General features: G+C 45.5%; 2 protein-coding genes and 1 pseudogene across 2 annotated transcripts; all 3 read left to right on the top strand.

Moving 5' to 3' along the window:
* Positions 1 to 21,916: 21,916 nt before the first annotated feature.
* On the top strand, positions 21,917 to 23,093 carry LOC130126832 (rho-related GTP-binding protein RhoU-like; annotated as a pseudogene).
* Positions 23,094 to 31,718: 8,625 nt separating this feature from the next.
* LOC130126475 (zinc finger FYVE domain-containing protein 1-like) lies at positions 31,719 to 39,672 on the top strand. Its single transcript, XM_056296014.1, has 11 exons — positions 31,719 to 32,237; positions 32,392 to 32,896; positions 33,838 to 34,052; positions 34,283 to 34,389; positions 35,667 to 35,775; positions 35,927 to 36,024; positions 36,261 to 36,378; positions 36,523 to 36,693; positions 36,935 to 37,115; positions 37,249 to 37,362; positions 39,379 to 39,672. The coding sequence occupies exons 1-11, from the start codon at positions 31,719 to 31,721 to the stop codon at positions 39,609 to 39,611; spliced, it is 2,370 nt and encodes a 789-aa protein (XP_056151989.1). The 3' UTR covers positions 39,612 to 39,672.
* A 2,600-nt stretch (positions 39,673 to 42,272) lies between these two features.
* LOC130126641 (zinc finger protein DPF3-like) lies at positions 42,273 to 71,889 on the top strand. Its single transcript, XM_056296246.1, has 10 exons — positions 42,273 to 42,304; positions 49,144 to 49,304; positions 50,099 to 50,206; positions 62,591 to 62,718; positions 64,804 to 64,899; positions 66,018 to 66,081; positions 69,009 to 69,050; positions 69,778 to 69,918; positions 71,510 to 71,620; positions 71,729 to 71,889. Exons 1-10 carry the CDS (start codon positions 42,273 to 42,275, stop codon positions 71,887 to 71,889), a joined length of 1,044 nt encoding a protein of 347 aa, XP_056152221.1.
* Positions 71,890 to 72,089: the final 200 nt, after the last annotated feature.

Here is a 72,089-nt window from a genome sequence, read left to right as displayed (position 1 = left end):
GCAGACTCACACCAGGCCCAGGCGAAGGATGAAAATTCATGTAAGTTAAAAGAATAGAATAAATAAATAAACGAAGTATCCTAAGATGCACTGCGCATTAGATTCCAATAAAACATTCAGTGAACATACAGCCATGTGAAAAACAGACAAGGTATAAACCGACTATTGTGGTTTAAAACAAAATAAAGCATTCATTCAAAATGACTACTCTCAGCATTTAACAGCCTGATAGCAGAAGAAATTAAGGACTTAAAATAGTGATTTGTTTTCCTAGGGCCCATTTTACAGCGCCAGCATGAGGGCATTACAATGAATTCACTGGACAGGACTGTAAGATTCGACTTAGAGACGAGAGAGACATTGGTTGTAAACGAACTCTTTACTTAGAACTTAGCAAAGTTAGGATACTCAGCCATCAGGCTACATCTGCGTTTCCTCCAGTTCGGCTCATACTTAACATTACTTCCTAGTCTCACCTCACGAGAGCCCCCCATCAAAGACTAACCAGAGAGCATGCGCATTAACATAAGTCCCAATACATTACACCCCTTTCCCCCAGTCAACAAAATCGGCCAAGTGGCATGGAGGGTGCCGGTCTCTTGCCGGACGCTGTAGAGGGGTAGTGGGCACAGGAATGGCCACAGGACCAGAGGGATCTTCAACAGACCTGCTGGTCTCTGGTCGTGGCGTTTCAGACAAGGTAGACTCAAGCGGCCCATCTTCAGGTGACTGCTCACCAGGAACAATGGATTCTCCAGCGACCACATCCGTGCGTGCAGTCGCTCTACCATGCAGCTGATCCACGTGGCGTCGATGCATTTGCCTATCAGGAGTCTGCACTCTATAAGAAACTGGGCCAGTAGGATCGGCTATCACGCCAGGGACCCATTTGTGTCCCCCAGTGTAGCTCCTCATGTACACAGTGTCCTGTGGCCTAAAACATCTGTTTGGGCCTTGCAGCTTTTCTGCACTCACCTCCTGCTTGAGGAGCATCTCATTTTCATAGTCAGGATGAAGGCGATCAAAGGCCGTGGTAAGACGCCGGTTCATGACAAGCTCGGCAGGACTCTTTCCTGTTGCTGAATTGGGAGTCACATGCTGTGACAGCAGAAATCTAGCCAGGCGTGTCTGCCAGTCACCGATAGTGATTCTAGACAGGGCCTCCTTGGTTGTCTGGACCATACGTTCTGCTTGGCCATTTGAACGAGGATGGTAAGGGGCCGTAGTCACTGCTCTGATGCAATTCCGTCTGGCAAACTCTTTGAATTCTTCCGATGTGAAGGCCGCACCGTTGTCAGAAACAATGACATCTGGCAACCCGTGAGTTGCAAAGAGGAGCCTCAGTGTGCTGATCACTGCAGAGGAGGACACTGAACTCACCATGGCAACCTCTAACCACTTAAGAGTGTGAGTCCACAATTATGAGAAATGTCTTCCCCAAAGTCAATCTGTAGCCGGGACCATTTCTTAGTTGTCCACTCCCAAGGGTGCAGCTGTGCTGTTGGTGGTGCATGACGAGTTCTCTGGCAGGTTTCACAGGATTTTACTGTCTGTTCTATTGCTAAATCCATACCTGGCCACCAGGCATAACTCCTCCCCAGGCCCTTCATATGCACAATGCCTGAGTGTGCATCATGCAGCATGGCTAGTACCTCCTCCCTCGCCAGGTTGGGAATAACTACACGACTCCCCCATAATAGACAGTCCTTGTGTGCAGACAGTTCATGGCGCCGGGTGAAAAATGGCTTGAAACGGCTGTCAGGTGTATCCACTGGCCAGCCATGCAGGACCCAGCGCAGCACCCGGGACAGAACTGGATCCTTCCGAGTAAGGGCGGCAATGTGTTTTGCATTCAGTGGGGCTCCAGGCGCCATTTCCAGTAAGAACACCTCCATGGGTGGAGGGGTCTCACGCATGCCAGCGGGCAGTGGTAAGCGACTGAGGGCATCAGCATTTTCTAGCTGTTTGCTAGGGTGGTAGCACAATTCGTAATCGTAGGCCCCAAGAAGAACACTCCAGCGTAGCATGCGTGGGGACAGGACAGGTGGCATGGGCTTAGAGTGGTGTAGCAGGCCCAAAAGAGGTTTGTGGTCAGTAAAAACCACAAAGTGGTGACCAGCAAGGTACTGGTGAATTTTTTTTACTGCAAAAATGACCGCCAAGGCCTCCTTATCTATTTGGGCATAATTTCTTTCAGTGGAGGATAGTGTCCTCGAGGCAAAGATGATAGGAGCCTCCCGGCCATTGGACTCCATATGGAAGAGCAGCGCCCCCAGGCCATAAGGCGAAGCGTCACAAAAAACGGCTAATGGCTTTGTTTCATCATAGTGCGTGAGCACGCCATCAGCCTGAAGCAGTTGTTTTGCAGCAGTGTTAGCTTTTTCATGTGCGTCAGTCCACTGCCAGGGTGCAGACTGATCCAGGAGGCGGTGCAGTGGTTCTAAGATGGTAGCCTTGTTTGGCAAAAAACAGCTGTAAAAATTGAGTAGGCCTAGGAATGACTGAAGCTCCGTTTTGTTCCGGGGTGAAGGCGCCTTCTGAATAGCCTCAACTTTCTCCATAGTCGGCCGCACACCATCCTTGTCCACACGAAAACCTAAAATTCAACTTGGTCAGCAGCAAATACACTCTTCTCCTTCTGTAGCTGCAATCCTGCTTCTGCGAATCGTTCCAGCACTGCACAAAGACGGTCATTGCGCTGGTCAACAGTCTTTCCTGCTATTAAGACATCATCCAGGTACGGTTGCACGCCTGGTATACCGGCGAGGAGTGTATCCATGAAACGCTGAAATATGGACACAGCTGCCGATACTCCAAACTGCAGGCGGCGGGCCCGAAACAACTCACGATGGGTGTTTATAGTGAGAAGCTCTGCAGCCTCGTCGTCCAGCATCAGCTGCTGGTAAGTTTATTTGAGGTCCAATTTACTGAAAAGCACCCCCCCTGCCAGTCTGGAAAACAGTTCAGCCACCATAGGAATGGGGTATACATCAGGTTTCACAACTGTATTCAAAGTGCAGCGATAGTCACCGCAAATTCTTAAGCTGCCATCCTTTTAACTACTGGTACGATGGGTGTGGCCCACCTTGAGTGTCTCACGGGTTCAAAAATACCCTGAGCTACTAGCTTGTCAAGCTCCTCATCTAGCTTTGGCCGAAGGGCAAAGGGCACCGAACGTGCTTTAAAAAACTTGGGTGATGATGTTGTATCAATATCAATAGCAATTGGAGGGGTTCGTGAAGCCCCGAGTTCCTGGAAGACTTCTGCATATTCCGTTAAGATGGACTCCACGGATTGTAAGCATACTTGGCGCACCCCCATTACAGAAATGCCCAGTGCCTCAAACCAGGCCCTGCCCAGTAGACTTGCCCCCTGACCTCGAACAATAATCAGTGGTCTTGTGATTCCCTTGATACTGCACATCCACAAAAATATTCCCAATAACTTGTAGTTCTGCTTGTGACCATTGTCTAAGTACACTACTGTCATTGTGCAGTAATGGCGGCTGGTCAGGCCACAAGGTGTTGTAACTGCCCTCACTGATCAAGGAGCATGCGGCTCCAGAGTCCACCTCCATTACATGTGTTTTGTTATTCAGGATCACAGTGGCTTGATATGGCTTTTTTACGTGAGCATACAGCTGCCTGCCCATGGTGTAAATGTCATATTCCTCTTCTTGTTGCTTAACAGTGTGTGTGTGTTGTTCGGATTGAGGAACTATGTCAGAAGAATCTGCTGATGTGACATCCCTGCTCTTTTTAAAACAAACACGAGAAAAGTGCCCCCTTTTTTCGCAATAGCAGCATACAGCAGAGGTAAATTTGCAACGTTGTTGGTTGTGTGTGCCTCCGCGACGAAAACATGGCTTTGCACCGCCTTCTGCTGCTGTTTGTTTCACTTTCAAAACGGTTTGACTTTGTGCAGTTTGACGAACTTCTGCTGGCTGTGGTGGTCCCAGCTGGTTTGGTTGTAGTATTCGCGCATTTAACGTGTCTGTTTCCGCTGCAAGGGCTTTCTCCTCCGCTGCTTTGAATGTGAGCTCCTTTTCAGCCAGCAGGCGGCGCTGCAGCGCTTCATCTAGCACCCCACAGACAATTCTGTCACGCAGCATGGCTTCCAGTTGGTCACCAAAAGCGCAATGCACTGAGAGTTTACGGAGTTCAGCAATGTAGCTGGAGATTCCTTGGCCTTGCTTTCGTTTGCAATCGTGAAACTGAAAACGCTGAACAATTTGTGATAGAGAAGGACTGTAGTGGCGCTTCAAGGCCGATACTAAGTTTTCATAGGTGACGGCTGGAGGAAGGACGGGAGCGACCACCGAACTACTACTACTTTCGGCTGCTCCCATTAGGGGTCACCACAGCGGATCATCCGTTTCCATTTCTTCCTGTCTTCTGCGTCTTCCTCTGTCACACCAGCCACCTGCATGTCTTCCCTCACCACATCCATAAACCTCCTCTTTGGCCTTCCTCTTCTCCTCTTCCCTGGCAGCTCCATATTCAGCATCCTTCTCCCAATATACCCAGCATCTCTCCTCCACACATGTCCAAGCCATCTCAATCTTGCCTCTCTTGCTTTGTCTCCAAACCGTCCAACCTGAGCGGTCCCTCTAATATAATCGTTCCTAACCCTGTCCTTCTTCGTTACTCCCAGTGAAAATCTTAGCATCTTCAACTCTGCCACCTCCAGCTCCGCCTCCTGTCTTTTCGTCAGTGCCACTGTCTCCAAACCACATAACATAGCTGGTCTCACAACCATCTTGTAAACTTTCCCTTTAACTCTTGCTGATACCCTTCTGTCGCAAATCACTCCTCACACACTTCTCCACCCACTCCAACCTGCCTGCACTCTCTTTTTCACCTCTCTACTGCACTCCCCGTTACTTTGGACAGTTGACCCCAAGTATTTAAACTCAAATGCCTTTGTCACCTCCACTCCTTGCATCCTCACCATTCCACTGTCCTCTCTCTCATTCACGCATAGGTATTCCGTCTTGCTCCTACTGACTTTCATTCCTCTTCTCTCCAGTGCATACCTCCATCTCTCCAGGCTCTCCTCAACCTGCACCCTACTCTCGCTACAGATCACAATGTCATCCGCGAACATCATCGTCCATGGAGACTCCTGCCTGATCTTGTCCGTCAACCCGTCCATCACCATTGCAAACAAGAAAGGGCTCAGAGCCGATCCTTGATGTAATCCCACCTCCACCTTGAACCCATCTTTCATTCCAACCGCACACCTCACCATTGTCACACTTCCCTCATACATATCCTGCACCACTCCTACATACTTCTCTGCAACTCCTGACTTCCTCATACAATACCACACCTCCTCTCTCGGCACTCTGTCATAAGCTTTCTCTAAATCTACAAAGACACAATGCAACTCTTTCTGGCCTTCTCTATACTTCTCAATCAACATTCTCAAAGCAAACATCGCATCTGTGGTGCTCTTTCGTGGCATGAAACCATACTGCTGCTCGCTGATCGTCACCTCTCATCTTAACCTAGCTTCTATTACTCTTTCCCAAATCTTCATGCTGTGGCTGGTCAACTTTATACCTCTGTAGTTGTTACAGTTCTGCACATCGCCCTTGTTCCTGAAAATCGGTACCAGCATGCTTCTTCTCCACTCCTCAGGCATCCTCTCACTTTCCAGGATTGTGTTAAACAATCTAGTTAAAAACTCCACACTACACGTAGTGTAGAATACGTTGCAGCCCCACAGACGCTAAGCAAAACAGCGCGTTTCTTCTCCTCCCCATCTACTCCATTTGCCAGGAAAAAACATTCCAGTCTCTCAACATACTCCTCAATGGCACTGCCGCCGGAGCCTTCATCAAACTCTCCTATGCGACCCAGCGTGGTCATGGTGATGTCGTTAGGCTACTCACAGATTCCTCAAAGCTGTAGTAGAATATCGGAGGTTGCTGATTTCCATCAATAAACTGTTCAGAACTGTTGGAGTTCGGATCCGCTTCGTCACCAGTGTAAGATTCGACTTAGAGACGAGAGAGACATTGGTTGTAAACGAACTCTTTAGCAAAGTTAGGATACTCAGCCATCAGGCTACATCTGCGTTTCCTCCAGTCCGGCTCATACTTAACATTACTTCCTAGTCTCGCCTCGCGAGAGACCCCATCAAAGACTAACCAGAGAGCATGCGCATTAACATAGTAAGTCCCAATACATTACAGGGACATGGTGAGATCGGCTGATAATTCCTTTTGCTTTCTGGGCGTTTCTCCCAGAGGGAGCACAAGTCTCTCTGCTGGACTCAAATGGACTGAAATGACAAGCATTTACAAACAAATGCACTGGTTAGAACACGCTCTTACCATTTACACCAACACTGAACCATCATAACAAGACCAGTTTGAGTTGAGTGTGTGCGTAAAGATTTCATGGATCTATAGTATGAAATCCACTACAAATACAGAGTCCAATGCCAACAGTGGTCAACGCAGCAGAGGATGTGGAGAGAATGCAAAATCTTAACTGATAAAAAATAGCATTAGTATAATAACATGTAAATATAGCAATATAATGTGTACAGCTACAATTAAATGTAATGCAATTATATATACACTACCGTTCAAAAGTTTGGGATCACCCAAACAATTTTGTGTTTTCCATGAAAAGTCACACTTATTCACCACCATATGTTGTGAAATGAATAGAAAATAGAGTCAAGACATTGACAAGGTTAGAAATAATGATTTGTATTTGAAATAAGATTTTTTTTACATCAAACTTTGCTTTCGTCAAAGAATCCTCCATTTGCAGCAATTACAGCATTGCAGACCTTTGGCATTCTAGCTGTTAATTTGTTGAGGTAATCTGGAGAAATTGCACCCCACGCTTCCAGAAGCAGCTCCCACAAGTTGGATTGGTTGGATGGGCACTTCTTGCGTACCATACGGTCAAGCTGCTCCCACAGCAGCTCAATGGGGTTCAGATCTGGTGACTGCGCTGGCCACTCCATTACCGATAGAATACCAGCTGCCTGCTTCTGCTCTAAATAGTTCTTGCACAATTTGGAGGTGTGTTTAGGGTCATTGTCCTGTTGTAGGATGAAATTGGCTCCAATCAAGCGCTGTCCACTGGGTATGGCATGGCGTTGCAAAATGGAGTGATAGCCTTCCTTATTCAGAATCCCTTTTACCCTGTACAAATCTCCCACCTTACCAGCACCAAAGCAACCCCAGACCATCACATTACCTCCACCATGCTTAACAGATGGCGTCAGGCATTCTTCCAGCATCTTTTCATTTGTTCTGCGTCTCACAAACGTTCTTCTTTGTGATCCAAACACCTCAAACTTGGATTCATCCGTCCACAACACTTTTTTCCAGTCTTCCTCTGTCCAATGTCTGTGTTCTTTTGCCCATCTTAATCTTTTTCTTTTATTGGTCAGTCTCAGATATGGCTTTTTCTTTGCCACTCTGCCCTGAAGCCCAGAATCCCGCAGCCGCCTCTTCACTGTAGATGTTGACACTGGTGTTTTGCGGGTACTATTTAATGAAGATGCCAGTTGGGGACCTGTGAGGCGTCTGTTTCTCAAACTAGAGACTCTAATGTACTTATCTTCTTGCTCAGTTGTGCAACGCGGCCTCCCACTTCTTTTTCTACTCTGGTTAGAGCCTGTTTGTGCTGTCCTCTGAAGGGAGTAGTACACACCGGTGTAGGAAATCTTCAATTTCTTAGCAATTTCTCGCATGGAATAGCCTTCATTTCTAAGAACAAGAATAGACTGTCGAGTTTCAGATGAAAGTTCTCTTTTTCTGGCCATTTTGAGCGTTTAATTGACCCCACAAATGTGATGCTCCAGAAACTCAATCTGCTCAAAGGAAGGTCAGTTTTGTAGCTTCTGTAACGAGCTAAACTGTTTTCAGATGTGTGAACATGATTGCACAAGGGTTTTCTAATCATCAATTAGCCTTCTGAGCCAATGAGCAAACACATTGTACCATTAGAACACTGGAGTGATAGTTGCTTGAAATGGGCCTCTATACACCTATGTAGATATTGCACCAAAAACCAGACATTTGCAGCTAGAATAGTCATTTACCACATTAGCAATGTATAGAGTGTATTTCTTTAAAGTTAAGACTAGTTTAAAGTTATCTTCATTGAAAAGTACAGTGCTTTTCCTTCAAAAATATGGACATTTCAATGTGATCCCAAACTTTTGAACGGTAGTGTATATATATATAATATTTAATATAGATTTATAATATATATATATATATTATACATCTATAGCTGTACTACACTACAGGTATACTATGCTGTACCATACACACACACACACACACATATATATATTTATACACACACACACACACACACACACACACACACACACACACATACGCACACACACACACACACACACACACACACACACACACACACACACACACACACACACACACACACACACATATATATACACATACATACAGTGCATCCGGAAAGTATTCACACCCCTTCACTTTCCCCACATTTTGTTATGTTACAGCCTTATTCCAAAATGGATTAAATTCCTTTTTTTCTCATCAATCTACATACAATACCCCATAATGGCAAAGGGAAAAAGGTTTTGTAGAAATTTTTGCAAATTCATTAAAAATAAAAAACTGAAATATTGCATGTACATAAGTATTCACACCCTTTACTCAGTACTTGGTTGAGGCACCCTTGGCAGCAATTCCAGCCTCAAGTCTTCTTGGGTATTAAGCTACAAGCTTGGCACACCTATATTTGGCGTATTTTTCCCATTCTTCTCTGCAGATCCTCTCGAGCTCTGTAAGGTTAGATGGGGAGCGTCGCTGCACAGCTATTTTCAGGTCTTTCCAGAGATGTTCAAGTCTGGGCTCTGGCTGGGCCACTCAAGGACATTCACAGACTTGTCCCGAAGCCACTCCTTTGTTGTCTTGGCTGTGTGCTTAGGGTCGTTGTCATGTTGAAAGGTAAACCTTCGCCCCAGTCTGAGGTCCTGAGCGCTCTGGAGCAGGTTTTCATCAAGGATCTCTCTGTACTTTGCTCCATTCATCTTTCCCTCGATCCTGACTAGTCTCCCAGTTCCTGCCGCTGAAAAACATCCCCACAGCATGATGCTGCCACCACCATGCTTCACTGTAGGGATGGTATTAGCAAGGTGATGAGAGGTGCCTGGTTTCCTCCAGACGTGACGTTTGGCATTCAGGCCAAAGAGTTCAATCTTGGTTTCATCAGACCAGAGAATCTTGTTTCTCATGGTCTGAGAGTCCTTTAGGTGCTTTCTGGCAAACTTCAAGCGGGCTGTCATGTGCCTTTTACTGAGCAGAGACTTCCGTCTGGCCACTCTACCATAAAGGCCTGATTGGTGGAGTGCTGCAGAGATGGTTGTCCTTCTGGAAGGTTCTCCCATCTCCACAGAGGAATGCTGGAGCTCTGTCAGAGTGACCATTGGGTTCTTGGTCACCTCCCTGACCAAGGCCCTTCTCCCCCGATTGCTCAGTTTGGCTGGGCGGCCAGCTCTAGGAAGAGTCCTGGTGGATCCAAACTTCTTCCATTTACAAATGATGGAGACCACTGTGCTCTTCGGGACCTTCAAAGCTATAGAAATTGTTTGTACCCTTCCCTAGATCTGTGCCTCGATACAATCCTGTCTCAGAGGTCCACAGACAATCCTTTGACTTCCTGCTCTGACATGCACTGTCAACAGTGGGACCTTATATAGACAGGTGTGTGCCTTTCCAACTCATGTCCAATTAATTGAATTTACTACGGGTGGACTCCAATCAAGATGTAGAAACATCTCAAGGATGATCAGTGGAAACAAGATGAAGCTGAGCTCAATTTTGAGTGTCATAGCAAAGGGTGTAAATACTTATGTACATGCAATATTTAAGTTTTTTATTTTCAATAAATTTGCAAACATTTCTACAAAACCTTTTTCACTTTGTCATTATGGGGTATTGTGTGTAGATTGATGAGAAAAAAAAGGAATTTAATCCATTTTGGAATAAGGCTGTAACATAACATGTGGGGAAAGTGAAGGGGTGTGAATACTTTCCGGGTGCACTGTACATACATACATACATACATACATACACACACACATATATACACACACACACACACACACACACACACACACACACACACACACACACACACACACACACACACACACACACACACACACACACACACACACACACACAGTGGATAATGCAGCAGAAAGATGTGGAGAGAATGCAAAACCTTAACTGATAAAAGATAGCATTAATATAACATGTAAATATAACAATATAATGTGTACAGCTACAATTAAAAATGTAATGCTGTATATATATATATATATGTGTGTGTGTGTGTGTGTTTGCTGTGAAATCATATATATATATATATATATATATATATATATATATGATTTCACAGCAAACATAATATAATATAAACTGACCATTGATAACAGACAACTCAGGAGATACTCATAACAACTAATAAGAACTATATATTAAATAACTGTAATCTAGTAATATGCCAATCTGGCGGCTCTTGTAAGAGCTGATAATGAGGGCTTGCCGATCAATAAAGGCCCCTCACTCTCTGTTAGAGCTCCTTGGAGAGGAGTAGAGTGACAATGTGACCCTTGGGGTCACCAAGTTGGAGCAGACCTGGTCCCTATATGCAAATATGAGCCGTGCCTATTCTTCGGACCTTTCCTAATACCAATGTGATTTTTTTGTGCAATTCCAAAAGGGCGTGAAATACAAAAGCTTATAAAACCAAATTAATTGATTCCATTAGTTTTGAAGATGAGCCCAGACAGGCACCCTTGCTTTACAATATGGCATCAGTAGGGCATGCTAACACACAGTTTCAATTTGACTCAGGCAAATCCAGTTACTGTAAATCCCTTGCAAGTGAAAATGAAATTGATATTCTAAATTTATCAACTGATAATGGAAGAAAACTGGTTTGATCAAATACCAGAACTATTACTAACAGGAATGAGCTACAGTACTTAACCAGCGGTGTACGTATTATATAACAAATCTATTAAAAGCTTTGGATTGTCCATGGGAGACTTCCTCATGTAGCTGAAACCGAATGTCGCAGGCTGCAGATCAGGTTGAATGGTTGTGATGAACCGAAACTGTGTTTTAATTTAATTTGCCCTACTGATGCCATTGTGAAGCACAGTTCCTGCCTGGGTTTGTCTCCAAAAAACCTCCACAATGAGGCCAGTGTATGTAAAACGCTAACAATCAATAGGAATGATGAGAAATACTGTGAATATATATTAAAAAAAACTACAATTTTCCCTTTTTAATGGATAACGGTGATTCTTATGCACCATTTCACATCATTCCTGGCTCGCTTGGTCTCATCAGTGTAGATTGAGGTCATGTCCTCAGGATATGTTTTTGGCCCACCACTAATCTGAACAACGGACACGCATTCCACAAACATTATTCCATCCCAGTCCTCCACCTGCATGCTAATGTGTACTCGGCCTGAACCCCGACCCTTGACCTTGGCTTGGTCAGTGCAGGGTTCAGTCACCCTAGAGGTGCGTTAAGGGGAAAGTGATTGGGCCTCTAATGGAGTCCAGTCACTTTAGAGCCTCCGCCGGCCCCTCTTGGACCGTACCCAAAGGTCAGGTCTGTCCGCTGAGGATTAGCTGACCTCGCTTGAAGCTCCTACCTCTGCACATGAGAGCCGTGCGATCATAAAGGCCGCCGCGCTACAGAGGGAGGATTGCACTCAGCGAGAACACAAACAATGGCTAATGATTTGGCAGTAAACCGCAAGCCATGCCGAAACCTTCTATCAATAAAACCAAAGTGAGAAACAGGAAAAGTCATTAGATATAGATTATGCTGTAATAATGAGAATGCAATGATTTGAATAACCGTTACCAGAACGCCCAATTTGTTTCAAGTCTTGGCTTGGAGCTGAATCTCAAACAGGACTGCGGCAAAATTGCTTTGAATTCACAGCAAGATGTGAATACCTGTTTGTGGAGTTTCGTGCAAGGTTAGAGATAAACACTCTGACTCATCCATCACTGCACGATGTCAGAACCCTCTCTTCAATCTGCCCATCTTTGTGTCTGGCTGATGTGAATCTTGGCTATCTTCATTCAGATTGAATATGACTCACAAAAAAAAAAAACACCAAAAAAAAAAACAAACCCGCTGGATCTTTTAAACCAATCTGTTCAGACCAGGAGTACTGAACCAGGCCTGACCCAAATTAGAGCCTCAGCCGGTATGAAACCCCCTGCTTCATTAGCCCACCCTGCCCCTGAAGAATAGTGCTTTCACTCCTCTCAATTTCATTTCCCTAATCTCATTTGCGCTCGGGCCTCCACAGCCGCCCAGGCCCGGCTGAGGGGTGCAGACCCAGGGATGAGATAGCTTGGTGAGATCCTCTCTGGGTTTAATATAAATGCCACTCTTGAGGGAAGTTGCTGTGGAAATCAAGCCAATGTGTAGGGGGAGAGAGAGAGAGAGAGAGAGAGAGAGAGAGAGAGAGAGAGAGAGAGAGAGAGAGAGAGAGAGAGAGAGAGAGAGAGAGAGAGAGAGAGAGAGAGAGAGAGAGAGAGAGAGAGAGAGAGAGAGAGAGAGAGAGAGAGAGAGAGAGAGAGAGAGAGATTTTTTAAAAAGTAACTTTTTAAAAAAAATACAATCATATTCAAAACACAAGCAAATAAATAGATATGTAAAAATAAATCACATCAATTCTCCAGAAAAAAACCAAGTTGGGTGTCTTTTACTGAGCACAACACATCCCCATGGGCCCAGATAACACCGAAATTGCTCGATATCTTTAATTTCTCTGCAGTAATTGAAATCGGTCATCATCCTGGCTTTTACCATTCTAGCAAACAGCAACTTTACATCAGTGTCTACTGAGTTGTCCATCTTCCTCTTTCTGCTTCCATAAATAGCCGTTTTTGTTTGTCCCAAGATACAGTTCATTAGCTGACATTTTTCCTTTTACAGTTTGTTTATATTTAAACCCCAGAATGAACATGTGCTTGGAGGGAGAGAGTGAGAGTGAGAGTGAGAGTGAGAGAGAGAGAGAGAGAGAGAGAGAGAGAGAGAGAGAGAGAGAGAGAGAGAGAGTGCGTGAGAGAGAGAGAGAGAGTTTGGATTTACAACAGCTCTTTATTTAACAAGGAAACAAACTTTAACAATGAATAATGACATCATCAGACATAGTCACTACTTTAAATTAACATGCACAAAAAGAGTTCGACTTCCATCATTGAACCACGATCGAGAGAGAGAGAGAGGAGAGAGGGGAGAGAGAGGAGAGAGAGAGCTCTGAGCATTGGTAGACACAACTTTGTGTGGTTGCGAAGCAGACGATGCTAGCAAGTCGTTCGGAATGTAAAAGCTGGGTGGTCCGTGTGGTCCGTGTGGCTCGTGTGGCTCGCTCAGGTGCTGTGTGACGTTATCTGACAGTGTTGTCAGTTTCTGGACAGCTGAGTTTCAACACAGGCATGAACAGGCAGATGACAGGACTTTCTCCCCCTCAGCACCAGGCCAGAGCTTGGCTTGAGAAGGAGTAAACACTCCAAGGGCGATGGCAACGACTGGGTAGCAGGACGAGGCTCCAGCGCCCCCTGATGGCAAGGAGTAGCTCTATGGGAGCGGCAGACACCAGGATGTTGGAAGTTTTGCTTTTGCTGTACGTGTCATACTAGAACAGCTATGTTAGGAAACAGTTGTAGTCTCTCACGAAGATCATGATAAGTGGCTTTGCAGGCATAGATGCTTATGTAGCATTATTCTTTCTATACAGCTTATCTCAGTAGCGTGACATATCTGACATATCATCCTGAAGTAATTAATTAGTTATGGCAAAAACATGACATTTTGAACCCTGGAAATAAATAGTGTAATTAATAACTAGGGATACATGTTTGACTATCCTAAGCTACTGTTAGCCATTCATGGAGGGGTTTTTTTTTCTGCCGTGGGTTAGAGATCATCAGCATGATAAAGATGGCCCTGGCATTACTTTGACGGCAAAGACTAACGCACTGCAATAACACTGACTCACTTTCTTAGGCTGTATCAAAAGGCCCTGGAGGTTTCCTGCTATTTTTCTCCAGAGCGTTTTCTCTCAAAGAACAGGAAAGGGAGCCGTGTTTCCCACAGACTCACAGAGGTTGGTTCTCAATGCCATTTCGGAGTATAAACCTTAAAGCACACAATAAAGACGATGCGGAGCCATTGTGAGAGAGCCTCTGTGCTGGGATGTGCAGCTGCTTTCTCATAGAAAGATAAAAATAAGAAAAATAAGGATAGGGAAATAAGGGTAAAGAACAAGGGCGCTGTTCTCTTCCATTCTCGCTGTTGTTTGAATCAAACAGTGTGATGCATGTTACCTACAGCCTCTTTCCGTCAAACAAAACCGCTCACGTCAGCAAAAAGGAAGGGTGGTAGATGTAAAAGGTAGGACCTTTGCGAGCAATGCCTTTTGATTTCACAGCAAACAGCAAAAAAAAGGCCTCTAATGTTACTGAAGGTGTGCCAGTTTGATTCACCACACCTGCCTGCAAAATGTGGTTGGCAAAAGTGGATGTGCAGCATTCTCTCCTCCCTCAGTAATGCTGCAGATGTTCACCTTTAGGCAGAATTTGAACCTCCATCTTCTATGGTAGAGATACGCTGGGTCTAAAAGTAGACAGGTGAGGCCGTACCGAGCTGTAGATTCACAGGTGTGATTGTGCGCACACAGTTGCAGACAATCACATCTGTGAAGGAATAAATCACTACAGTGAAAATTCTCAATAGTGCACACATTCCCATGTGGGACTGTGTGCACTGTAAGTGGTGTTTTACACATCCACACTTATTTGTGCAACTGTGTGAAAACACATTCGACTACTGAGAATTTTCATTGTAAGTGGTATTTACTCGCGAATATTAACATTTAGCCTCATACCTTGTGGTTATGTGGTTAGGGGACAAGGGCTTTAAATGTGAGTCGTTATGTATTAGTCCTATCTGGATCATGTAAAAACTGGCTTTGAGCTGTCATGGGCAGACATCTCATTCAGGAAATTTCACTTCTTTCTTCAGTCTTTGAAATAACCATATAATTTTCTGTAGAGGCAATTACTCAATAAAAAATTTGCCCGCTTGATGCATTTTACTAAACGGCAATTTATCAATAAATCCACAGTCTCATCAACAGGGCCTTGCTGACAACCTTCAAATCATAACAGCTTTCGAGTGCTGATAAAAAAACAAACAGGCAACTGAAACAAACAACCATTTGTTTGAGTTTCAATCATGTTTTTTTCTCCTGAATGTGTTATGGTAAGTAATGAAGCTGTGCACTTGTTTGGGAAGCACCATCGCTTTGAAAAGATTGTGTTTGTTAGTTATGGCAGCGATCAACCAATTGCAGCTGACCTTTCCTGTTTATATTGATTCTAATCATGCTTTGAAAGACCGCAAGCTGCTGTGTAGACTGATATGGAGCCAAAAGGAGAGAACACAGATGCTTCAAAACTTCAAGTGTGAGAGCCTTGTTGATGTTATCAGTTCCTGTTACGCATCAATTCTCTCAACAATCTAATGCCGAGGTATTAATGCCGTGGAAAAAAATTGTGGCCCCTTGTTGATTGGTCATCACATGAAACAGAATTTCCTTTTGATGACTTCTGAGTAAATGACCTGATATGACTTGTCATTGCAGGACATGCGCAGTGGTGTGGTGACATGAGTTCACAACAGTAAGGCGTCCCACACTCAAGCTAGCCAGCCACAGGTGATGGTGATGACACACACACAGGGACACTTCTGCAGCTGCCATTTATAATCTCATAGATATATATACACTTAGCACAAACAGTAAGGAAATTTGTGTTTGGTAAATTATTTCTCTGTTGTAACATTGCTTCTTGGCAATAAATCTTATACAGTTGGAAAGCCTGTTTATTTCTCTTTTAAATGGTGCCACATTTGTAAGGAACATGCATTTGTGGGATGAGCAGCAGAGCTGAGTATGTGGGTTGCGCCCATGAAAAATTTGCCAAATCTTCTCTGCCAATGCCAAATGGCTTATTTTGCTGTTGCTATTGGCTCTTGTTTTGAGCTTCTGGTACCCCAGGTGCTGACAATCAGGTGCCTGATATAAGATTTATTGCCAAGAAGCATTGTTACAACAAAGAAATAATCTACCAAACGCAAATTTCCTTACTTTTTGTGCTAAGTTTATATATGTATGTACGTATGTGTGTGTGTGTGTATGTGTGTGTGTGTGTGTGTGTGTGTGTGTGTGTGTGTGTGTATAAATTATATAGCTGCTCATTTATAAGGATACTAATAGCACAGTCTTATTACCACAAGGTCCGTCTCAAAGATTCTTAATTGACAAAGGAATTAAACAAGGTTGTCCCGTCTCTCCTCTGCTTTTTATTGCTGCAGCGGAAATGTTCTCCATTCTTGTTAAAAATTCAGATTTTGAAAAATTGACAGTGCTAAGTAAACAGCTGACGATCAGACAACTGGCGGATGATACAACCATATTCATGAAAAATGGTAATCAAACTCCAAAAATTCTCAATACAATCGAGTTATTCCTTCTGCGTATTTTCATAGGCAACTGTGTCATTATTTCTCATCACTGAGGTTAATGGAGAAGAATCTATAGAACTCTCTGACTTGATAGAACTTGAACTTGCAGAGAACCCCCCAGGATTTACCTCCCTTTCATTTTATTATTTAATTTTCATTATTCAATTTACTTCATTTTCTTTACTTTTATCCCCCTCCCTTGCTTTCATTGTATGTGTTTGCTGTAGAATTTAAACGTGTCAATTAAAAAAGAAAGAAAGAAAAAAACGTCTGCAGGTGTCATGGAGATGTCACATGACGGTGGGGACATGCTTATCTGGACCTTGATGTAACACCGATATGGGAGAAACATACTGCTATAAAGCTCACACTTACCGAACTTACAACGGAACGACACATTTTCTCTCGGCTGTTGTTGGCCATAGCCATGCAGTATAAATCACCATTGACTCAGCAATGCACTCATACAAAATAACGAAGAACAATAGTAACCAGTGATCCACCCCCCCCCCCTCTCAACCAACCACAGGCACGCACACTTACACTGACCAACATAACATGCTTTCCCATGATTGGCAGAGGCCGGGGGATGGCAGACTGGCTCCGCCAATCAGCACTCCCAACCGACTAGGTCGCTACAATACCTTTTTTCCCCCCGTTTTTCTCCCCAATTGTATCTGGCCAATTACCCCACTCTTTTTGGGCCATCCTGGTCGCTGCTCCACCCCCTCTCTGCCGATCCAGGGGGAGCCCCGACCGACCAGAGGAGGCGCTAGTGCAGCGACCAGGACAAATACCCACATCCGACTTCCCACCTGCAGACATTGCCAACTGTGTCTGTAGGGGCGCCCGACCAAGCCGGGGGTAACACGGGGATTTGACCCGGCGATCCCGTGTTGGTAGGCAACGGAATAGACTGCTACGCTACCGGGACGCCCGGTTGCTACAATACTACTTTCGCTACAATACTAACTTACTATAAGCTTGTTGAAACACGCATCATCTTTCACACTTCAATTCACGGATAAGTAGACACGTTAGCTCTTAGTTAACGAGTCGGGCCCTTTAGTTGACTGGTAAACGTTGTCGCCCGCGGTCCGGGAGACATGGGTTCGCGTCCCGGATGTGACGGTTCCCGGGTTGCCCCCCTGAATTCGCTGCAATATGATTGGTGTCTTAACAGCTGTTCTTTACAGATACCTTAACAAGAAGCATTCAAAGCTTTTGCACCGATTACAAATAAGAATAGTCCTGTTTAAGAAACGTGCACTTGGTTGATTGACTTTTCCATTTGTTAATTTACATATACTATCCCATGGTCATTCAACAGGCAGATCTACCAATGGAGAATACGCTGACAGTTTTGCAGCAGGGGTACATCCCATGAGGCATGGGGGACGGACCCCCTGTGATGCTTTCTGGAGGGTAAAGTGGGATTAGTCCCACTGGTCTTGGGCCTCTGCCAGGGTTTAATGGAGCAAGAGTAACTGAATTGATAGGGATGCTTGCTGGCTGGGGAGGGGGGTCAGGAAAAAAAGAAAAAAAACAACACTTGAGCGTAACTTAGAAACTGGGACAGGCCGATAAACATTTTGGAACATTCCAAAAGGATAAGCTGATACAAATAAAATGACATAATACTGGCCATAAAAACCAGTTCAGATAATGTGCGAGAAATTATTCAACAAGGCTTAGCTTTTGTAAGTGAGACAATGTACCCCCAATTCACATGACTGCATTGTATTTACGGATGTCGTTTATGCCCTTCTCCAGTAACTGGCGACAAGTCAAGAATGCGAGCAACACTGGGATGGGGTTGGGAATGGGAAGGGGTTGTCCACACAAACGTGAATTCCCATGAATCACTTAGTCCAGTAGCGGCAAGGTGGTAGAAAGAGAGGTGACTAAGGAGGGGGCTGTATCCTGTCTGGTGGGGTAGGTTACTTGACTTTGGCTCAGTTATCATTATCGCTGCCTGCAACTTGAACGGTGGGACCAAAACTACCAAATGCTCAACACCCGGTGACTAACATAACACTTTAAGATTATGTTTGGTGTCATTTAGAGTTAAAGCAGGTCAGCACCTCTGTTGTTTTGGGGATCAAACATTGTCATTGAGGTGTTCTTTAATATCTACAGACCATTACATTGTTCCCGCTCCACCCATAAGAAACACCAGAGTATAACCAGGATGATTCCCTGGAAAGGGTTTGGGGGGCTCCCGGGCCTTCCATAATGGGGGTCCCCCTGCATCGCATGTGATGGAAGCATCTATCCTCACCTAATCCTCACCACTTAAGAGCCTTGGCATGAGGGTGAGTGTCTGCTTCAAGAGACATTATGCAGGAACTCTTATGCAAATGGGCTGTTTATCACTTCATCTCTGTGTCAGCCACTTGTTTTCAACCCTATCTATCCCATGCTGATCTGCAGCTTAGGGAGGGGCATAATCTTTTAACACCTATCTGACAGATTTCTCTATTGTTGTCAGATTTGGCATGGCATGGGAAATCAAGTTAGTTGCCGCGTTTCAGCAGACAGAGAACTGGTTCAGGGAGACTGGGGGAGGGATTTGGGCTCACAATTTTGACAGTATTTGTGTGGGCTACAGTATACCCTCACCGTACGTGTAACATAAATTCAAGGGACGGTAAAAAGGTAGTAATAAAAGTGCATGCATGGGTTTTGAGACTACAATTTGTAAGTGTTTCTGTGTGTGCCTACATTTGGAGCAGTGCTACACTGACGTCCTAAGCTGCACACACTGAGAGACCCTTACTAAGCAGATTACTTCTATAAATCTGTGTCAGGATACTTTTCTGCATGTCTAGTCATGCAAAGCAGTTAAAAAACTAATGGTCGGTCTTGGTAGCGTGGGAACGCATGAAGCAAAACATGTTTACGATGGGCGATATTTAAACATTCTCGACTGACTAATGAGACACTGACCCACAGACGAAAGCGTCAGTGCACTGCTGACATCTACTGCACGTTAAGGCATGCAACACTTGCAACTGTGCTTGTATAAAGTAATGTTGTATTTGCAACACTTGAATGCTAGTTCACCGGTGGGCCTGTAATGTGGCTGTCACAGAAGAAAAAGTAGAAAAAAAAAACAATTTGGGAACAGAGATATTAAAAGACTGTTTCCTGTGTTTGACATTTACCTTGGATTAAGGAACAGCATTGTGGCTCACAGCTGTCAGAGGTGTAGCATGGGAGCCGATGATACGCTGCAGAGGGGGACCAGATGTTTTCATCCCACCGTGGGGAATAAATTCTCCATCACTCACTCTGCAGATGGTGTGAGGGGGGGGGGGGGTCGAGAAAGGGAGAAGAGAATGAGACAGCGAGGGACAACGGCAAACAGGAAGCAGGGACCGTACAGCACAATGCTCGGTTTCCTGCAAGCTCAGACAGATAAGGAACAACACTTTGTTTAAAGCTGCATTTTCTTTCACTTCAAGTCTTTTTTTTCTTTTGTTTTTGGCGTTACAATTGTGGGTAGAGAGGGCTGCCAAACATGCCTGTGGGTTTTTTCCTCAAAGCATTATGCATAACACAATGACAAATATTAGGGCACCGAAATTGTTATTACAGGATTGTGAAGTCTTGCTACACTTAGGGTAAAATATTGAAAATCTGCAAGTGTGTTCCTGTATGAACCCGGTCGCTTTTTGGGGGGGGGGGGTGACCTTGGCACATGCAGAGGAGCTTCTACTCCACCTGACATCTGAGTAAAGAGAAACTAGTCCGCTGTTGACAGCCTAACAATGCCTGCAAGGTCTATGGCGTGGATACGGTGATAGGGGCTGGTAGTGAGGCAACACTGCCCCCTACAGACCAAACAACGGCGGAAATGTTGAAGTATTTCAGTATTACATTGGGTGTCAGCGTGGGTTTCCTTCGGGTGCTCCCACAGTCCTAAGACATGCAGGTCAGGTGAATCAGCCATACTAGATTGTCCTTAGGTTTTAATATGTGTGTGTGTGTGGCGGGGGGGGGGGCGTGATGGACTGGTGGCCTGTCCAGGGTGTCTCCCAGCCTGCCACCCAGTGACTACTGGGATAGGCTCCAGCATCCCTGCGACCCTGCGTAAGGATAAGCTGTTTGGATAATGGATGGATGGATGGATTAGAGGGACAGCTGAGGCTGGACGGTTTGGAGACAAAGCAAGAAAGGCAAGATTGAGATGGCTTGGACGTGTGGAGGAGAGATGCTGGGTATATTGGGAGAAGGATACTGAATATGGAGCTGCCAGGGAAGAGGAAAAGAGGAAGGCCAAAGAGGAGGTTTATGGAGGTGGTGAGGGAGGACATGCAGGTGGCTGGTGTGACAGAGGAAGATACAGAGGACAGGAAGAGATGGAAACAGATGATCCGCTGTGGTGACCCCTAACGGGAGCAGCCGAAAGTAGTAGTAGTAGTAGTAGTAGTGGTAGTAGTAGTAGTGGTAGTGCTAGTAGTGCTAGTAATGGTAGTAGTAGTAGTAGTAGTAGTAGTAGCAGTAGTAGTGGTAGTAGTAGTAAAGCGTTCTGAGTGGCTGTTGCAGCTAGAAAAGCGCTATATAAAATGCAACTTGACTGATTTATTGATTGATAGTAGTAGTAATAGACCAAGCTATAGGCCTGCTCGCAGTTTGAGAGACAGAGGCAGTCAGAAAATGATGTAATAGCGAATTTGTCTTTGTATATACTACTGCTTGCACAAAAATCGATTTTAACTGAGGACAGCCGTTTAAAATGGTCCAAATGAATTGTGTGTTTTTGCAACGGGACCATTGCCCTGTTGATGTTTCTTGGGGTTCAAATTGCTTTTGAAAACTCTCAAAATATATTTATGGTTTTAAAAAAAAACTTGCAAGAGACAAGTGGTCAGTGTCCGTGCAGCTCCTTCCTTGTGTATGATCGTTTGGCCTGTATGAACGCACTTAGTTTGTTACACTTAAACATGAACATGTTACATATTTACATGCCCTCACAGTGCATCTCACGCCCACAAAAACCCCCAGTACAGGAAACCCCCCCACCTTGGGCAAGTGATGGGAGTGGGTGTGTCTTGTACTAGTACTGCAGCCGCAGACAGACCCGTCTCACTCCTGCTGCCTAGCACGCCCAAGACACTCACACGACATGCCGTCTGATTGGGTGCCTGTAGTCTTTCAAATTGGTGTGTGTGTGTGGGGGGGGGGGTTGACCCTTTTAGGATAACTATGTAAAGCCAAACTGTAGTATTTACCCCAACATAGTCAGATGTTTGAACTGATGGAATAGTGAAGTAATTGAAATGTCACATGGATAGCACTGAAGAAAACATGGCACAGGCCTTTCAAATCCGTGGTGAACCATACAGGCATCAGGAGCCGTTGGTTCGTATATTGGTTGGGGATGGAGCTGTGGGGAAGACCAGCATGATTTTAAATTACATCTTCAATGGATACCCAAATGAATACAGACAAACAGCATTTGATGTATTTCCTGGTAAGTAAGCATTTTGGGGTTTGCTGGAGGTCAGTCCCACAACGTCTCCATCTGTTTGATTTTTCTGTTACTCTTACAAGGCTGGGTTCACGTGAATGGACTTCCAGTTCGTATTAAATTGATGGATACTGCTGGAAAGGTAAATATCCTTGGACCACCCTATGATTTGTCGATGGCATATGCCTCCATTTTACTCTGCTCCTCAAATTTCACTATTTTGTCTTTGACAGGAGGAGTTTGATCACTTTCGTACCCTCTGCTATGCCCATGTGGATGTCTTCATCCTTTGCTTCAGCATTGTCAACCCGTCGTCCTTCAGCAATACAGCTTTCGACTCGATCCCACAGAGATCTGTGCCTGCAATCCCACTTCTACCATTATTCTGGCTGGAACTCAGTCAGATCTTCATCACAGTGCAAGCATCCTTATTCGTCTGGACAGGCTAAGAATCAAACTGGTGCATTTGTCCAAGGCCAGAAAGATGGCAAAGAGGATAACTGCTGATGACTATGTGGAGTGCTCTGCACTGACACAAAAGAACATCACACAAGCAACCAGTTGCTTGTTTCTCTTTGAATTTTTGTTTTGCAAATCATTTTGATCTGTTACTCTCAAAACAGGGGATTCTAACATGGGTGGTGAAGCTGCAAGAAAAATGGTGGGGTCAAACCACAAGAGTACCAGTTTTTCATAGCTTTGACAAGGGACAAACGGTCCCCTGCTGATACAATGAAGTTACAGTTTACAAGACAAAGGCATTTATTTAATTTGCATTGCTCTGGCATTTTCTTTGGTAAAGTCATGATCGTTGGTGGTTTGCTGACATTCGTTAAGGCATTGTTCCTCAAAGAACTTTACTATGCTTTCAGGAAAGTAATAGATAGTACAGGCTGTGAGAGCAATTCATACATGATGTTTGCTTACTTTTAACCTTGACCATGTATGCCCTATATCATGTTTAACTTTAATTTACATTGGTAGTCTTATAAAGTGTCTTTTCCAGGTGCACAAATAAAGGCCCATTGCTAACTGTTGGTTGATAGCAGAGGAATGCATGGGAGACTCACCGAGAGTAGCAGGTCTGTACACACTAATTGGAGAAATGGCCTTGGTGGGATGAGATAAGGAAGGGAAGAGCAGACAACCGCCCTGTAAGAGAGACTGTACTGTACCGATCGGCGCGCATTCAGGCATCTAGGCTTGAATGTGTCTGTTCATTAACATATTATATTATATTATCCATCCATTGTCTTAATCGCTTATCCTGCTCTCAGGGTCGCAGGGATGCTGGAGCCTAATCCAGCAGTAAATGGGCAGCAGGCAGGGAGACACCCCCGACAGGCCACCAGGCCATCACAGGGCCGACACACACACACACACACACACACACACACACACACACACACACACACACACACACACACATTCATTGCTAGGGACAATTTAGTACCGCCAATTCACCTGACTTACATGTCTTTGGACTGTGGGAGGAGACCGGAGCCCCCGGAGGAAACCCACGCAGACACGGGGAGAACATGCAAACTCCACACAGAGGACGATCCGGGATGACCCACCAAGGTTGGACTACCCTGGGGCTCGAACCCAGGACCTTCTTGCTGTGAGGCAACCTCGCTAACCACTGCGCCACCCTGCCGCCATATTATATTATATTATGTTATATTATATATATTAAAGTATGACAGTACTGTAAGAGATTTTTTGGGGGGGGGGTTCCCCCTTTTTCTTCCCAATTGTACCCTGCCAATCACCCTGCTCTCTGAGCAGTCCCGGGTCGCTGCTCCACCCCCTCTTCCAATCCGGGGAGGGCTGCAAACTACCACATGCCTCCTCCGATATGTGTGGAGTCGCCAGCCGCTTCTTTTCACCTGACAGTGAGGAGTTCACCAGGAATTTCACGCTATTTCCCCCAGTTTCCCCTCCCCCCGAACAGGCACCCCGACCGACCAGAGGAGGCACTAGTGCAGCGACCAGGACACATACCCATATCGAGCTTCCCACTCGGCAGACACGGCCAGTTGTGTCTGTAAGGACGACCGACCAAGCCGGGGGTAACACGAGGATTTGAACCGGCGATCCCCGTGTTGGTAGGCAACGGAATAGCTGTAAGAGATTTTTGTCTCGCTCCTCATTTAATGTCAGAGTGGAATTAAATAATTACCACGACAAGGCTTAAACATCAAACACACTCATATATGCAAAATTAGCATTAATCATGCTTAACGGCCTATCTAACATGGCACAGGCCTGTCCAACACTGAATCCAATACCTTCAACTGAATTAGACCCAACAGGCTTTAGGGTGCTTCAATCTTCCAGTAATGTGTTAATGGAAAACCTAGCCAGCAGATTTTCTGTTTTAGTATGCAGCTTGAGAGGTAATAGCCTTCACCACTGGTTCTCAGTCTAGTCCGCAGGGACTTCCAGTGCTGCTGGTTTTCTATTCTGCCAGGTAGTTAAATCAGTTCAGTTTAATTCAGTTCCATTCAGCTCATTTCGATTCAGTTCAACTTTATTTTCATTGCTCAAGCACATGTACACAAACAATGAAATGTAGAATTGCATGTTCTCAAGATAGTGCAAATGTTAGTCGTGCAAGAAGGCATTATAGGCTACTAGTGCTACTTATAATAGTACTATAATGAAATGTATAATATAATATGCTATTTAGGGTTATTTGGGGCGGTTCGCAGCTGAGTGTGAAATGACTGGGATGAGAGTCAGCACCTCCAAGTCTGAGGCCATGGTTCTCTACCGGAAAATGGTGGATTGCTCCCTCCGGCTTGGGGATCAGTTGTTGCCTCAAGTGAAGGAGTTCAAGTATCTCGGGGTCTTGTTCACGAGTGAGGGTAGGATGGAGCGGGAGATTGACAGGAGGATTGGTGCAGCATCAGCAGTAATGTGGATGTTGTACCGGGCCATTGTGGTGAAGAGGGAGCTGAGCCGGAAGGCAAAGCCCTCAATTTACCAGTCAGTCTTTGTTCCAGCCCTCACCTATGGTCATGAGCTTTGGGTAGTGACCAAAAGGGTGAGATCGCGGATACAAGTGGCTGAAATGAGTTTCCTTCATAGGGTGTATTGTATTTAGAAATCACGTCAGGACACAGCGCTGTCACTCGACACAACCTCTCCGTGGCATTCTTTATTTAGACGACACAGCATCAAAGGCAGACCCAATCAAGCAACCCAGAGCCCGCAGGCATCACCAATCGATCCCAGCACAATAGAACAGCACCAAATCAAATGCAGCACTGTCGATGTGTGCATACATAACATTCCCCCCCCCCCCCGGCAGGATTTCAAACATGAAAGGTTGACACAAAGTCCTCTAGGTGGCCAGGGCGTAAACGTGTGCGAACAGGTCGCGGGGCGGCCTGAGGCTGGGCAGGCCGAGGTGGGGAGGGAGATGGCAGGGGAAGCTGAGGCCCAGAAATGTCTGGGGCCCGTGTAGGAGCTGCATGAAGCCCCGGGGCGTCTCGCCATGCTGAGGGAATGGCTATGGTTGTGTCACCAGCTGTGTGTGGCGGAGCTGACACCTTCCGTAGACGACTGGAGTGCCACCGAGTGCCATCGCTGACGAGGTAAGTGGCTGGGCCCAGCTGACGGGTGACTTGGAGAGGAGAGGACCAGTATGAAGCCATTTTATTGTCCCTGTGGGGCCTGCGGACCCTGACCCAGTCTGACACATTGATGTCTGGCACCCTGGTTCGTTTTGACTGGTCAAACCGTTGCTTCATCCGCGTCTGCTGACGAGTGACTGAGGCTCTGACCCCAGAGGGAGGTGCCTGAGGTGTGGAGGGGCGGAGCCTGTCAAGGGGCATGCACAGTTCCCGGCCTAGCATGAGAGAGGCTGGGGAGACGCCTGTGGTCGAGTGCTGTGTGGCCCGATAGTGCAGCAGAGTGTGACGGATGGCCTGCGTGAAAGAGCACCCTTGGGCCATGTGTGCTCTGAGGCCGTTCTTCAGTGACTGGTGAAAACGTTCAACGCCGCCATTGGCCTGGGGGTGGTAGTACGCAGTGCGTATATGACGGATGCCCTTGCTTTCGAGATAAGCAGCGAACTCAGCAGAGACCAACTGAGGGCCGTTGTCAGTGGTGATGGCCTTTGGGAGGCCCCAGCGAGAGAAAAGAGAGTCCAGGAAGTCGATGATGATCTGTGAGGTCACAGTGCCGGAAGTGGTGAGTTCAGGCCATTTTGAGTGTAGATCGTAGGCAACCACCATGAAGCGTTGGTGGTGGGGAACTCCATGGATCTCACCACAAATGTCCAACTGCAGGTGTTCCCAGGGCTGAGAGGGCCAGGCGAGAGGTTGCAGGGGTGGGGGAGCCTGGTGGCCAGTCTTGCCACTCACAAGGCAGGCAGAACAGTCCTTCACCAGAGCCTCAATATCTCTGTCTATCCCCGGCCACCACACCAGGTCTCGGCAGCGCTGTTTCAGTTTCACAATGCTCAGGTGGCCTTCATGCGCCGTATTCAAAACACGTGCACGGAGAGCAGCTGGGACCACTGTGCAAAACCCACGTGCCACGCAGGTGTCGTTCCAGCAGGAGAGCTCCTGTCTGACTCGGGCGAACGCAGCCAGCTCCTCTGGGACCTTGTGAGGCCAGCCGTTCTGGATGTAGGTGCGGAGCTGGGAGAGGACAGGGTCCTGTCGGGGGCTGCCCTCAGCTCCTGCAGAGAGACTATGGCCTGAAGGGGTGTGTGTAGCATTTGGGCAATGTCCTTTTCCACACAGTCAGTGTCCGTCTGTGGAGCTGGGGTGGAGACAGAGCGAGAGAGCAGGTCGGCGACAACATTGTCTCTGCCTAGGGTGAACTGCAGGCTGAAGTTGTACTGGCGGAGGCGGTCAGACCAGCGGTGCAGCCTCAGGGGTTTGTGGCCTGTCCCAGATGTGGACAGCAGCGCTGTCAGGGCCTGGTGATCTGTCCTGAGGGTGAAGGAGCGGCCATAGAGGTAGAGGTGCCACCTTTCACAAGCCCAGATACAGGCTAATGCCTCACGCTCACCCACGGAGTACCGCTGCTCGGTCAGGTTGAGGGCACGGGAGGCGAAGGCAATGGGCTTCTCCACACCGTTCTGGGTTTGAGACAGCACGGCCCCTATCGCTGTGGCTGATGCGTCACAGGTCACAAAGGTGGAGCTGGAGATGTCGAAGTGAGCCAACACTGGTGGTGAAGTCAGTTGAGTCTTGAGATCACGCACAGCGTCACTGCATGCCTTTGACCACACCCATGGCTCGTCCTTACGCAGCAGCTGGCGCAGGGGGGCTGTGGTCGCAGAGTACTGGGGAAGAAACCTCAGGTAGTAACTTGTCATACCCAGGAAGGAGGCGACCTGGGCGGCCGAGCTGGGCTCAGGGATGGCCTGAATGGCGTCCACGTTGGATTGTAGTGGAGTTACACCGCTCGCTGACAGCCGGAACCCCACGAAGTCGATGGCTGGCACAGAGAGGACACATTTCTCAGCATTGAGAGTTAGCTTGTGCTTGGACAGGGCTGCGAAGACCATGTTAAGGCGCTTGTCGTGGATTTCACTGGTGGGCCCGTGTACCACTATATCGTCCAGATAAATGGCCACGCCCAGTATGCCAGCCAGCACGGAGACCATGATTTTCTGGAAGCAGCTAGGGGCGGAGCTGAGACCGAAAGGCATCCTGGTGTAGCGAAACACTCCTGCATGTGTCACAAAGGCTGTGAGGTTTCGGCTGCTGGGGTGGAGGGGCACCTGTAAGTACCCCTGTCTGAGGTCGAGCTTGGAGAACACCTCAGAGCCATAGAACTGAGCAGTGAGTTCTTCTGAGGTGGGCAGTGGATACTTATCAGGGACCACTGCCTTATTTACTGCACGTAGATCGACGCAGACACGCAGGCCCCCCGACTTCTTCTTAGCCACCACGAGGTTTGAGACCCAAGGTGACGCGTCCACCGGTTCAATGATGCCAGCTTCCAGCAGTTGTTGCAGCTCGGCGGAGACCCCATCACGGAGAGCCAACGTGATGCGGCGCAGTGGTTGGATGACAGATTTCACAGCAGGGTTGAGGAGAGGTTGATGGGTGAAGGCGGAGAGGCAGCCCAGCCCCATAAACAGCGATGGCCACTTCTGCTGCCAAGGTGTGGCGACAGTCAGGATTGCTGCCCCCCTTGTGTCTAAGAGGGAGAACCCCAGAGCGGAGAACAGGTCCAGGCCCATCAGGTTGGCCCCACGGCGTGCCACATGAAAAACTGCATTGGGCACCAGCTTGGTTCCATAGCGGACAGTCACTTGGAGAGAGCCAACCAGATCGATTTTGGAGTCACCATACCCACAGAGGACAGCTGAGGGTGCGGACAGTGGCAGTGAACCGAAAAATTGACTGTAGGTATCAACATTCAGGAGAGACACACTTGCACCGGTGTCCAACAGCAGGGGGATGCACACATCATTAATGTTGACTGTGCATGATTTGAATGACACTGGCCCAGAGCTCACCTTGTGAATGACGGCAGTTGAAGACTGGGGGGTGTGGCCCTCTGACCCAGCCGGGGAAGATCGACAGACGTTGGCAAAGTGATTGTGCTTACCGCAGCTACGGCATGTCTGGCCACGGGCAGGGCAGTTCTGAGCCCTTGAAACATGAGACCGAGACCCACAGTTACCACAGGACTGTTGAGGGCGGGGCCGAGAACGCCGTCGTTGCAGTTGCAAGACGTTCCCAGTGGAGTCGGCGCCCGCCTCGCTCTGGTTGGGTTGCGTCCCGAGGGGCAGCCGTGAGTAGAGGGAGGAGTCGTTGGCAGCTTGACTGGAGGTGGCCACTTGCTGTGTATTTAGCATAGCAGCACACTCAGCTGCTCCCTCAACATGTAGTGCGATGGTAATTGCTCTGGACAGCAGCAGATCGTCTTTTTCCAGCAGGAGAGTCTCACGCACCTTTGCGTTGTTGGTGTGTTCGATTAGCTGGTCGCGAACCATCTCGTCCTGAAGCGCGCCAAACTTGCATGAGCTAGCTAGCCCTCGCAAATTAGCTACGTACTGCCGCACAGACTCACCAGGCAGTTGGTGTCGCTGACGGAATATAAATCGCCGAAGGAGGGCACTCTGTGGAGCAGCGAAATGGGTGCTCATAAGTCCCACAGCTTCGGCAAAGCTTGTGACGTTCCCCAGAGACCCGAGCACACGATGACTCTCTGCTCCCAAGCAGTGTAGCAACAGAGCCGTCTTCCTAGCCTGGCTCACGTCGTCGAGCCCTGAGGCGATGATGTAATTTTCAAAACTATGTAGCCAGCGAGTCCATGGTACCGGAGGCTCGCCAGGTAATGCCAGGAAGGGGGCAGGTGGTGGGAGAGAGATATCAGCCATCCTCGTCGCCAGTATTGTATTTAGAAATCACGTCAGGACACAGCGCTGTCGCTCGACACAACCTCTCCGTGGCATTCTTTATTTCGACTGACCCAGCATCAAAGGCAGACCCGATCAAACAACCCAGAGCCCGCAGGCATCACCAATCGATCCGAACACAATAGAACAGCACCAAATCAAATGCAGCGCTGTCGATGTGTGCATACATAACAGGGTGTCTGTGCTCAGCCTTAGAGATAGGGTGAGGAGCTCGGGCATCCGGAGGGAGCTCGGAGAGAGCCACTGCTCCTTCGAGTCGAAAGGGGCCAGTTGAGGTGGTTCAGGCATCTGATTAGGATGCCTCCTGGCCTTCCTTTGGAGGTTTACCGGGCACATCCAACTGGGAGCAGACCCCGGGGTAGACCCAGAACTCACTGGAGGGACTACATGTCCAATCTGGCCTGGGAACGCCTTGGGATCCCCCAGGAGGAGCTGGAGAGCGTTGCTGGGGAGAGGGACGTCTGGAGTGCCCTACTTAGCTTGCTGCCACCGCAACCCGACCCCAGAGAAGTGGCTGATGATGAATGAATGATTGAATGATGGAATGATTGAATGAATGAATGAACGAATGAACGAATGAACATGTTATTTAGATGACACAGTTCAACTACATTACATTCACGTGTTGTGCCAGTTATTCCAGCCTCATATCAGTGAGGTTTTATACCTAGAACAACAGATGACTCTAATTTACTACCTGGCAGAACAGAAAATCAGCAGATTGGTGATACCTGGGGACCGCAATGAGAACTATTGACCTACACTGATCTGAAGAAATGTTATGGTATTATTATTATTATTATTATTATTATTATTATTATTATTATTATTATTATTATCCATCCAGCCATCCATCCATTATCCAAGGCCCAAGCCGGTTATCCCAATCGGGGTGGCGGGATGCCGGAGCCTATCCCAGCAGTCATTGGGCGGCAGGCGGGGAGACACCCACATTATTTATATTATTATAATTATAATTATTATTATTATTATTATTATTATTATTATCATTATCATCACATTTTTGCCAGTCCATGTTTTTATAGTTATCATCATAGCTTATTATATCGAGAACTATTTGAAAGAGATGATTAACCCTAAATCAGCGATACTAATTTTCTCCTGCGCTACCCTCTGAAACGACGATAAACTACAGCTCCCAGCATGCAAAGCCACCACGCTGCCCTCTGACCTTGTGACTGAAAATACTCTGATCAGCTGATGGGACTGGCCGCAAACTAGCGTAGCTGGAGAACTCTACCAGGGAGGGGGGCTGATGAACAAAACAATGACACCACTCGAAAGGATATCGATGCGATAACTCTTGAAAGACTCCTTGAGCTGAACTGTGCCAATTCTCCCCTTGCTTTGCTGCCTTTTTGTTGCCGAGGACCCGCGGATATCCGAGCGTTTGACAGCCGACTTGGCTGTTTTTTGTCGATAAAGCTCAGCTGCCAAACTGCTGTTATCTCTGTTGAAAAACACAAGAACTGTTGGGAGTCCAAACATTGTCGGCTTTTCTAATAACACATTTTCGTTTGATTTTGTCGATCTTAACTTGTGAGTATCTGTCCAAGGATGCCAAATAAGCTATCGAGTTTGGCCGCGAGCTAACCGAGAATCAGCTTTGCCTGCTAGCCTGTTGTCTTTTCAGGGCGAGCTCATTGTCTTCTGGTGGTACTGGTCACATTTGCTTGTGTGTCATTTTACCAGCACATTTAATTTATTAATTCGGGGAAATTTTTTTGCCCCTCATTTCACTTTTTGGGCAACTGTGAGAAATTGCTGCCCTGTTTTCACGATCACAACTAACTAGTGGCGAAAAAGATAAGGTTATATGTAAGAGACGGCGGATGCCGCTTTATTGCCTCACCGTGTATTTGCACTCCGTTACACGTTTGTTAAGATAATCTGAGGTGTTTGGTGTTTGGTGTTCTTGCTGCTGATTTGTTTATTTATTCATAAACTGCGTGCGCTATTGTGGACTTCCATTTTAAAGGTCACAGGGAGCACTGTCACCATGCAACTATTTTAAGTAGTTTTTTTTGGTCAATATATTCAGTCGTCAGAGTCATCCCTAGAATAACCGTTTCAACAGTATATAACAGTGTATAAGTGTAAAGTGCTCTTCTCATTAACTACTGTTTGACGTTGTTGGGGTTGTAGTAAAGGCTGTTCTAGTTGGCATCACACTGTGTTCTAGTTGGCATCACACTGTGTTCAAGTTAACCTTGAAAGAAACGATGAGCGGGCATGGTTCCTCTTCAGAAAAGGGAGTCAATACCAGTCTGATATGTCAAGAGAGTTATCTCTGTGGGGGCTCTGAGGAGGCTGCATTTGAATGTGATGAGTGTAAAACCTTACAGTGCGTTGGCTGTGAGCTTGAGCTTCACAGTCAGGAGCGTCTGAAGAACCATCAGCGGGTTCATATAGGGCCTGGCCATGTACCCTACTGTGATCATTGCAAGGGAGGTAATGGTGGTTCGGACAATGGTAGACGACAGAGGTCTGTGGTTCGCTGCCAGAGCTGCAAAGTTAACTTGTGCCAAGACTGTCAGAAACGCACCCACGGTGGAGGTAATAAAAAGAAACACCAGCTCACCCCTTATCCTCCTCCAACCAAACCTAATGAGGCCTACCCTGGCCAGAAGTCTGTTCAGCTCTCTGCTGAAACGCCCGATCATGAGACCAAAGCCGAGAGAGAGAAATTGTTGGAGAATGTGTCAAGTTTTCTTCTGGTTGATGAAAATGAAGAAATGCAGGTGAGTCTTACAAAGATTTATGCTTTTTAACTCAGTGGGTGAGCAGAATTTGCTAAGTCCGTTAGTGAAATAGATGAAAAGGAACTCTTTGGAAGGGATCCTTAAAAAGTTATTTTCAAAGTGTTTTACCTGGTAAACTTTGCCTTTTTCACAGGTAAAAAATGAGGCTGCCTTTATTAAGAAACTCAGTTGCGAAGCTGGCCGATTGCTGAAGGTGGTGTCCATCTTTGGCAACACAGGAGAGGGGAAATCCCACACCCTGAACCACACATTTTTCATGGGCAGAGAAGTGTTCAAGACCTCTCCCACACAAGAGTCCTGTACGGTGGGGGTGTGGGCTGCATTTGATCCTATCCGTAAAGTGGTGGTGATCGATACAGAAGGCTTGCTAGGGAATAATCCCAAACAGGGTCAGAGAACTCGCCTCTTACTCAAGGTGCTCGCCATCTCTGACCTCATCATCTACCGCACTCACTCCGACCGTCTCCATGATGACCTCTTCAAGTTCCTCGGTGATGCATCCGATGTGTACCTGAAGCACTTCACCAAGGAGCTGAAGGCCACAACTGCCCGCTGTGGCCTAGACGTCCCGCTGTCTACCCTGGGCCCTGCAGTGGTCATCTTCCATGAAACCGTCCACACCAAGTTGCTTGGTTCAGGTGTGTGTATAAAGGAAAATGTCATTACCATGATTACGCAACAGTCTCGCAATTGGTGCGAGTCACTTTGGATAAAAGTGTCTGTTGAAAAAGTGAAGTTGGGGTGGCTGTAGCTCAGGAAGTAGAGCAGGTTGTCTGATAGTTGCAGGGTTGCGAGTTTGCTCTCAGCTCCTCTGGCAAAACTGTTGAGGTGTCCCTGAGCAACACACCTAACCACCAACTGCTCCCGATGAGCTGGTTATTACCTTGCATGGTTGACGCCACCATGGGCGTGGGTGGGTGGGCGATGTGAGGTGTTAATTAATTGTAAAGCACTTTGAGTGGCTGTTGAAGCTAGAAAAGCACGATATGAGATGAAGTCGATTTAATGTAATGTTTACGAGCTGTAACCAGTTCAGCTGTTACTTATGTATCACACAAATGCCCCATAAAAATTAGTAGAATCAAGCCTAAAAAGGGGCCAATACATATCATTATTTTCTTGTATAGCACAGTTTATTATTTCTGTGTCACTCTGAATGTAGGTCCACCATAGCTGTCAGTGCTGTTTTGATGGATTTATGGTTTGCATGGCAGATAATAACAGGTTTGCCGTGTACCTGCCCAAAATTTTTCAAATTGCTGACTTAACAACACATTCCACAGCACATAGAACAACTTGTGAAACAAGAGAATATAACATTTTAGACTGCCAGAAAAGAAAATGTAAACTAATGGTTTGACTCCAAAATCCTTGCAAATGCGACTATTTTCTTGTAATAAATTGGAATAAGCAGTATTTTTTTCACATATTCATCAGACAATTCTGAGTGTAATCCAAGTCAGGTCTGAGTATGTTGTGTTTTGATGCCATGCCATGGATGTAGCCTAAACCCTAGGCAGAGCAATATATTCAATCTACATGCACCCCACTTATTGATGTGTTCATGTTTCTGTAATAGATAAGCCATCTGATTCAGTAGATCGGCTGCTATTGGAACGCTTCAGGAAGCTAGGCCGTTTCCCAGAGGCCTTCAGCTCTGTCCAGTACCGGGGCACACAGACCCTCACCCCACCTACTGACTTTCGTGGCCTGCAGAAGAATCTGGAGCAGCTCCTGGATAACAACGCCACTCGCTCCCCTCGCACTCCAGTGGTCATTTTCAAAGCTCTGCAGGTAGGACTTTAATAAAGGTCCAGAGCACACTGGCTGCCTGTCCTGTTTCAAACTACGGCTGTTATTGTAAAGCAATAGAATGACTGTGGCTGTCAAAGTGCATGAACAGAAAATAATTAGTTGTAAATTGAAGTTAACTCAATATTAAAGATGTTCAGAATGTAGAATGTTGAGGATAAGTAGTTTATGTTGATTTGATTTTTGCTGGTCATTGCTTTTCCTCTGTCCAGGCCCTGAGTGAGCGATTCAATGGGGAGATTGCAGACGAACTTGTGGCCCACAGCTGCTTCTTCCCCGATGAGTACTTTACCTGCTCAAGCATCTGCCTCAGTTGTGGGTCAGGACCTTTCTATCTATCTATCTGTCTATCTATATCTGTCTATCTATCTGTCTGTTTGTCTATCACAGATGTAATGAGTCAGCGCCGGGCCCCGATGCAAGATGGTCAAAGCGGGCCCTGTCTGCCCATCACAATCAGACATAACATAACGTATATGTCAGTAGCGAATGAAAGAAGTGAAAGCACACAGCTTTAAAACGATCAGCAACCGTGAACTGCACTGCACAGTTGATGCCTAAGGGTGCTTTCACACTAGGGACCCGGGCCCGGATCTGAGTACACTTGACCCCAAAGTCCAGTTCGATTGAGTAGTGGGAACACTGCAAATCGTGCCCAGGTCCACTTGAAAAGGTGGTCTCCAGTACAGTTCATAAGTACCCAGGTACAGTTCGCATCAGGTGGGAAAACAACTGTACCACAACATGGAAGTGGACTGCTATACTACAAAGGCATTTCTCAACACCTTCTATCTCCTCCGAATCTGTGTGTGTGCACAGCATGTGCCCATCTCGTGTAGATACACAAGTGTACTCGTGTACGGAACAACATTACTAATGTGAAAACTGTCCATGTGGGGTGGGGGGTGGGGGTAATTGTATTCAGGCAACTTACGAAGCAATCATATCTAATGTCTAATGTGAAAACGCCCTAAATGAAATGGTTACTGGGAGACTGCCATGCTATAGGTGAGGAGTCATAATAGCAAGACTATCCTACCTAAGAAAATCTGGTGTCCGAGCACCATAACAGATGAAAGATGAAAACATTTGGTGATGGTGCATCCACACGTTGACAACGTTATTCATGTCTATGCATAGGCCTTCTAAACACAAAACACAAGTGTGTAGGTTGATTATTAGTCAAATAAATAATAAATTAGTTTTACTTACATCATCAATGCATTTTCGCTGTGTGAAGTCTTGACACTTTGCCAGCTAGCTAACTCTTCTGTGTGACTTTTGCTACACAGTACTACGCATGTCCATAATTACACATAGGCACACTTTGCACTTTTTTGAACATAGATTCAGTGCTCAAGTCAAGATCTTTGATAGGATAGTGGTGAGATAAAGAGGGGTCTGTGCGTGCGGGCCCTAAACTGTTGTGGGCCCCAGTTTCAGATGCATTACCTGCATATATGGTAGTTTTGCCTCCGCTATCTATCTATTTAATCTAATTTTCAGTCTATTGTCCTCATTTTCCTCACCAGCATCTCGCTCATGCCATCTCCTGCTTACACAGATGTTTAAAATGTTGTCTTGCTCTTACTCCAGCTCAGGTTGCAAGAACAGCATGAACCACCTAGGGGAAGGACTGTGCCATGAGGCTAAGCATCGTTGCCGCTACTCTGCCCAGTATGAGAATCGCATTTACACTTGCAAGGTAAGCATGGTGGCTCACCTCTTTGTTCTTACTTTCCATGACCTACAGGCCAGTAACACCAAGTTGGCATCAAGCTTTAAGTCTTTACTGTTGATGCCGTTATCATCCTTGTGCCCTCACTTATGACCTTTTGTGTGTTCTGTCTCTCCAGACTTGCTATGAAGAGGGGAAAGAAGTGATAGTTGTTCCTAAAACCTCAGCTTCCTCCGACTCACCGTGGATGGGCCTTGCCAAATATGCCTGGTCTGGGTCAGTAGCAGGGGACTGACCTCAAGGGTTGTGTGTAATGGGGCAGGGATTAAGATTGTGTTACCTTAATGTGCTCTAAGTTTAGCATTAGTTTTCCACAGCATGACCTAAAAGCAACACTTCCATGCTCACTAACTTGGATTCTTACTGAAATTTGTGATTTAATTATAAATATACATATGTATTGTTATCTCTATAGAGATTGTGTTCTAACTACCATGTTTCTTTATGTCCAGTTATGTGATTGAATGTCCCACATGTGGAGTTATCTATCGGAGCCGTCAATACTGGTATGGGAATCAGGACCCTGTAGACACAGTTGTTCGTACTGAGATCCAGCATATATGGCCGGGGGTAAGATAAACTAGTCTCTCAGATTCAGTCATTCCAAGTTATTTCATAAGCCTTTGTTGTGCCAGCAAGCAGCAGTCCATACTTATATGTATGGACATCTGTTTTTCTGCTTGTTTATTAAATTCAGCCTTCTATTTTTCACAGTCGGATGGCTTTCTGAAGGACAATAGCAATGCAGCACAGCGCCTTTTGGATGGAGTTAACTTGGTGGCCCAGTCTGTGTCAGAGCTCAGTGTCAAGCCTGCCAAGGCCGTAACCTCCTGGCTGACAGATCAGATCGCCCCGGCCTACTGGAAACCCAACTCCCTCATCTTGGTGAGTGACACATACAGCCCCACCCTAAACCACCCGCCACCAGCAGCAGACTCAACACTTTCCTGTCCAGAGATGTGTTTACTGCATGTCCCTGGTGTTCAGTTCAGTGGCCGTTACACAACCTATGATTCCAGGTCACAAGACCCAATAGGCTCAAAATGTTTTTTCCGCATTCTGGTCCCAGCCAATAACAACTTCTCTCTTTGTTGATGTTTTGGGTTTTTTTTCCCTCCCACACTAGACATGCCATAAGTGTCATGCAGTCTTCCAGGACAATGATACCAAACATCACTGCCGTGCCTGTGGGGAGGGCTTCTGTGATGGATGTTCATCCAAAGCCACTCCCGTCCCTGAGAGAGGCTGGGGTCTCGGCCCTGTTAGAGTGTGTGACCTCTGTTTCGAGCAGAGAGCCTTCCATACAGGTAGACACATACTAACTCCTCCGACACACTTTCCACTGCAGTGGAAAATTACCCCCTCCCATTACCTCCCTTATTATTACTAAGCTATGTTTGGGTGAGCTGTGGCTTTGACAGAGGCTGTTTGTTTGAGCAGAGTGTCTTGAGGCGGAGCTCGAGGAAGAGGATGGTGGGACCCTAGCCAGGAAGGTTGGAGAGGCAGTGACCAACACCCTAGGGGCTGTCGTAACTGCTATTGACATCCCACTTGGTGAGTGTTGCTCAAAATAAGATCCAAGGAGGATTATTATGTAATAGGAATCAAAACCTGGTAAATCTAGGCATATTGATATATTGCCCCCTGGTGGCAGAGGAAGAGCGTGCTTGTTTACAGTTAGAAAGAATCCACGCCATGTTAAGTAGCACAGGGATCCTATTTCTAGTTTGAACTCTAAAGACGTTATAGACTTGCCCAGCCAGCTAGACTTCCCCTTAAAAGGAACTTGGGATGGCCTAGTGGCCTAGTGGTGAAAAAGCCCCACTAGAACGCAATTAAAAATTCAAAAGCAACCAATTCAGTGATGACAGTGGGCTCCTTTACAAGATAGTACAAATTGCATTCTATTTATGATCGCCTCAAACCCACTGAATGCATTGCAGTATTCCTTTTTAGATACATGTGCTATTTTGGCTGGTGCCTGTCAAACTTTTCTCCATATGCATGATTTTTTTTAAATTATCATTAAACAGTAAAAAAAAACAAAACAAGATAAAGCGTAAATATCAGTAAAGATTTAGGATTTGCAATTATGGCTGGGTAGTTTTATTTTAGACTTGTTCTTGAAGAATTGGGGTTTCTGTGCAATCAATGTTATCAATTAACAATGTAGAGAATCAGGTGTAACTAATGTCTTGCACTATTTGGATGGACACCTAGAAACTTGGCTTGAGTGTTTTTGACCCACAACACCTCCGGAATATTCATCAATAAGTTCTGGCATCCTAGGACTTGACCAGTCTCTTCTACACGCACGCTTCCTACAGAAAGTGCTGTACTCTTCCACACAACCCTGTAACTACACTTTGGCCCCAGGTTTAGTTCACAACGTTATAGCCTCTAATTTCTGACCTTACTAATAGTCTTAACAACAGGCTAAAGGGATGACTGAGCCTGTTGGCTTCACATAATTGTTCTCTGCTCCACTGCAAGACCTTCTATAAGAGGCCTAATCTCTAACAAACTGATTTGTTCTTTCATCCTGCTGTTTGTTGTTCTCCACATTTGCTGCAAATTTAGAAAAAAAATGGTTTTTTTTTTAATGCATTGTCATCATATTGATTTAGCGCTCAATAGTAGACCTACGTGTATTAGCAATAGAGAGGGTTGCAACTTTTCAGTGCTTTTATTTTTCTGCAAACTGATGTTGCATCTACGCATTAAGCAATTCACTCTAATCCTCCCCCTAGCTCTTAAAAAAGAAAAGAAAAAGCCACACTAATTTTATAGGGAACAGTGAAACAGGACAATTAAATACATAAGTGCAATGATAATTGAAAATCTTAAGTGTTAGAGATAACTGTGAATAATGCAAAAAAAAGTTTGGTTACAACCCAGAAGATCATCCTTTTTGTTGAACTTACTTACACCATTGGTGATATTTGGTAAGCGCAGTGGTGTTTGACCATTATTTTTCTTAGGAAAGTCCGTCAAGAGAATAGCCATGAAAATGATCATCTACAAAAGCATTGATGATTTGAATGTTTATGGATTAGCTGTTGTTTTGAATACACGAGTAATAGATACTGAATGTTGGCATTACAGCATTATGTAATGCCAACATTATTACATTAACACATAATATTTGATAGCAAGCAGTAGTTGTAACAGGGAAAATGGGCATCCATGGTGTAAGTATGATGTGACTGATACATATAGTTAGGGTACTGCAGTTTTGGCACATAACAAAGTACCTGGTACACAGTAACGTTGAATGTGACTAATGCATCAAATAGAAATTATGTTCAGTGGTGTGTGTGTTTGTGAAAGTGCTGTTCAGCAGTCTCATGCAAAGGGTAAAAACTATTCCTAATCTACTGGTACTGAACTGAAAGCTATGGCACCATTTGCCATAAGGCAAGGCAGTAGTCTGTACTTGGCAAGATAATGTCGATGGTTTATCTAGCACTGCTTGATATAAATCATTACCTTAGTACTGTCACTTATAAGTGTGTGTGTGTGTGTGTGTGTGTGTGCGTGCATGTGTGTATGTGTGCGCTCCTTCCTCAGGCCTTGTTAAGGATGCCGCTCGTCCTGCATACTGGGTGCCTGACCAGGATATCTTGTCCTGTCATAACTGCCAACGTGAGTTCACTGCCAAGCTGTCCAAGCACCACTGCCGTGCCTGTGGACAAGGTGTGTGTGACGACTGCTCTCCGGAGCGTCGACCAGTTCCTTCGCGGGGCTGGGATCACCCTGTACGTGTGTGCACCAACTGCAACCAGAAACCTGGAGACCTTTAACAGGGATGGTCTTCCTTCCTCAGAGAAACAGAGAGAACCACGCGCCCACACAGCCCACAGTCTGTTACTGCTATACCTCTATTCTGTTACATACTATAACTGGGTTCTGTGCTGTATCTGTGGCAAGGAAGCTTTTAGTATGTGTGTGTGTGTGTGTGTGTGTGTGTGTGTGTGTGTGTGTGTGTGTGTGTGTGTGTGTGTGTGTGCGCGTGTGTATATATACTATATATAGGACATTTAGCAAATTTGGGATTTTAGAATTCCTGTAGCCTTGTACAACAAAAGGAACAACTTTACTTGACTGAATATGAAAATGTTATTTCCACTCTGATTGACAGAGTGAATATTTTGATATTCACCAAATTCTCACTGAAATCACTACTTTTATGTTGAATAAGTCTGTTTGAAATATTTTTCTACTTTGGGGGAAAAAAATAAAAATGTGTCGTTTAAACAATATTGGTTAGTTGAGAACCCCTTGGGGTTAGCCTGATAAGTTTTACATAATGTTGAACTTTGTTTCGCCAGTGTCATATGATGTGTAATAGTAAGGACGTATCTGTATCCCTGCAGATACAATTGCAAGTTTCATTGCGTGCTTCACTGCAACTTTTTAGTTTTTGCACTAAGCCTTTTTCAATAGTAAAAGGCTGTTGCGTACCATGGCCAAAAACCATATCTAACAAACGGACTAACCAATTAGTCCGTTTGCCACTTATTGATTTGAAATCTAAGTCTAGATTGTGGATATCTGGTGGCTATAAATCATTCAGGTTACTGTGTCTGTGCTGGTACAGTTTTTATATTCTGTCATGCTTATATGAAGACACAGAACTATGGTAGAGGAGTCTACATTTTAAATATGGGTAAATTTACGTTTTGTTTTGTTTTTGTTGTTGTTTTTTATGTAAATTTACGGTCATTCACAATTTGAGGAGGAAAGAAATAATCATTGCCTGGCATGCATGACAGCCCGAGAGATCCATGGCCTTTTAAGACGTTCAGAGGATGTTCTCCAAAAGCCGGTAACAGACCTCCATGTGTCGTATCTGGTGGCATTCGGAAAGATTTCTAACTATAAAGTGTATGTTCCTGTTTTATGTTCCAAGTTGTGTTGCGTACACACCTTGATTTTCAGTGATCGCCAAATATTCAGCGTGTGTGAATATTGCGTTTGTAGGGCCGTTGTCGGTGAGGAATATCCAAATTCTTCTCCGAACCAGTTTTCCGCATCACGTTCATGCTTCAAGCAGACATGAGACGGACTTCTGAACCCAGCACATTTGTGTTTCAGCTGTTACTTTGTTTTTGCATTGTTTCATTTTATCCACTTTGGAATGGTAGTGTCATATTTGGTTTTTTTTATATTTCTTTGTTCTTGTGGTATTTTGTCTGATTTTGGTTTGCCATTGTAAAGCTCCAGGGTATACATGTATGTACTTTGTAGTGGGACACCCCTAACCCCCACATGTTTTCTTTTGAGTTTGTTTGTTTTTGTTGTTCAACCATACACTTTCATATTGTATGTAATGTAAACATCATTGAAAATAGACGAAATGCCTATTCTAATTGTTAAAATATCGAGATATTGAACTGTATTTTGGTAAATCAAAGCTCTTAGCCAACTTCTTTGACAATATCTCCTGTGTCATAGATTTGTTTGATATTTATCGAGTGTTGAGACCATTACACCTATGTAACAAAGCACATGGAAATGCCTTTAAACCCCCCCCCCTTTTTTTTAACAGTGAAAATGGTCTTGATTGATTGTAAGCCTTGATGATAAAACTGTTCTCCGATTGATCCCAAATTAAAACTTTTGATTGCGATATCTGGGAAGAATCTTTACCTGCCTTGCCTCTAAAATGTTGTTTGCCTGAATTTCTCACCACACCTGTTGTTAGATGCATTTTGTGCTGTTCTAAAGGTAAACTTTGAATAATTGCAGTATATTTGACAGGGCTTGAGCCGTCTATCATCAACACTCCTCATCTCAAGGCTAAAGATCAAGCAACTCCCTAATCTGATGTCTGCAAACTGGCCAGCGTGGTAAAACTCTTGTACAAGATTAATATCATATCAGTCGTCGTCTCTCAAAACACTGCGGAGTTGTTTTCCTGTGTTTTATCTTCCTGTGTGTGTGTGTGTGTGTGTGTATATATATATATATATATATATGTGTGTGTGTGTGTGTGTGTGTGTCTGCCCCACTTTTACTAGTGTGTAATGTGCACATTGGCCCCGCATTTCCCCAAACACCACGGCGTCAGACAAAACTATGGAAAATCGTTCGCTCGGTCTAGATAAAGATGAATGATTCATGGTTATTGGAATAAATAATGAAATCGGCCTCCTCGCTGGGTTACTCTAAGGCACTCGCTTCCGCAGGATTCCCACAGGCAGCGGAGAAGCTTCGCTCCGAGTCGAGGCACCACATACAGCAAGGTCTCTTTAAATGTGGTGGATTTCGCTTGTGTACAATATAAATACAAGGGAAAACCCTTTATAATAATTTTGACAGTTTCGCCTATAGGTCACGCCCTGTTCGCATATACCGCGGGCGCATTGGTCCACGGTTTCAAGCGCGGCTCCGATTGGCCGCTTCGTCGTAGGTTTCCCTCAGAACTGCGAGACGCTGATATTGCGTTACATGGTAGCAAAATGGCGGCTGTCATTCAGAATCCCTTAAAAGCGTAAGTAATTTGGCACATTACAAAATTTCTCAACAAATTACCTCGTTGCCAGCTAGTAGATTAACAAGTACCGCTCCTGCATGTGAATCCAGGGCGTATGTTTGCGGGCGGGTTGAACTGTCCTAATGCATGTCAAGGATATCTTGCTTTGCAAAGTAGCCTCGCATAGTTCTTTTAATTATTTTTTTTTACAAGATTTTACATTTCGTCTCAAACATGTGCTTCGGGCAGCGTGACATTTTGGATGCACTTGGAAGAGCTGTTCCCTCCGGACGGTCCCCCCTATTGAACCCGAAGGGAATGTCGTCTTTCTGGGGCTGCAAATGTAATTCGCAAAAAAAGTGCCGACAACATCCCCCCTTGTGTTGTGTCGGATTTTCTTTTAAAGCCAGTTTTATTCGTACGCGCCCAGGCAATTTTTTCCACCGAGCAACGTTTGACATTCCGAAAGTGGTTTGTAGTTGGTGTGAATTGTCGACATGTCAACTTTGGCTCCTCCGAGCGCAGACGTGGTTAGGGACCCGGCATAAGGCAATGGAGGAGGCATTTTGTATTTGCATGCCTTCTCCCGTAATCGAAAAAGTGACAGCAAATTGAGCTCCTCTCGAAAAATAGCTCGCCGCTCGGTTCTCAGAAACCCCCGTGCATTGATCAAATTCGTCCGCTGGCTTCTGTTGCAGTGCTCGTCCTTTTATTTCTACATTTCGCCTTTGTTCTTCCGTGTTGCTATCTCAATTCCAGTGCAGACATACCGGCAGAGAAGACATATAATGGGGTTAATTAGCCTACTGTGTTTTGGTCCATTTTTGACTGAATGTAGATAGTGATTTTGGCATTTCTTGACCGTTACACCCAGCTGGGCATGAAAGCAGGATATAGTCCTACGCTAGGGGGTCATCATCATCATCGTCATCATCTTCATCATCATCATCATCGTTCTCATGGTTATTTGGAACTGTGCACTAGGTAGGGCTTGAGGTAAAGTAGGCACTCGACTGTGCCTTTAAGTGGAGGAGTGGTGGAGATTAGCTTGGTCCAGGATCCTGGGCCCATCTGTTAAGAGATGCTCCGACAGAGAGGAAGTGTTGGACACAAGCAGTAGATCCATCTGCTCCTCCACAGAGGAACCCTGGCACCCTCACAGACTGTAGTACCCGGAGTGGACTGCACAATGCCTTCCACATTACCGACACTGTCGCTCTTGTTTGTATAACATTGTTACTACACAAAGAGAAAGGCTGCAGCGTACAGATTTGGGGTAATATCCTGGCAGCAGGTATTTGGCTACCTCTTTGAAATAGGGTTTGGACAATATAATGTTTTAGAATCGGCATCACAATACAGGTTTGCAGTCACGTTGCAAAGCATGCAGCGTAAGATAAATGGGGCCCATCAGGTGTATTAGGCTAAAACTCTTTTTTTGCTTGATAGAAGACAAAATCTAGCAAGGTCTACTTATTTATGACAAGTTTTGAAGAAAAACTCGAGTGCATCAAGACAAATCATATAATTTAGTCTGACTTGAGGCGGCTGTCGAAAGAAATATTTTCTCCCCTAAAATGTACACTAAGTGTAGCTAGAGTGATACATTCTTTGCAACTAGGGAGAATATGTAGCTTGTTTTATTCTTTAATATTGCGATATGTATCGCTACAAAATTGAAATAATTTTCTCATTGCTAACATTTAGATCCGTCTAGTCCAGTCTGGATGGCATTACCCAAAGGCCTAGCGAGTTGGTGTGATTTCCATCTCTGGCTTTGAATATCAAGGGAGAGGGAATACTTCCTTGTTGCTCTTTCCATTTTACTGTTATACATTTGCTGTTTTAAAAGCAGGAAACGTACGAAGTGAGCTGCGTTTCATATCATATCAGCAGACTTTCTTCGTCTTGTGTCCCAACTTGAACACATCCGAGTGCGGTGACAAGCTGCTGTCGGATGTGCGAGAGGTTTCAGCGTTCTGATGAGGAATGTCTCCTTGCTATAAACCGTGCTTAATGAAGCGTTTCAATCTGCTATAATTAGCCTCCGTCTTGGATTTCTGACTTCATTTCACACGTTTGTCAGATTATAATTAGTCACACTTGACACTAATTGGATGTTGCTCCTGTGGACCAGTTTGACCTTTTTTTTTGTATTTGGGATGATTCACTTTAGGGAAATGAATTGCTGGGTTGACTTTGTGGTAGAAGTGTGTTGGATGAAACGGCTGCGCCTGCTGGTGTATTGCGCTTGTCTGGGGTCTTTCTGTTGTATGAGCATGGGAGGAAACTAATCTGAAGAAGCTACTGATAAAATGGAGTCTAGAATATTTAATTAAGCAAGCACCTCATAATGCCTCCCCATGGAAATGCAGCTGCAGTTTGAGGTTTTTTTTCATATCTGCCTACCTCATTTCGCCCAACGTGGCATCGATAAGAGCCTTACAACCATCCCATTTGTCAGCTGCCTTGTCATTGCGTTTGAGTAGAGTTTTGAGTGAGTCACGCCTGCCTGTTTTTTTTTTTTATGGTGCTGCAGTATGGAGGTGTATGGTCAGGTCCTCCTGCCCTCACCCTGGCTGTGATCTTCCGATTGGTGTAATCAAGAGGCTGTTGTCAGGATGTAGTTACTCTGTAGCGCCCCCCCCCTCTTCCTCCTTCTCTTCCTCCTCCACCTTCTGCCTTGTTATGTGGCGGTTTCCTGTGAAACAGCAGCGCACCTGACAATGTGTGAGACCTGAGCAGAGCAGAAGAGACTCAACTTGTGTTTGCAGGCGACGGGTCTTATTTTCATTTTATTCCCAGTTTTGCAGAACCTGAGCTTAAAGCCATGCAATTCACTGGCGCTGCAGCCGAGTCTGTCGCAGCTGAAGACCCATTTGCTCGGCCCCTCTTCCGGAAACTAATTCGCTATTAAATATGCAAAATGTGTGTTGACACACACTCACGTTATGGATGCAGTCATGTGACACGGTGAACCGTTGACAGGAACACACTGATAGCGGAGGCCCCACCGGCCACAAGATTTGCCTTTTTTCCTCCCCGATTACACTCACGCACTCTTTTATTCTGCTGTAAAGCAGCAAGTATGTGTTGTACACGGCGTGTCTCCGAGGAGCCTTTTAGCTCTAAAATCCACGCTGCATGGGAGAGTGTTTTGTAGCTCACCCCGTTTTCACACTCTTGCTTTGTCACCTTTTGGCAGAGCTACACTCCAGCCACTTCAGAGTTTCGCAGATAACAGACAGTGGAAAGAAAAAAAAAAGAGAGAGAGAAAAAATCATGCGTTCCTGACCATGGGGGTGGGGTGCAGTGCGTAGTGCATGCCGAGACGTGAGTGTGTGCATGTATTTGTGCATGAGTACGAGTGTGAGTGTTTATGAGCATGCAAGCGTGACATCGCCCTCTCTCTTTCGCTTTCTCTGCCTCTCTCGCTCTCTCAGTCTGGGCCTCCTCTTCTTGGACGTATGGGGCTTGTCACTCATTACAAGTGTCACAAAGATCTCTCACCTTGGCCTGTGCACCTGCTGCCCGGGGTTGGCACGGCTCTCATGGAGAGCATGCCGACGCCTGGACTGTCAGCGACCGTCAGCAGAGGCTTTGGACAGAGGGGGCCTTTGCCACTTGCTCGTTCACTCCTTTGCTAGCTCAGCCTTCGCTTCAGCAGAAATGAATTGGCCTTCTCACACCGTCCGACCACTTTCGGTCTGTTTTGACTGGAGTGATCTCAGGAGTAGCTCTTCCTCGCTGCGTTACTTTTTAAGTATACACCGGTAGGCAGCCGAGCCTACTTCGGGGACCATTCAGATCTCGTGTCGTGCGCCGATGTGTCGGACCGCATCCCGTCCACGCTGTATGTTGTTTCAAAGGAACTGTACTGGTCATGGGTCAGATAGCCGTAAAAGCAGCATTTAATGTACACTTGGTGTGCAGATTTTGCTGGTGCATGGCGGGTCCTTCTAGACTTATGATTTGTCCTCACTAGGGTCCTTCTTATCCTCAAATTGACTTCTGCAATAGGCTGCTGGTTAAAAGAAGGAAAACAAAAAAACAAAAGTGCTGAGTGTCTGTTGGACTTTGTGGACAATCTGTTTTCAGTATAACTCTGCGTGATTCTTCTCATAAAAATTCCTACATTTTTTTAAAAGCTAGTAAGCACACGGCAGAAAAGGCTGTTCTTGGACACTATATGCGCTGAACAAGACTGTGGGATATCTTCAAAGGGCCGGCAGTAATTCTGACTCGATTATTAACCACAGTCAAGTCCCTGTCTAAGCTAGATTGTAATGTGGCGAGAGAAAACATAACACAAACTCAGCAGTTATCATTCAATATCTAATAACTAGTGTTATCACTCTCTCTCTCTCTTTATACTCCTGTCTTCTTTGGTCTTCCCTTTGCCTTTGCTCTACCTCTTTTCTCCTCTCTGTCTTGCACCTTTTCTCCTTCCTTTGTTTTGTGTACCTGGGACTATTTGTTCTTCCCTTTTACACCAGCAAACAGCCTCCCTTTCCCAGAAGCCCCAAACACTGTGGCTTTGTGTCGGCCGCAGAGCGGTGGTCTTTGTGTGGGACAGAAACTCCGAACATGGCCGTTTATGCATGAAAAGTTGTCTTGTCGAGGCGCAGCATACGATACGAGAGAGAGAGAGAGCGTTGCAGATTTGGTTTTAGATGACTTGGAAAAAGAGCGGCGGAAAGTCGGTCTCCATCCTCCCAGCTCTAGCTTGAGGCTGCTGCCGGTCCAATCTAGAGCCCTCGGCTCATTAGCTCCATTTTCAACATGTCTGCCCGGTAATGTTGTAATTGGGAACACATGGAAACACACCATTATGTGCATAAGTATAGTTGTGATGTTCCAGCTCAAGGAACCATCAGTCATTGGTGAGTGGGTGGGCATGACCAGCAAAAAAAAAAAGAAAGAAGAAAAAACGAAGACATGTGGTACGTACATTGCCATCATTTTCAGAGATCCAGAAATCACCCACATCTTTGATATCATCAAATTAGAGCCTGCCCTTGTGCTAGGCACTCTGCTGAGATTAATTAAGTAGGCTAATTACCATACCAGGCGTGTGGCAGCAATTGGGGACTTGAATGTGAAATATCCTCCCCCATTCACTCTGAATATTAACGTTGAAACCCTGAGGGACTGCCAAAATCTCACTGGCACTGATGAGTGGCACTGCACTAACTATAAGAGCCATGGCCACGTGCTGATAGATGGATTCTTTTATTATTATTATTATTGAATATATTCTGGCTAGGCCATATGTTGGTCATCTTAAGGTCTGTAAGAGGAAAAACCACACCATACATTTCCCATTGCAGTACCGTAGCTCTGTCATCCCCTTCATTGATTCTGCATCGCCCTAAATAGCCACTGTAGCCCACACAGCCTGTCACACACTCTCTAGAATCAGATCACGTGAAGAGCTCACAGATCTCGGGATCGTGAAATTACAAGTCACGCCTTGGCAAAGTTTAGCGAAAAGAAAGTGTCGATCAGCACGGAATTAAAGCGGCATCATAACGACCTTGTGGTGACGTGCTTTTGCTCCCCATATATATTCTCCCTAATGGCCAGTCACAAAGAGGAAAGAGAAGCTCACTTGACAACTGGAAACTTTGATCAACCCAGGCCAATTTGCATGATTACAGGCAAACATTAATCAGCTTAATTTGTGTTGCAGTTCGTTGCTGGTGGGCGGTCCTGGTATTGGCATCCATGATTATCTTCCAAGCAGGTTAAAATGGTTAGTGATCGAAGTGTATTTTCAGAGTTATGTGAGAAGTTGTTAGCATGTTGAAGGTTGTCAACCTTTTAATTACATTTTATTATGTTTTTTTTTTAAGTTAGTATTTACCTGGGGTGAAACAACTGGTTGCCCTGGTGATAAATCTAACAAAAAATGAGATTGCATCACATGGCCATGGAGAGAGAAAATCTATGCCGTGTCTTTCTTCCGCGCTAAAACACAAATTATGATCAACCCGCATCTGATGTCATACGAGAGCATCTGATGCCTCATATTGTGTTGCTGACATATGTGGGGTCTAGCATGTTCATCTCATCTCATCTCATCTCATCTTCAGCCGCTTCTCCGGGGTCGGGTCGCGGTGGCATCAAGCTAAGTAGGGCACTCCAGACGTCCCGCTCCCCAGCAACGCCCTCCAGCTCCTCCTGGGGGATCCCAAGGCGTTCCCAGGCCAGATTGGACATGTAGTCCGTCCAGCTAGTGAGTGCTGGGTCTACCCCGGGGTCTCCCCCGGGGTCTCCTCCCAGTTGGAAGTGCCCAGGAAGCATCCTAATCAGATGCCCAAACCACCTCAACTGGCCCCTTTTGACGCGAAGGAGCAGCGGCTCTACTCCGAGTCTAGCGGGTCTAGCATGTTAGACCAGTAAAATGTTAGCCGAGCAGAAAAGCGACATGCAGGCCTTAGCCATCTTTGCCTTTTTCAAAATGTGACTGAGTGGAGACAGGCTATAAACCAGGGGCGATGCATGTGTTTTCAGCCTTTTAAATTTTTCTTATTGTGCGTAGTTGTTCTTCATAAAGCGAGCGGCAAGCTCTCCAAACTTGGTCTGATAGCTTCTTTGGTTTCATACCTTGGCATAAAGAAATAGCTTACTGGCAGCTGAAAATGGAGCCATAATCAAGGCAATCATGCAGGCAAACAAGGATGATCAGCATATCTTTGATTCTGCATGCATGGTCGCATTTATGGCTAGCCCACATATCTATCGCTTGGCCAATTAGCCACACTAACTGCCAAATCAGCAGCTGGCCTGTTTGGCTATGTGTCAGCCGCATCGCTCAATGTCTTTGACCTCTGCTGTGGATGCTGCCCCCGTAGGTTGGGTGACCAGTTCTATAAGGAGGCCATTGAGCAGTGTCGCAGCTACAATGCCCGCCTGTGTGCCGAGCGCAGCGTGCGCCTGCCGTTCCTGGATTCACAGACCGGCGTGGCCCAGAACAACTGCTATATCTGGATGGAGCGCCACCACCGCAGTCCTGGTGTGGACACACACACATACACACATACACTATTCATACACACAGACAGAGAGACAGACAGGACACACATGCATGCATACATAGCAGTCACATACAAACATATTTCACAGAGGTTTCCTGGTTATTCTAGATCATTTTGGCTCATTGAACTCAAGAGACGTGATATGGGCCCTCATGTTTGAAATGCTAGAGCAGTGTTTCCCAACCCAGTCCTCAAGGAACCCCTATCCTGCAGATTTTCTTTGCAACCCTGAATAGGTACTTGTTTGTAGTTATTCAACCAATCTGCAATGAATTATGTCAGATGTTGCACACCTTGCATAATTAAGTGCTGTGAGATGATTGGTTGAGTAAGTACAAGCAGGGCTACCAATGCAGGGTTACGATGAAAATCTGCAGGATAGGGGTTCCTTGAGGACTGGGTTGGGAAATGCTGTGCTAGAGTAGTGATTATTAATGTAATAATTTGTTTTCCTCATGAATTGAAATGCAATTAAAGTGAAATATGACAAAAGTGGAATTTATGATGACTGCATACATTTAGCAATAAAATGTAAAGATTTTTTTTCCATCTCCACCGATATGTACCAATATATCTACATTTTTTATGCCGAATACCAGTCAAGCTGTTTCTTTAATGTGTAGGTATAGACACAAATGTGTAGACTCATTAAAGGGAGAATGAGTTCATTGTTTGCATTAAATTATAATAGAAAAAAGTAAGTCTTCCCGGCACAGTTCAAGAAGGTAGACTTTTTTGTTTTTGAGTGCCTGTGCATCTTTCCTTTTCCTAGGTGTGGCAGCAGGACAGATGTATACCTACCCTGCCCGCTGTTGGAGAAAGAAGCGGCGGCTGCACACTGCCACTGACCCTCGGCTGGGTCTGTATGGTCTACAGCTAGGTAAGAACAGTGACACCACCACCAGCCACCTGCCTCGCTGCTGTCAGTCTCTCCCCCTGGCCAATATCTCCTTCCCTGTGTCCTGCCCTCAACCTCCGTTGGCTCATGTGATTGCCGGTGATGATCTGGAATAATCTCGCTAAAAGCATAATACTCAGTCTCACCGCACTAGGTAACACAGGCTGCCAGTCACTTTTCATGCAATGAAATGCAGATGTGTGCGCCCGGCTGGTAAACTTGTTTTGTGAGAAGAAGAACATGTAATTAGATTTGCCACTGCTGGGAGCAGCGAGACACTGCCCGGCCACTGCAGACAGTATTTAATAAATGTTAGGAAATGGAGTTTGGCCTTCTCTGGGTGCCACTTGAATTAGCTCATTCCTCACTCAACACTCTTACCCACTGTTGTTTTCTCTCTCTCTCTCTCTCTTTCTCTCTTTCTCTCTCTCTCTCTCTCTCTCTCTCTCTCTCTCTCTCTCTCTCTCTCTCTCTCTCTCTCTCTCTCTCTCTCTCTCTCTCTCTCTCTCTCTCTCTCTCTCTCTCTCTCTCTCTCTCTCTCTCTCTCTCTCTCTCTCTCTCTCTCTCTCTCTCTCTCTCTCTCTCATCCATTCCATTTGTCCCCTTATTCTGCCACGTTGGCTGTACAGTGTATTGCATGGCCTATACTCGTGTGCTCAGGAAGCTGGTCCACTCTGCACTACAAACCTGCAGACCCACAGGGGCATTTACACTACAGTAAATAGAATGTGATTAAGAAAGGAGACCATGTTGTCATGGCCGGCTCAAAAACCATGACAAGTAACGGTGACACAAGGCATTAAAGTAAAGAAACCATCCATTTATTTTTAATTAACACAAACAACTAAAAATGTCAAAAAGGCTAGGAGGGGCGGCAGTCAGTAAGTCGGTAGTGTTGTCGTGTTTGCATGAATGATAGAATAGTGAGTGGAGTGTTGCATGGTAAAAGAAAAAAAAAGACAAGGGTGGGGAGCGTAGGGGGCAGAGTTTCATATCTCTCTCCTTCTCTCTCTCGGAAACAAGTGGGGTGCACTCATATAATACTGGGAACACCAGGCCCAGGTGTTCACAATATTTGGCATCCCCAGCCAGGTGTACCCAGGGGATGCCAAAGATGGAAATAAATTGCAAGAGTACTTCAACCACAGACCTGGTTGTTATTGACCACAGGGGGTATGCAGCTGGGTACCAGGTGGCCTGACACATGACACTCGAAAGATGCTTTGCTCCTGACCTAGAGGGAGGCAGAGGTCCAACACAGTCAGTGATTATGTGGTCAAACGGTTCACCAATGGCAGGTATTGGATGCAATGGGGCAGGTTTAGTCACCTGGTTTGGCAGGTTATTTAACATTTGTGGCAAGTACGGCTGCGCAATACATCGAATATTAATCTCGATCACGAGTTTGGCCTCCCACAATTAAATGGACACGATCGACTGTGATGTTAACGTTTAAAATGCGTGCTCCGCTCATAGAACGCCCTGCTGCATATCAAATCAAGCGCTTCCTAAACCAACTCACTGACCAAGTTGTTCCCTTTAAGGCTCATATATGCTCTTTTTACATACGAAAATAAATACGTCCATTTCAAACAATGTAACTGTCACTGCCCAAATACTTCCATGCGTCCTTTATGTTGGCATAGATGTTAAGCAATGCATCCACTAGAGGACAGTCCAGAGTCAAAAGTTTCTAACAACAACAAACATGACGACAGTGTAGGAAGTCGTTTGTTCCTGTGCCCGGGCGAGGTAACATCATAGATATGTTTAAAATTTCTCACCAACTCGCACAACCTCTCCTCAGAAAGTTCCGCCATTTTTTAAACGTCTTCGTCGTGTCTCGCTGGTCTCACTTGAACTTTTTGCTATACTGCCCCCATGATTTCTGATGGTACCGCTCCATTTCGTCCGTATCCGTAATCCTTCAGAAAACATGCAAAAATATGGACAAAATGAGCGCAGAGTACTGACCGAAGGCTCTATCCGTGTCCGTATATGTATTTAACGTTGAGCATAAATGAGGCTATAAGCACACACCCTGCAGCAGCAGCCTTTGCAAAAATTGCCTGGATGTTGCGGCTGCAGCAGGCATGCACACAGAACTGGCTGGGCCCCGCGGCTTTACTCGTATCAACGCATGTGGATGCTCTCTTTCCTACTAAACACATGCAATGAAAACAGAGACCTACTCAGTAACAGGGGTTACATAGGCACACACACACAACATAATAGAACTCTTGGACACACTTAAGCACACCAAGGTCAACAAAGATCTGCTACACTTACACCACACAGTTCATAGTAGGAAACACAATTTCTTACATTATGACTTCATTTTTGCCTCTTATACAGCCATCTGCCTTGTCTGACTGGATGCAAAGCTCTTTATCATGTCTTTAAAGTCCATCTGTTGAGCCACTTCACACTCAATGGCAAGTACTGCCATTATCATTGCTTACATTTAGGATAAATGTGATTATTGCTGGCCTCCATGAGCCCCCCCTAGCGGCTGGGCCCTACAAATCGTTCCTCTTTTTTTCCCCCCCTTATGGGAGGCCCTGTAGAAGAGTAATATATAAAAGAGAGCAGATGGGCAATACAAAAATCAAACGTCTTGAGCAGAAGGCGAAGAGCTAGTCCCTCGAAACGGATCATCAGCCATTGTTTGGAAGTATTTCAGCTTTAGGACAAGTGATGTTAACCAAGAACATATCATATGCAAAGAGTGCTTTAGAATTTTGTCTGTGCCGCAAAAAAACACAACTGAGCTGTTTAACCACCTGACAAAACACCACAAACCACAGTACGATGAAGGCCAAGAAGAGTAACGTCGCTAACATTACCTCACTGAATCCCCATCCTTGTCCAACGTCAACTCGGACATCCATAACAGTGACCCTGTACAGCACGTCACCGTATCCATCCAGTTCCCCAAGACAGACTGAAATAACCACTGCAATCGCACTCCATTTGGCCAATTTTATTTATGTTTTGCTAGTAGGAGATGCACTGAACTCAGGCGAATAAGAACCTTATTTTAAGTCTTATTTTCATGCAAATATTTGTTAATTAGCAGGGATGTTGCATAACGTGAATGTGAAAGCAGTGCTCCGATTATTTAATTTTGGGTAAAAAGTTTTGGTGCAATTTTATTTATATTTTGCTTCTAGGAGATACACTGAATTTAGGTGAATAAGGACCAGTCTTATTTTGATGCAAAGATTTGTACATTAGTAGAAGTGTTGCACAACATGGAAGTGAAAGCAGTGCTCTGTTTATTTAAATGTGAAAGTGCAATAAAAATATTTTGTCCCTAAAATCAATGTATAATCGTGATCCCAATATTGATCAAAATAATCGTGATTACAGGGCGCACGGTGACACAGTGGTTAGCACGGTCACCTCACAACAAGAAGGTCCTGAGTTCGAATCCCGGGGTTGTTCAACCTTGGGGGTCATCCCAGGTCGTCCTCTGTGTGGAGTTTGCATGTTCTCCCCATGTCTGCGTGGGTTTCCTCTGGGTGCTAAGGTTTCCTCCCACAGTCCAAAGGCATGTAGGTCAGGTGAATCAGCCATACTAAATTGTCCCTAGGTGTGAAAGTGTTGGCCCTGTGATGGACTGGTGGCCTGTCCAGGGTGTCTCCCCACCTGCCGCCCAATGACTGCTGGGATGGGCTCCAGCATCCCGCGACCCGAATTCGGATAAGCGGCTTGGATAGTGGATGGATGGATAATCGTAATTATCATTTTTGGCAATCATTGTGCAGCCCTAGTGGCAAGTTTTGGTGTATTCTGACACTTCCTTCTTCAGCCGAGGCCAGAAGAATTACCGCAAAATACAGTCATATGTCTTCCTGACCCCCATATGCCCTGACTGGTCATGAGACAGTCAAGTCAATTTTATTTGTATAGCCCAATATCACAAATTTGCCTCAAGGGGCTTTACAGCAACACAACATCCTGTCCTTAGACCCTTGCGTCGGATAAGGAACAACTCCCTAAAAAAAACCTTTTAACAGGGAGAAAAAATAGAAAAAACCTCAGGGAGCGCAACGGAGGAGTGATCTCTCCCCCAGGACGGACAGCTGCAAAACCAAGTTCTGAAATTTGGCCGGTACTACAGTTTGGAAAATTGAGTTTCTCGCACCAACCTCACTAAAAAGTACCCACTTTCTCACCAGCACACCATTGTTAAGGACATAGGCATGTGCCTTGTCCTTCACCTCTACAACAGGGACTGGAGTCTCCAACAGCTCCTTAATGGAGGGATCCGACTGCTGCTCTGCTATCAGCTCTTTATGTGAAACAGACTGTGGAAAGTCAGACAAATTAACACACGGTTCTTCCTCAACACTCACTTTGTCAGTATCGCCACCAGTACAAGCCCCAGCACGCGTCACTGCACATGCTGCAAACACCTCAGGAAAGTCACACTCAATCTCATCTAGTTGACTGCAAACCACAGGGACTGGATTAACAACTGGAGATGGAGGATCATCGGGCCACACACGCCCACCAGCAACCCCCCTTCCCAAGAATGAGATGGACTCCTTCTACCGGCAACGTCGGGCACACTGTGATGCATACCTCCCCCTGCACCAAATCTGAAAAAGCTGCAGCATATGCACCAGAGCAGACAAGATAGACATTTCTAGACCCAGAACTAATGCTGAATCTCCTCAAAAAAAAAAAGGGGGGGGACTGACACCAGGATAAATGAACCCAATGCACCTGTTTCTCCTGATTTTAACAGGCCCCCTCTCACTGTGTCCTGTTAGGGAAACAAAACCACTTGTTACTAAAGGCTAATAAGTATCATCACAAGGAACTTTCTCATGCACTTGAGGACAAGGTAGGTCCGCAATCACACCCACCACTGAAGCAGCTAATGCAGCAGACTTATTCATTCATTTTTTCCTATTCCCTAGAGCAGCGGTTCCCAAACACTTTAGGCAACGCACCCCCTTCTACAACCCGACCGGTGAGGCATCCCCTCCCCCCCCCACACACACACACCTTGAAAAAAAAATAATGCAACATAGCCTATTTACATAAATATATAGCTGCATTAAAGGCCTCTGAAACTTTGCTGCAACAAAGTTTCGATAAATTGCAACAAAGGCGAGGACGCATACACAGGCTCAAAGGCAGATAGGCCCGTCATGAGAGAAGACTGGGGAAAATGCTCAATTTTCAGCCGCATATAAGAAAAATAGCATCAAGTTTAAACTGCAGTTAACCATGCGTAACATAGCGGTTACGGAAATTAGGACATCAGTAATTTCAATCAAATTGCAATACGGTTACTCATGAGCCACCACGTAACGAGCAACACCATTTCACCAACATTACATTTTTTCTGCTCGTAAACCCCCCCTAGAGGCAGCTCAGGCACACCAAGGGGTGCGTGCCACCACACTTTGGGAGTCCTTGCCTTAGAGCATAGAAATCTGCTTTCACATGCTCCTTTTTTGCGATGGTAGTCACACTTTTCCCCTGTCACGCAAATCCGTCACCTTCACATCCACCTCAGGCTCGACTGAACCCACAGACAGAAATCCATGCCCAACAGCACTATACTTAGAGCCGCCAACCTTACGCACAATTCCCCGATCACTGTGGTGAGTCACAACAGACTGATCTGCTACCGCAGCTGCCGCACCACCTCTTTTTACCTGTTGCTGTGTTATATATGTGGCAGAACGGCTGTGAACTGCATTTCTAAACTGTTCCAAAAAAATAAGATCACACAAATCATCAAAAGTTTCCACATCAGAAGCCGTACGCCGGCAATTAAAACTATTCAGGGAGTTTTTTGAAAACTGGACTGTTTCCTACAGCTCCTGAACCGCCTTCGGAAGCATCTCATGGACCTTAAAAACAGCAGATTTTACTGATTCATAGCCCACACTATCTGTCACAGACAAAGCTGAATATGCCTCCTGTGTCTTCCCGGGCAGTACACTCTGCAGCATGGTTGTGCGATCGGCATCAGGCTAGCCCCTAGCGTCAGCCACCCTTTCAAACAGGGAAGAAAATGTTTCAGGGGCATCGGGGTGGTGTGGCAGTCTATTCCGTTGACTACCAACACGGGGATCGCTGGTTCTAATCCCCGTGTTACCTCCGGCTTGGTCGGACGTCCCTACAGACACAATTGGCTGTGTCTGTGGGTGGGAAGCCGGATGTGGTTATGTGTCCTGATCGCTGCACTAGCACCTCCTCTGGTTGGTCGGGGCGCCTATTCAAGGGGGAGGGGGAACTGGGGGGGGGGCTAGCTTGATCCTCCCCCTGGGGAAACTCCTCACTGTCACATGAAAAGAAGCGGCTGGTGACTCCACATGTATGGGAGGAGGCATGTGGTAGTCTGCAGCCCTCCCCGGCAGAGAGGGTGGAGAAGGGACCAGGACAGCTTGGAAGAGTGGAGTAGTTGGCCATGTACAACTGGGGAGGGGAAAAAAGGGGGGGGGTTTGAGGGTCCCTCACATTGAACCTCTGAACCAGCTGAAAATTACCCATCGAATCAAAATGCGAAGAGGATCGGTCACCAGAAGAACTATCCCCACTTAAACCGTGACCAGTACCTAGGCTACATTTACCTTATCTGACCAAATCTAATTTTTCATGCCATCCTAGCCTGCTCAGTCTCATACTTCATTTCTTCCAAAACCAATTCTTTATCGATGTCACATTTCCTTTTCTCAAGTTCCATGCAATCCTTTATCCCTTCCTGCTCTGTTTGCAACGATAACAAAGCTTTCTGCTGCTGAAAAGACAAACCTGTGCTCTGGATTGATGGCGAAGACTCCAGCAGCACCGTCAACAACACCTCCTGTTGTACCCGGCAACACATTCATCACTTACAAGTCAGCCTTTAAAGTAAACTTAACTATACTCCTGAGCCTTTTGTCACTTTCAGCCTTATCGTGGTCTGCAATTTTCAACAACCGCTCTTTCGTACAGCCATCTAAAAACATGTCTGATGAGAGTCTAAAAAAAAATCGTCAACAGGGGCGTTTGGGTGGTGTGGTGGTCTATTCCGTTGTCTACCAACATGGGGATCTCTGGTTCGAATCTCTGTGTTACCTCCGGCTTGGTCAGACATCACTACAGACACAGTTGGCCGTGTCTGCGGGTGAGAAGCTGGACGTGGGTAGTATGTGTCCTGGTCGCTGCACTAGCATCTCCTCTGGTCAGCCGGGGCACCTGTTCAAGGGGGAGGGGGGACTGGGGGAAATAGTTTGACCCTCCACACGCTACATCCCGCTGGTGAAACTCCTCACTTCCCGGTGAAAAGAAGCACCTGACCAACTCCACATGTATCGTAGGAGACATGTGGTAGTCTGCAGCCCTCCCCGGATCGGCAGAGGGGGTGGAGCAGCGACCAGGACGGCTCGGAAAGTTAGGGTAATTGGCCAGGTACAATTGGGGAGAAAAGGGGGGGGGGTCGTCAACATGAGCCATTTTACAAACCCAGTCCAATAGAACGCCGTTGTCAACACGCAGGCCACAAAAAGCAAACAGGAGCATCCCCTCTATATGTCTAACCAAATGCTAATCCAACTCGCCCCTGGTCTTCCTGTGGTTCCTTGCAGTGGGCACTAAAGACTGATGGTATGGAGAAGTGACCAGCCACTGGCAACCACCCCACAGCCACGGACATGCTCCCGAGACAGAGCTCTAACCACATTCACCCCAACACTACAAAAACAACAAACCGGTGAAATTCAAAAGGAGCAACACTGACAGTGGAAATAGCTTTAGCTCCAGAACAATTACACACCAGCATTTCAACACGTACCGTCCTTTGGTCCAACAAGTCTTCCAATTCACAACTCCAACCATGCCCTTCTAAACACAAAGACGTTCGGCTCCCCCGGGTGTTTTCTTTGCCCTCACTTACACAGAACAAGGCGCAAACCAGAATGTGATCATAAATCAGGAAATCCCTTAATAACCTGCCTCTGGTGACATACCCACCAACCCCGCCACTGATTGGTCCCTCCACTCAGACTGCCTGGGGAAGTCCTGCAACCAACAGCACCTGGACATGTTCCAGCACAAGGAGGATAACCGATTAGATGCACACAAACAAAACACTGAGGAGTTAGACTCGGATGAGCCCCCCAATCTGTTATGGCCGGCTCAAAAACCACGACAAATAACGGGAGGTGACACAAAGTAAAGAAAGCATCCATTTGTTTGAAACTAACACAAACAACTAAAAATGTCAAAAAGGCTATGAGGTGTGGCAGTCAGTAAGTCTGTAATGTCAGCGTGTATGCATGAATGATAGAATAGTGAGTGGCGTGTTGGATGGTAAAAGGAGAAACAAAGATAAGGACGGGGAGTGTAGAGAGCAGAGTTTCACCTTTCTCTCTCTCTCTCTCTCTCTCTCTCTCTCTCTCTCTCTCTCTCTCTCTCTCTCTCTCTCTCTCTCTCTCTCTCTCTCTCTCAGAACAAGTGGGGTGCGCTCTTATAATACCGGTAACACCGGGCCCGGGTGTTCCCAATAAATGACGACCCGACCACACTTACTAAGAGATAAAATGTACTTTTATTAATTCCCATGGGGAAATTCATCCTCTGCCTTTAACCCATCCCAACACACCCTGGAAGCAGTGGGCAGCTGCCGTGCAGCACCCGGGGAACAACTCCAGTTCTTCTTGCCATACCTGGGTCAGGGGCATAGACAGGAGTATTAACCCTAACCTGCATGTCTTTTGATGGTGGGAGGAAACTGGAGCACCCGGAGGAAACCCACTCAGACACGGGGAGAACATGCAAACTCCACACACAAAGGACGGCCTGGGGTTTGAACCCAGGACCTTCTTGCTGTGAGGGAACAGTGCTAACCTTATGCTTGGGGCGGCACGTTGGCACGGTGGTTAGCGCTGTTGCCTCACAACAAGAAGGTCCTGGGTTTGAACCCCAGGCTTGTCCACCTTTGGGGGTCATCCCAGGTTGTCCTCTGTATGGAGTTTGCATGTTCTCCCAGTTTCTGCAGTGGGTTTTCTCCGGATGCTCCGGTTTCCCCACCATCAAAAAAGACATGCGTGTTAGGGTTAATACTCCTGTCTGTGCCCTTGACTGAGGCATGGCAAGACGAACTGGAGTTGGTCCCCGTGTGCAGCACGGCGGCTGCCCACTGCTCCTAGCTACACAGCTAGGAAGGGTTAAATGCAGAGCGTAATTTCCCTATGGGGATCAATAAAGTATCTCAAAATCAAAAATAACCACTGGGCCACCGTGCTGCCCACCATGCTGCTGGGCACCTGCAACACAAAACACAAAGGCAAGCAGCCAGCCCAACAGGCAAAAAAGGTTTGGTTGTCACAGTGTACTCTGTGGCACAACCAGTATGTGTTTGATATCAATTTAAAGCTTTTGCCCAAATTTGCATCCATTTGCTGTGGTAGGTGTAAGACTAAAAAAAGGTTTGGGAAGTGTAGAAACAAGGGGAGGGGGTTAGTGAGGAAGCTACAGAGGGAAAGTGAAATGGAGAGATAGTGTATGAACCAAGCTTTTGTTTCCCAAACTCCGAAACACATCCCATTGTAGCCTATTGTTTCCCACTGATCTCCCTGTCACTGCACTGCCCAAGACCAACCCCCCCCCCCCACACACACACACACACACACATACACATGCGCTTACAGCAATACACACGCAAACACACCTCCTTTCCCCTTCGCCACAGCAGTGGATTGCATGCCGTTTGTGTTTTCGTGCATGTGTCCCTGGCAGAGGGACATTAACTGATTTAACCTGGCGTCTCTTATACAGAGCAGGTTGTGCAGCTGGCCAGAGGTGGCCAGTGTAGGGCAACAGCCACGAGTACTGCTAGCTGGCTGACTGGATTGCTGGCTGGTTGGTTGTCTAGCTTCCAAGGCAGGCTGTCTAACTGATGGTGTGCGAGAGACTCGGGCTGCATGCAGAATCAGCTCTCTGCTGCAGGCTGCTGCCGGCTCTATTTTTAGCCCCCCAGCTCCCATGGGTTCAGAGGAGGGGGTGGAGGGACTGTCTCGTCGCGGAGAGTTGAAAGTCAAAGTGTGCAGACACAATGGTTGGGGGCTGCCGCCACGTGGTGGAGAGGCCCCTAGAAAGAGCCATGGTGTATCTACCTCTCACTCGCAACTCCCGTACCTACACTCACCTACAGAGACCTCTGGCATTTATCAGCTTGTTCACGTTGAGCATTTCAAGAGGGTCTTTTTAGCAAGTGCGGCGGTGGGCGCCTATGAGGGACTGATAAAAAAAGCCGGTGTTGAGGAGCTTTGAAGTGTGTCCTCTTTTAAAACATCCACTGAGCGGCTGGATGAACCTGGAGCTCTCTGCAGAGACGAGGGTGTGTAAATAAAGCGTGTGGCTCCGACTGCCTGTCAAAGCTTCTGTTTGTTCTCTTTTTTTTTGTCTGCTCAACCTGCTTCCCTCCTACACTGTTTGTTTAGATCTTCAGCTCGATATAGGAGGAGATATGTACGGCACATTCATTTCAAAGTAATACACCAATGAAATGACCCTGTGCCTTGCATATGCCTATGGAGTTTGTCAAAAAGCCTTATAAATGACTTCAGTAGGGTGGCATTGACAAATGCGTGCACTAGAGCCTGTATTAGCATCAGAAATTAGCATCTCTTGTGATGGGGTTTTCTGGCATTTTCTGCAATGTGTTGCTGGGAAATTAGCTGTGATGATTTGTCTCAGTGCAGACGGGGAAAAGGTAACAGCTGTTGTTACAAACTGGAGTCTCGAGGATTTGCTTCGCGCTTTCATTTGTTTTGGTTTGACGCCTTGCGAAAGATTCCTGCAAAATTAGTGGGTAGAAAAAGCAGAATGTAATGTGTGACACTGATTGTCGGTGTCAGAAATATGCATCAAAAATATGTCTTCTGCTCACCCACCCAAAGTTTCTGTTCAGACACTGGGGAGAACTTCTGCACACTGAATCCATGCAGTTTTTATTTTGAATTTTTATTTTGAGTTTTCGTCTCCTTTCCTTCCTCCATTTGAAATGAAGCAGAGTTACCCACTGCCACTTCATCAACACTGTTCCCACCTCAGCCGCAGCAAATTTGCTTCTATTTTTGATGCGCAGCTACCTGCCCCCCCCCCATCTTTGGCTGCTTCGCTCAAGACATAAAACACCGTATATGCCCCGTTTCATTTTTGCATGGGGAAAGTCCTACCTGCAGGGCTCCAGACTAACTTGCTTCACCCCCGCCCCAAAAAACAATTTTGAGCCATCCCAAAGTCAGTGTAAACTGTACCAAATTCTAAATGTTGTCTTTTAACTTTCTCACCAAAAACAACATTTTACAAGAACATTTGAAGACATCATAATAAGAAATCATAATAAGACATTATAATAAGACATCATAATAAGGTACAGAGCACAGCGCTACACTTAACTTCTGAGAGTGAAATTAACTGTGTGTGTGTGTGTGTGTGTGTGTGTGTGTGTGTGTGTGTGTGTGTGTGTGTGAAGGGGGGGGGGTGGACAACCAGCTCGGAGCACCAGCAGGCTGCAGCTTTGCTCTCTGCTACGCTCACATTTTAGAGAATGTAATTAATATTTTCCTCATTAATGATGTATTATTTCACCACCCGTGACCCGACCCGTCCGCTATTAATCAGAGTGCCTGGCTAAAGTTAGATGGCTAGACTGTTTCAATCCAATGACTAATAAAAAATACATCCAATTAAATTTTTCCTTAGACTCGGGGTTTATGGGCCCTCTCGGGTTCAAGGAAGGTGATGCGGTGCCCCCTTGGTGCTCCATCTGTGCTTTGTTTAACCAGAGCAGCACATATGTGAGGTTCTGCTAGCAAGCTGTTTGACACTGAGGGGATGGATGGACCGGCACCGCAGGTGCATTTCAGGTGCTGAGTGTCCAGCCAGTGATAGTAACTATAGTAACAGCATGAGAAGATGCGTGCCGTTGTAGTCAGTGCTTGGTTCAGTTTGTCATTTTTTTAACCGATGGTTTAAAATGAATTTTAAAAAATCCCTTTCGTCCTGGAGGCATCCTGGGGAAGATCTCTGTTCATCCCAAACGCATTTTTGATCGTCGACGGGACACCATTAGTCTCGAGGCCTGCCTACCTGACAGTAACTGTTAGAATTAGCAGCTGCAAAAGCATTCATGATTATGATATTTGAGAATTAGCCGTTTCCTTGAATACACCAGTGACTAAGTTTCATGAATGACATTTTTTTGCATTTAAAACATCGGAATTTGCACGATTTGTGTAACCAATAAACTGAGTGACTGGTCTTTGCTGTTCCCACGTTAGTATTCATGTGGCGATATTTCCGTGGATGATAAAATGATGACTCACTGTATGTGCCTTTGTTTTTGTGCAGATGGAAGCCTCATGTCCAGGGACTCCCTGCCGAACCAGAGCACCACACTGGAGGCCCTGCTTCGAGGAGAGGGTCTGGACAAGAGGAACAACTCCAAGAACGACGAGGAGAGCCTGCTTGAGATCCAGGTGAGTTCTGGCCGGGACTTTGTCATCATGTTTGTGCGGCGAGGTTTCTTAATTGTTAGGAAGGCATTCCTGTTAATCAAAGAACGTTGAATCCTTCTGTATCCATCTGGATACATGTATTAACATACGTTTCATCACGCAACTAATGTCCCTTTTCCACTGCATGGTACCGGCTCAACTCAACTCAACTCTACTCGCTTTATTTGGTTTCCATTGGGCAAAAGTACTTTTTTTGGTACCACGTCCGGCGAGATTCCAAGTGAGCTGAGCCGATACTAAAAAGTGACATGAAAATACCACTTTAAATAAATAAATAAAATAAAATAAATAGAATATAAATAAATGTATTTATATTTTTATAATATATTTTATTTGAATATAAATAAAATAATATAAAATAATAAATAAAAATATTTAATTTTGCATATAAATAAAATAAAATATGAACAAAAATATAAATAAAATGTATTTATATTTATATAAATATGAATACAATCTGACCACTGATTAGCCAGAGAGAAATTGAACAGCTCTCTTTATAAGCAGAAATGCCAAAGCGAGTATTGTGAGACTTGTATTATAGTTGATAATCTATCCATGTAAAAAAATGTTTTTGTCAGCGAATCTCTTAGTTACACTAATATTGTTCATGTGAAGCACACATTTAGAGTTGGTCTTTTTGATTTTTTTGAAAATAAAACACTCGGGTGGGGTGCTGGTAGAGAACAGAGGAAAAATTAGTCAACATGCCCACAAATGACCAGCAGGGCTTTGCTGTGAGGGGGTACTGTCTGCAGTGGAAAACAAAATCGCAAAGAGTAAAGCGAGTTGAGTTGAGCTGAGCCAGTACCATGCAGTGGAAAAGGGGCATAAGTGACATCTTCAGTCTAAACTAACTGTAGGTATCCCCACCCCTTATAAACAATACAGTACAATACAGTTGCATAACGACCGAAACCAATGACCAGTTTCATGTGCAAATATGAGTGTGACATACAAAGGCCATGTGTAGTATTCACAGAGGATTTGGGAATAGTTGCAATCACAGCATTGTAAGATGGTGACAGATGTAAACTTAGCCCCCCCCCCGGTTCAAGGATGGTCATTCCCTCTTAACATACGGCCTCTTTGACTCCCCATTCAAACCAGTGTTCCTCCCTATCAAGGATGTGCACATCCTCATCCCTGAAAGAGTGGCCACTGGCCTGTATATGGGTGTAGGCCATTGAAACTAGTTAATGGTCACACCCATATTCACATGAAACTGGTCATTGGTTTCAGTCATTATGCAACTGTATTGTACTGTATTGTTTATAAGGGTGGGGGTACCTGAAGTCAGTTTAGACTGAAGATTTCACTTAGATGAGTGATGAAACGTATCTGTTAATAAACGTTTTATCCAGATGAACTGATTCAACCTTCTTTATTTTTCTTACCTGGATTATTGAGCATGCATCAAGACATTCCTATTAAATGAGATGATCAGGTGTTTGACTCCCACGCCAGCCATAGTGCGTCCCTATCAGCACCCACATACGTTTTTATATTGTCTTTTAAACTAGACATGGAAGACAATCTGCAGGTACCTCACAATCTGATATTACAATATTTTAATGCCACTTTGGTAGATAATACGATATAAAAATTGTGATTAAAATGATTTTTAAAGGCTTTGCCCTGTCCTATCTACAGTTAAAATATGAAAACTGCAATAATCTAGAGAAAATATATGGATTTATTTTAAGCCTCAGGTGTCACAAAACCTTAAAACATGAGTACACTTCCCTGAGTAAAACATTCAAATTCATTGTTGGTCACACATTCAGAGATGTAGAAATCATTACATCAAACCACTTCACAACATCTGTTCATTGTGCATCAACATTGTGATTTAGGGGAAATGCTATGCTATCAAAATCGTCATAGCTTAGTAATTTTGCACTGAACTGACCCCCCCCCCGCCGCAGCTCAGTCTGGGTATGAGAATTGGCTGAATTCCTGTATCCTCAGCACTATTTGACCTGTTTTCACCCACATGTAAAGTGTCGTGAGACTAGATTTAATTTTTTCCTCTTTCTAACACAGAGGGTTCTGGAGGCAGATGCAGCAGAGGATGCCTTCAATGATGACGATGACTATGAGGTGGACACTCCCAAAAGGAGACACAGAGGCAAAGGAAGAGTAAGTAATCCAAAGTACACAATTTTAAACGATTTCTCAAGACTACACTTAGTCACACCATAGACAGTTTTCTGCTGGGTGGTTAGTCGACTGGTAGTTTTCACTTTTTCCTCCCCAATTGTACTTGGCCAATTGCCCCACTCTTCCGGGCCATCCCGATCACTGCTCCACCCCCTCTGCTGATCCGGGGAGGCCTGCGGACTACAACATGCCTCCTTCGATACATGTGGAGTTGTCAGTTGCTTCTTTTCACCTGACAGTGAGGAGTTTCACCAGGAGGACGTGGCACGTGAGAGGATCACGCTCTTCCCCCCAGTTCCCCCTCTCCCCTGAACAGGCGCCTCAACTGACCAGAGGAGGTGCTAGGGCTGCGACCAGGACACATACCCACGTCCGGCTTCCCACCCACAGACCTGGCCAATTGTGTCTGTAGGGACACCCGACTAAGCCGGAGGTAACATGGGGATTCGAACCAACGAGCCCCATGTTGGTAGGCAACGAAATAGACCGCCATACCACCCGGACACCCATTTCTTATTCTTTATGTTCGAAGACATTAATGCCGTGAACATTTTAACTTTTATTTTGTTCCCTACAAGTGTCCCCATGTCCTCCTGTTGGAAAGTGGCTACCGTACATTTACTTCCCCTATAATAAGTTGATTAATGTACATCTGGTCTGCGGATTAAGAGCCTCTTGTACCCAAGTGCTGGCATTGTGCCCTTTTCCTCTGCAGATGTAACCACACTTGAAGCCTGTGTAAACGGGTTGTAGCAGACACGATGTAAATTCACATCCGAAATCTCTTCATTTTAACTCTGCGGCGTAATTTTTAATGTTTCATCATGAACTAAATGGAGTCCACTAAAGCCTGAATGCACTGTGAATGATTGCTACAACTGAAGTTATCTTGTTTTTTTTTGTATTCTGCCTTGATAAGAACCACATCAAACTTGCTTCTGGCCTGGATGAGGAAACATTTTATGATATTGCGTTTTCTTTTTTTGCATGAAATGTACGCATAGATCTGTTTTGAAATTGCCCTGGTTTGACTCGTATCTATATATCATTGGGTGCTCTGCTTGGTATTCTTAGGGCAGTCTGTTTTGTCTCCGCAGGGTCGGGGTTCAGGCCGCAGGAGGACGGATATGGACGACAATGACAAGCCATATGTCTGTGACAGTAAGTAAAGATGACGTCTGCAAAAATGGAGTTTGTTAGTTGTCTTATCAAATCTTTCCAATGGCTTAGTTTAGAAACAGATGCGGCTCTACATTGCTAGAGACTGAGTGATGCATGTATTGCTATAGTCATGCCACATTATGACACTTTTTGTAGCTATTACAATTTCCCACAATACATTGTGAATTTTACATTGTAGAGTTATGTCTAATTTGTTTCTTAATTATGTCAAAACAAAAATCTTTACTAAACATAATGGTTAACTTGCGACTCATAGTTTTTGTTTGAGCCATGATTAAATCTACATTAGTTTAAACATAATGCACCAATGGATGTCCGGGTAGCGTGGCGATCTTTTCCATTGCCTACCAACACAAGGATCGGCAGTTGGAATCCCTGTGTTACCTCCGGCTTGTTCGGACGTCCCTACAGACACAATTGGCCGTGTCTGCGGGTGGGAAGCTTGATGTGGATATGTGTCCTGGTCGCTGCACTAGCGCCTCCTCTGGTCGGTCGGGGCGCCTGTTCAGGGGGGAGGGGGAACTGGGGGGAATAGCGTGATCCTCCCACGTGCTACATCCCCCTGGCGAAACTCCTCACTGTCAGGTGAAAAGAAGCGGCTGGCGACTCCACATGTATCAGAGGAGGCATGTGGTAGTCTGCAGCCCTCCCCGAATCAGCAGAGGGGGTGGAGCAGCAACCGGGACGGCTCTGAAGAGTGGGGTAATTGGCCGGATACAGCTGGGGAGAAAATGGGGGGAAAAAATCCCCCCAAAAAATATTTTATATATATATATATACACTACCGTTCAAAAGTTTGGGATCACCCAAACAATTTCGTGTTTTCCATGAAAAGTCACACTTATTCACCACCATATGTTGTGAAATGAATAGAAAATAGAGTCAAGACATTGACAAGGTTAGAAATAATGATTTGTATTTGAAATAAGATTTTTTTACATCAAACTTTGCTTTCGTCAAAGAATCCTCCATTTGCAGCAATTACAGCATTGCAGACCTTTGGCATTCTAGCTGTTAATTTGTTGAGGTAATCTGGAGAAATTGCACCCCACGCTTCCAGAAGCAGCTCCCACAAGTTGGATTGGTTGGATGGGCACTTCTTTGAGCAGATTGAGTTTCTGGAGCATCACATTTGTGGGGTCAATTAAACGCTCAAAATGGCCAGAAAAAGAGAACTTTCATCTGAAACGCGACAGTCTATTCTTGTTCTTAGAAATGAAGGCTATTCCATGCGAGAAATTGCTAAGAAATTGAAGATTTCCTACACCGGTGTGTACTATTCCCTTCAGAGGACAGCACAAACAGGCTCTAACAGGTACTATTTAATGAAGATGCCAGTTGGGGACCTGTGAGGCGTCTGTTTCTCAAACTAGAGACTCTAATGTACTTATCTTCTTGCTCAGTTGTGCAACGCGGCCTCCCACTTCTTTTTCTACTCTGGTTAGAGCCTGTTTGTGCTGTCCTCTGAAGGGAGTAGTACACACCGGTGTAGGAAATCTTCAATTTCTTAGCAATTTCTCGCATGGAATAGCCTTCATTTCTAAGAACAAGAATAGACTGTCGCGTTTCAGATGAAAGTTCTCTTTTTCTGGCCATTTTGAGCGTTTAATTGACCCCACAAATGTGATGCTCCAGAAACTCAATCTGCTCAAAGAAGTGCCCATCCAACCAATCCAACTTGTGGGAGCTGCTTCTGGAAGCGTGGGGTGCAATTTCTCCAGATTACCTCAACAAATTAACAGCTAGAATGCCAAAGGTCTGCAATGCTGTAATTGCTGCAAATGGAGGATTCTTTGACGAAAGCAAAGTTTGATGTAAAAAAAATCTTATTTCAAATACAAATCATTATTTCTAACCTTGTCAATGTCTTGACTCTATTTTCTATTCATTTCACAACATATGGTGGTGAATAAGTGTGACTTTTCATGGAAAACACAAAATTGTTTGGGTGATCCCAAACTTTTGAACGGTAGTGTATATATATATATATATATATATATATATATATATATATATATATATATATATAATGCATGCATTATGTGTAATATATTAAGTTTTTCATGGAGAAACATACAGTGGTACACCCTTGGGTTTAACGTAATTTTCAGAAATGAAGAGGTTTCTGGTTTACAATTGTATTTTGCAATACATTTTTGTATTCCAATATCTGATGAGGCCATATTGGCCCATTCAGTATATCTGCGTTTCTTTATGCATCCTAAAGCCTATTTTATCAAACTGTTCTATGAAATCTACTCTACATTTGATATGCTTGATAAGAAAGGAGGTTTTCTCATGAATTAAAAAAAAATACATATATGTGTGTGTGTATGTATATATATATATATATATATATATATACAAACACACATATACATGCAATCTTTATTGCAAAGTAGATTTGACATCAAAATCAGCTCTTCCTAAACCACAACATGCATTGTTTTCCTTTGTGTAAAGGCACAATATTTGCTCAGGAACCTTTTTGAAATAAAGTTCAGTCAGCCTCATCCACCTCTCGTATTTTGAGCATGGAAGCAGCTCAGATTATATTGTTAACCATAAAATGCCTCAAGGCTACAGTGATCATAATGAGCTCAACTCGAGACCATGTCTGGGATGCAGTCGCACAGCAGGATGGTGTGTGTACAGTATTTTTTTTTTTAAGTGGTGACCCGAGTTCAAACAAAACAGGAAGAACCTCAGAGGAGTATCACTGCTATCTCAACCGCTCCTATAGACATGCAAGTTGCATGTGGGAAAAAAAAAAACCTAGGCGAAGCATATTAGATTTTGCTCTTGTTATGGTGACTCTTCTTGGGCGACACATACTCATGCTATTTTCCCCTTTTCTTTTCCTTTTTTTTTTTTTTTTTTTTTGCTTTGTGTTTTCTCTGTTTCAGACAGATACAAACAAAAGCATAAGTCAAAATCTTCGGCCTCAGGTATCTCGACTTGTTGACTCTTTGTCGGTAGTTGCTTAGGATATGTGGAGTGAGTTGATCGATGGTGAGCTGTAGTGTTACAAGTTCTGTGATGAATGATGTAGTCCCTGTGCTGCTTTCCCCAAGTTTAGAAGTGCCCTTGGAGCTACGACTTAATTCAGTAAAGCCTTGCAAGGTGTCTAGCCTCCCAAAACGGGGTGGTCGTTGTTGAATGACCGCTTATTTTGGCTTCATTTTGCATACAGTCTGATTCTAACAAGTGTTCATTCATTTCCCTGTCTAGTCAGAAGCAGATAAGATATACCCCTACTGGACGCCATCAATCATTTTTATATAACTCCACTTCTTGAATACATCACGGTGCACTTTACTATTTTCTACCATGAATAGAGTCCTCATGCAGACAGCTGCAGGCATGATGCATTGTACATACGGGGCATAAGGCTTGCCGTACTACGTTCTTGCTGGCAGGCCTTTTACTGTAATCAGTTTTTATGTGTTTTTACAGTGAAGGGATACTGAGAGTTTACAAACCGCTATCCTGACACACGTGTTCAGACAGGCCAAAGCACAAACGACCCCCAGGAAATAAATATGTGCACGAAAATGAAATGTAAATGAGTTGCCTCACCATAATGATTTGTAGATGATTCAAAAGCAGCCCAACACAGGATTGGTTGGAGTGAAAGTCCCTACTATGTTTTTGTGTGCTCTTTGTGTTTTGCAGTCTGCGGGAAGCGCTACAGAAACCGCACGGGGCTAAGCTACCACTACACCCATTCCCACCTGGCAGGGGAAGACAGATCCAGGGAGAGAGGTCCCGCGTCATCCAGATCACCCTCCACACAGCGATCAGACAGACACAAACGTAAGAGTCGCACTAGCAAACCATGAACTTGAACAATGAAGTGGGGCGTCCAGGTAACGTGGCAGTCTATTCCATTGCCTACCAACATGGGGATCGCTGGTTTGAATCCCCGTGTTACCGCCAGCTTGGTCGGGCGTCCCTACAGACACAATTGGCCATGTCTGCAGGTGGGAAGCCAGATGTGGGTATGTGTCCCTGTCGCTGCACCATCGCCTCCTCTGGTCTGTCAGGGCGCCTGTTCAGGGGGGGAGGGGGGAACTGGGGGGAATAGCGTGATCCTCCCACGCATGACATCCCCGTGGCGAAACTCCTCACTGTCAGGTGAAAAGAAACGACTGGCGACTCCACATATATCAGAGGAGGCATTTGGTAGTCTCCAGCCCTCCCCGGATCGGCAGAGGGGGTCGAGCAGCGACCGGGACGGCTCGGAAAAATGGGGTAATTAGCCAAGTGCAATTGGGAGAAAAATGGGGGGAAATCCCCCCCCCCAAAAAAAACTCATGAGCAATGGAGAAGGCTACGGTGGCTAGCAGTCATCTCAAGGCACCCTGTTAACTTATCAGCCATTTGATCAAAGGTGTTGGAAATGTAATTATATGTGCTGTGTAGGGATTGGCAGTTTAACTTTGTCATTCATTCATTCATTGTTTCTGATGTTGTGACTTAAACCTGCTATGAGAAGTTTTTCCACTGATTATTTAAGTCTCACTTTAATCTTGATGTCTCTGTATGACTGACATGAGCAGATGAGACTATCAGTAAGAAGATTGGCTATTGCTTTATAATGATTCCAAATGTTTGTCTGCGGGATATAGGCAAACAATTTACGGCGAACAGACGGCATACACAGTCATAATTAGAGATCCATTGACTCATCGCTGAATATCTTGCAAACGCCTGTCTTTCCAAAACACTGCTACATCTCTCGCTCTTCTTCTCAAAACAAATGCACCAACTATCAGTGGGTGACTATAGATTCCTGTGACAAGAGGCAACACTTAAGTGAAATGTAGTTTTGAGTGTCTGGGTAGCGTAGTGGTCTATTCCATTGCTTACCAACACGGGGATCCCGGTTCGAATCCCCGTGTCACCTCCGGCTTAGTGGGGCATCCCTACGGACACAATGGGCCGTGTTGCGGGTGGGAAGCCGAAATGTGGGTGTGTGCCCTGGTCGTTGCACTAGCGCCTCCCTCTGGTCAGTCGGGACGCCTGTTCGGGGGGGAGGGGGAACTGGGGGGAATAGCGTGATCCTCCCACGCGCCACATCCTCCTGGGGAAACTCCTCACTGTCAGGTGAAAAGAAGCGGCTGGTGACGCCATATGTATCGAAGGAGGCATGTGGTAGTCTGCAGCCCTCCCAGGATCGGCAGAGGGGGTGAAGCAGCGACCGGGACAGCTTGGAAGAGCGGAGTAATTGGCCAGATACAACTGGGAAGGAAAAGGGGGAAAAAAAATCAAAAAGAAAAAAAAACTACCAGTTTTGTCCAAGGGGTGTGCAAAGTCCACAATAATCCAAAAAGTGACACCTTAGATGGTAAATTTTTTCTTTTCTTTTTTTTTCTATTTTTTTAATGCTATAATTCCCTTGCAGGTCCAAAGGGTCTAGTTGGTGCTGCCATTCCTAATAACTACTGTACTAAATGCCAAGGCAACAAGAAAACGGGTAAATCTGGGTTTCCCTGCTCAGCCTGCCAACAAACAAGTGAGTGAGTGAGTGCAAGTGCATTGAAGTGGTGTCCTTGCAATTCTGGTGCTAGTCAGTATACCCCTTCTTACTCTTCCCTTATCCGTCCCCTGTCCATGTTGCCAGCTGACTATATTGAAGAGAAGGAAGACGGGACATTTACTGGGGCGGAGGAGTTATTTGGCACCACCTCAGAGAGCGACACCTCCACTTTTCACGGCTTTGAGGATGACGAGCTGGAGGAGCCTGCCACAAACGGCAATGGAATATCCAACCGACACAGATAGAGGAACCCTTTTGTCAACATGGACAACCTCTGGCAAAAATCTGCTGCTTGTTTCTAAAAAAAAAATTTTTTTTTTTTTTTTGCAGAAAGCACAAAATGATGATTTCAGGACAGAAATGCAAGTGTAATTCTATCTACTGAACATTGCTGAATAATTTATGAACATTTTTTTATATATATATTAATGTTAAGCGCAATGGG

Source organism: Lampris incognitus, chromosome 16 (assembly GCF_029633865.1).
Source record: "Lampris incognitus isolate fLamInc1 chromosome 16, fLamInc1.hap2, whole genome shotgun sequence".
In the NCBI taxonomy this organism is placed as follows: Eukaryota; Metazoa; Chordata; class Actinopteri; order Lampriformes; family Lampridae; genus Lampris; species Lampris incognitus.
This window is presented reverse-complemented; position numbering and strand designations above follow the sequence as displayed.

What these genes read in the sequence shown, in the direction of transcription:
- LOC130126475 (XM_056296014.1), top strand. Translation starts at nt 31,719, where the DNA reads ATGAGCGGGCATGGTTCCTCTTCAGAAAAGGGAGTCAATACCAGTCTG. An exon ending in ATGAAAATGAAGAAATGCAG is followed by an intron (nt 32,238 to 32,391) that starts GTGAGTCTTACA and finishes CCTTTTTCACAG; the next exon opens with GTAAAAAATGAGGCTGCCTT. An exon ending in AACCCAACTCCCTCATCTTG is followed by an intron (nt 36,694 to 36,934) that starts GTGAGTGACACA and finishes CTCCCACACTAG; the next exon opens with ACATGCCATAAGTGTCATGC.
- LOC130126641 (XM_056296246.1), top strand. Translation starts at nt 42,273, where the DNA reads ATGGCGGCTGTCATTCAGAATCCCTTAAAAGC. An exon ending in TCTGTATGGTCTACAGCTAG is followed by an intron (nt 50,207 to 62,590) that starts GTAAGAACAGTG and finishes GTTTTTGTGCAG; the next exon opens with ATGGAAGCCTCATGTCCAGG. An exon ending in GACACAGAGGCAAAGGAAGA is followed by an intron (nt 64,900 to 66,017) that starts GTAAGTAATCCA and finishes TTGTCTCCGCAG; the next exon opens with GGTCGGGGTTCAGGCCGCAG.